At 46.4% G+C, this 71,026-nt stretch overlaps 4 protein-coding genes and 1 pseudogene across 4 annotated transcripts; 1 reads left to right on the top strand and 4 right to left on the bottom strand.

Moving 5' to 3' along the window:
- The first annotated feature begins 10,948 nt into the window (after nucleotides 1-10,948).
- Nucleotides 10,949-12,041, top strand: LOC123402272 (annotated as a pseudogene).
- Nucleotides 12,042-12,254: 213 nt separating this feature from the next.
- Nucleotides 12,255-14,099, bottom strand: LOC123419715 (cytochrome b561 domain-containing protein At2g30890-like). The gene is made up of 3 exons (XM_045107209.1): nucleotides 13,245-14,099; nucleotides 12,766-13,076; nucleotides 12,255-12,690 (listed from the first exon to the last, which is right to left on the bottom strand). The coding sequence occupies exons 1-3, from the start codon at nucleotides 13,380-13,382 to the stop codon at nucleotides 12,372-12,374; spliced, it is 768 nt and encodes a 255-aa protein (XP_044963144.1). The 5' UTR covers nucleotides 13,383-14,099; the 3' UTR covers nucleotides 12,255-12,371.
- Nucleotides 14,100-26,801: 12,702 nt separating this feature from the next.
- On the bottom strand, nucleotides 26,802-29,265 carry LOC123450440 (60S ribosomal protein L18a-like). The gene is made up of 4 exons (XM_045127693.1): nucleotides 29,157-29,265; nucleotides 28,930-29,045; nucleotides 28,770-28,833; nucleotides 26,802-27,320 (listed from the first exon to the last, which is right to left on the bottom strand). The coding sequence occupies exons 1-4, from the start codon at nucleotides 29,169-29,171 to the stop codon at nucleotides 26,979-26,981; spliced, it is 537 nt and encodes a 178-aa protein (XP_044983628.1). The 5' UTR covers nucleotides 29,172-29,265; the 3' UTR covers nucleotides 26,802-26,978.
- A 7,493-nt stretch (nucleotides 29,266-36,758) lies between these two features.
- On the bottom strand, nucleotides 36,759-40,726 carry LOC123450430 (60S ribosomal protein L18a-like protein). Its single transcript, XM_045127687.1, has 4 exons — nucleotides 40,277-40,726; nucleotides 37,681-37,774; nucleotides 37,472-37,589; nucleotides 36,759-37,097 (listed from the first exon to the last, which is right to left on the bottom strand). The coding sequence occupies exons 1-4, from the start codon at nucleotides 40,614-40,616 to the stop codon at nucleotides 37,038-37,040; spliced, it is 612 nt and encodes a 203-aa protein (XP_044983622.1). The 5' UTR covers nucleotides 40,617-40,726; the 3' UTR covers nucleotides 36,759-37,037.
- A 19,002-nt stretch (nucleotides 40,727-59,728) lies between these two features.
- On the bottom strand, nucleotides 59,729-61,462 carry LOC123419699 (receptor-like protein kinase 7). Its single transcript, XM_045107208.1, has one exon. The coding sequence runs from the start codon at nucleotides 61,372-61,374 to the stop codon at nucleotides 59,803-59,805; it is 1,572 nt and encodes a 523-aa protein (XP_044963143.1). The 5' UTR covers nucleotides 61,375-61,462; the 3' UTR covers nucleotides 59,729-59,802.
- Between the last annotated feature and the right edge of the window lie 9,564 nt (nucleotides 61,463-71,026).

Below are 71,026 nucleotides of genomic sequence, written 5' to 3'. Positions count from 1 at the left end.
ATTTACTTCTGGGCCTCTTATTATCCAGGAATCATAGGCTTTCCATCAAAACCATGCCGGCTAAGTGTTCCTTGAACACACTGGGTGGTAAGCCTTTCGTTAGCGGATCCGCAAGCACATACTTCGTACTTATATGCTCGAGACTTATAGTTTGATCCTGGATTTTATCTTTCACAACATAATACTTTATATCTATTGTCTTGGCAGCATTGCTGGACTTGTTGTTGTGAGCATAGAATACTGCGGGCTCGTTGTCGTAGTATATATTTAGTGGCTTGTGGATACAATCTACCACTTTCAAGTCGGATATAAATTTCTTTAGCCATATCACCTGCCCAGTGGCTTCAAAACATGCTATGAACTCTGCTTGCATCGTAGACGATGCAATTATGGTCTGTTTAGAGCTTTTCCATGAAATAGCTCCCCCTGCGAGAGTGAAGACGTACCCAGACGTGGATTTTCTATCATCTCTATCTCCCGCAAAATCGGCGTCTGAGTGCCCTTTTATCTCTAGGGAATCAGACCGCCTGTATATTAGCATGATTTCCTTTGTGCCTTGCACATAACGCAAAGCTTTCTTTGCCATCTTCCAGTGCTCTTGGCCTGGATTTGCTTGATATCTACCGAGTACCCCGGTGATAAAAGCTAAGTCAGGGCATGTGCACACTTGTGCATACTGTAAACTTCCAACAGTCGAAGTATACGGTATTGTTTTCATTTCATTGAGCTCATACTGATTCTTGGGACATTGATATTTCCCAAAACTATCGCCCTTGACTATGGGAGCAGGTGTGGCTTTGCTCTTATGCATATTATACTTTTGGAGAACTTTCTCTAAATATGCTTTCTCTGAGAGTTCTAAGACTCCATTTTTCCTGTCTCGGTGAATTTCAATGCCCAAAACATATGAAGCATCACCAAGGTCTTTCATGTCGAAGTGTGAGGATAAAAACTTCTTTGTCTCTTGTAGTAGACCAATACCATTGCTTGCAAGCAAGATATCATCCACATACAAGATTAGGAAAATATATTTCCCATGTTTAAACTTAGCATAAATGCAATTATCCTCAACGTTTTCTTGGAATCCAAATCTTTTAATGGTATCATTGAACTTGATGTACCGCTGTCTAGAGGCTTGCCTTAGCCCATAAATGGATTTCTTTAGACGGCAACCTAGATCTTCCTTGCCTTCCATGATAAAACCCTTGGGTTGTTTCATGTAGACATCTTCTTCTAAATCACCGTTTAGAAACGCCGTCTTTACATCCATTTGATGCAGCTCTAAATCAAAATGAGCAACTAGTGCCATTATGATTCTGAAGGAATCCTTACAAGAGACCGGAGAAAAGGTTTCATTGTAATCTATCACTTCTCTTTGTGTAAATCCTTTTGCCACAAGTCGGGCTTTATACTTATCTACATTCCCATTAGAGTCATACTTTGTTTTGTAGACCCATTTGCAGCCTACTGTCTTTGCTCCTTTAGGAATAATCTCTAAGTCCCAAACATGATTGGAACTCATCGATTTCATCTCATCTTCTATTGCAACTATCCATTTTGATGAGTGAGGGCTTTTAATGGCCTCCTCATATGTGGTGGGATCACCTTCCATATGAGCCATTTCCGTGTTGTATACTTTATAATTAGTAGAAATAGCAGGTCTTCTTGTTCTATTAGACCTTCTAAGTGCCTCATTGTCAGGCACACTTTCTACTATTTCTTGCTGTACTTCCAATTCATGATCAACAACGGGCTCAGTCGGCTCCTGAAGGACAGGTTCCGGGTCTTCTCCCGCAGTAGTCATGGTTGGAGTTACAGCGGGTAGTGAGAAAAATGGCTCTTGAATCATCGGAATGGGTGCATACACCCTTTTCTCCTCAAGATCAATTTTCCGAGCTACCAGGCTCCCCCTCATCATCTCGTCCTCTAAGAAGACAGCATGTCTCGTTTCCACAAACTTTGTGTATCTATCTGGACAGTAGAAACGGAAACCTTTTGACCTATCAGGGTAGCCAATGAAATTGCAACTCACTGTCTTCGGGTCTAACTTTCCAAGATTTGGATTAAACATTTTGGCATCAGCAGGGCATCCCCACACTCTTAAGTGTTGTAGGGATGGCACTCTTCCTGTCCAGAGCTCGTGTGGTGTTTTGGGCACCGACTTGCTTGGAACTCTGTTGAGAATGTGAATGTGGTTTTAAGCGCCTCCATCCACAATCCCAATGGTAGGTCTGAGTAGCTCATCATACTGCGTACCATATCCATGAGAGTACGGTTACGCCTTTCCGCTACTCCATTTTGCTGAGGCTCGCCCCGCATCGAATACTGGGCAACAATGCCAGTCTCTTGCAAGAATTTTGCAAAAGGTCCAGGGACTTGGCCATATGGAGTGTGTCAACCATAGTACTCCCTCCCATGATCAGACCTCACTATCTTAATCTTTTTATCAAGCTGATTTTCAACTTCAGCTTTGAATATTTTGAATTTATCCAATGCTTCATGTCGGTCTTTGATTGGATAAATGTAACCGAAGCGGGAGTAATCGTCTGTGAACGTTATGAATGAATCATAACCATCCACACTTTTCACCGGAAACGGTCCACAAATATCAGTGTGGATAATTTCCAGTGTTCCTGTGCTTCGGTTTGCTCCTTTCTTTATTTGTTTTACATATTTTTCTTTAATGCAATCCACGCATTGTTCTAAGTTAGAGAACTCCAACTTTGGAAGAATCTCATTTTTGATTAATCTTTCTATTCTCCCCCTGGAAATATGGCCCAATCGACAGTGCCATAGTTTCGAGGAGTCGTGAGTTCTCTTTGTTTTCTTTTGATCGTTGTTCGACGAAGTACTTTGTTCATTCACATTCAACACATAGGGCGCTTTTTCACATAGCGATAATAAATAAAGCTCTTCATGTAGAAATGCATTCCCAACATAATCATTATGAGACCAAATGCACATTTGACATGTCCAAAGAAACATTGATAATCGTCTTTGTCTAAACACAAAACACTTATTAAGTTCCTATTACATGAAGGTATGAAAAGCACATCCCTAAGCAGAAGTTTGAAACCATTGGCTAGCTCCAAGGAGACGTCACCTACAGCTTCAACTTCGGCTTGGACACCGTTCGCGACTTCAATTCTTCTTGAATTTCTTGGCATGGTTATCGTCGAACTAAATCCCTGTAAAGAATTGCAACATGAACAGTTGCTCCTGAGTCAATCCACCAAGTAGATTTCGTAAACTTTGTATACAAGGATTCATTAACAAAAGAAACTATATCTTTACCTCTCTTAGCCATGAAGGTCTTTAGAAAAACAGGGCAGTCCTTCTTGTAGTGCCCTTTCTCCTTACAGTGGACGCAAGTTTCCCTGTCTACTGGAATGGGCCTATGCTGATAATGGATAGGAGCTTTGCCATTGCCATTGCCATTGCCCTGTGGCTTGGAGGGAGAACCTTTGTTAGGCGGAAAGCCCTTCTTCTTTTCCTTCACATAGTTAAGGGAGCCACCATGTGAAGCCTTAATCCTCTCCTCCTCTTGTGAGCACATTGCGATGACCTTTTCAATATCCCAAGTCTCGGGCTGCATGTTGTAGTTGACTACAAAGGTCTCGAACTCCTTAGGCAACGAAGCCATAACTAGGTGGACAAGGAGAGCTGGTTTGATTACCAGATCCGCATCCATAGGTTTTAGCTTAGCTGCTGTGTGGCTCATCCTAAGGATGTGCTCCCTTATGCCATGGCCACCACCATGGTAGCTCTGTGTCACCAGTTGTTTGATCAACTAGGTGGCATACGTCTTAGAAGAGCCAGTAAACTGACTCTTTATCTTGTTAAGCATTTCTTGTGTCGTAGGGCATTCAGCAATTGATCCCACGATGGTGGTCTCATTGGTGTTCTTTATAAACGCCAAACATTTCTTGTTGGCATTTAACCATAGCCTGTTGCGGATGGAGTGGGACATCACCTCTTTTTCATAACTTGATTGCTTTTTGTCCCAGCCCTCATCATCCTCATCAGCCTCTCTGACTGGTTCTGCAGGTGCAGCTGGCTGTGGTTCCTCCACAACCCAGTCCACCTCTGCAATGCAGAGAGCCATGTCCACATTTTTCCTCCACTCAAAGTAGTTGTCCCCTCTGAGTGTTGGAATTTCCTTGAGGCAGCTCATCAGATGAAAACCACCTGAAATCACCAAATAAGCGAAGTCAGTACGACAATCATATGCATTAAATAACGTTGGTTAAAATAATCATACAATTGCCTATGGATATTAATCTACATTACCGTTGGGCAAATGATAGAAATAAATGCATCATTTTTTTTTGCAATATGCAACATGATCATGTTACTAAACAACGTTGGTCAGAATAATAACATGACCATATTCCATATTTCGTTTAGCAGCGGAAAACATGAAATAAATTTCATATGCCTCTTAACATTTTAGAAAATAATTCTGACATTTAAAATAAAATTCATGAACTTTATTAATGCTTTCATAAAATTCATAAACTTTTCCTTTTCTCAGAAAGCTATTTTATTCTTAAAAATCCTTTTACTTTTCTTTATAGAAAAATAATATAACAATTCTGTATAAAATTAAAGAAACTTTGAACATTTTTAATTTTTATTTTTCTAAACATATTTTCATAGAAAAAATGTCTAGAAAACACTTTTAAATCTGTCTAAATAGACAGAAACATAAAATCCTTTAAAACGAAAAGGGCCGCCCTGGGCCTGCCCGTCTCGGGCTCGCGCCCTGTAGCATGCAGCCACCTCTGTCCCCCGGCCAGGCGTTGGCGCCCCGCGACCTGGGTCGGCCTGTGGGGCCCGAGCCGCCCTCGCTCCTTCGGCCTAGCCTCGGCCGGTCTGCCTCCCGCCGGCCTTAGAGGCCCGAGCTGGCTAGGGTTTCACCCAACGAGCGATCCTGGCCATCCGTCCGATCCGACGGTGCGCCGCGGCCCTCGGGGAACAAAAAGGGGGCTGGAGCCACCCCAGCCAGAAACCCTAAATATTTCCCCCCTACGCGCCGCGCACCTCTCTTCTCCCGTCAGCCCTTCTTTTCTCGGCGCCGACCCCTTCTCTCCCGAGCAGCCCGTGGCCAGGGATGGCACCGGCCACCGGCGGTGAGGTTTAGCAACCTCCTGTCGAGCGCGCCCTCGGTCCTCCCTCCCGCGAGTTGCTCTGGAGGGGAGGAGCTCGCGCCGCTCGCTTCGTGGCCTTTGGCCTCTTCTTTCCTCGCGTGGCGGCTTGCAGCCCCGCCGGGGTTCTGTGAAAAAAGGCCGCCGGCCGTGGTGACCGATGGTCCCATGCCGCGCGCGCCGGTTCCTTTCGCCCCTTCATGTCGCCACTTCTTTTACTAGGGTAGAGCAGCGGCGCCCCTTCACTCCCTTTGCCGATGCGCGCCCTCTCCCGAGGGAGAGTGCGCCGCCGTCAAGGGTTGTGTTGGGCATCTTCATCCCTGCCGAGAGAGAGTGCTTGCATGTCCGAGGCCGGAAAATATCTTCGTTGCCATACCCCTCGCCGGTGACGCGTCCGCCTTGCGGTGGGCGCGGCGCCGTCGAGGGATTTGGTGATGAAGTCCTTAGCCCCCGTGGGTGCCTTTGATTTTCTTTGCATGTTCCCATCCTCCTGTTTCTTTTTGCCTTTTTGGATCCGATCCGATTTATTTCTTTGTTTTTATTTTGGATCTAGATCCATGCTTTGCCCCCGAAGGGGTGTGTTCTTCTTCCCCACACCTCGGCTTGCCGATGCGTGTGGGGATCGAGTGGAACGGGCGCGGCCTTGCGGCGGCGCTACTTTGCCGATGAGGCCGTAGGCCATCTTTGGTACCTTGCCCATCTAGGGGTCATATTGGGAAGGGAAAAAACTTGCTTTCGTTTTCATTCAACCGAATAAATCTATTGCCTAGTGGCTCATGATACCAATGTTGAAGCCGTAGATCGACTAGGCATAGATCCGGTGTTACCCTTGTACTCACCTAATCCCGAGCCTGATGAACTCCCAGCGCTGGCCATCGGTGCGGTCGAGTCGTCGGTGACGCGAGAGAAGGATGTAGACGAAGGTGGTGCTTCCCGTGAGCACTGCACTAAACCCTAGATCGGAAGGGGATTTCGCTGGGGAGTCTGGCGACGCGGTGAACCTCGTACCGTGCGCCTCGACCCCCACCACTTTATTTATAGCGCAGGTCACAGGGGCCCACCAACCATAACGGGTTGGGCGCCCCTGATCAGGGCGCATGGATCAAGGGCCCGGTGGGCCGTTGGGCCCACACGGAAGAGATCAACCTAACACTATGATCCTATCCTTGTGTAGACTCCAAAGAAGCTATTGGCCTCCTCAAGGAGGCATGGGAGTGAGCGTGTTACTACTTACTACCAGTATAGCCGAATTGTTTGCACAGATTCGAATTTAGTTTTTGTCTTCTTTTTTGTCTTGTTTCTTCAGCTGTCTTGCTTCAGTCTTGTACGGTTTTACCCTGCTGAAATGCAAATGCAGAGCTCCTGCTGTTCTGGTGAGAAAAACAGAGAGATATGACAAAGGGATCCCATGTCAGCATATTTACTTCTCATATGTGCTGAAGGTTCTACTTCCTTGTTAAACAACTTTGGAGGCGAGTATCTGGGTAAGCTCACCTTGGGTTAATCATCTATTATTTGCTAATGAAAACTTGAGTTTTATCAATTCCAATAAAGTGCATGAGATTCTTCATATATAGACGTGTTTGACCAATTCCAACTTGTGTAAATGACAATTTGAATTTTATGAATTTCAACTTTGGAGCTCAGTGTTTTAGTCCTGCCTCACAACCCTACATAGTTGTGCGAATACCGAGAATTAGACGTGATTTTTTGCATAACATGTTTTCAGAAAAATATTTTAGGGAAATCAATTTGTTAGTTTTTCTGGTAAGCTAAATATGTATAGTTTCTTGTTTGGGCCTGTCGCAGCCCCATTGCAATCCAGTTGATGGAGAACACTTCTTTTCTACAAAAAAATGTCTATTATTCATTTATTAAATTGGATTTTTGGGTTTTTTAGGAAGCTCGAACCGTGGGGTGCTGAACATGTGTAAATCTTCCTTTTGTCTATCTCATAACTGACAAATCCATGTAAACATTGTACCTTTGTTCGGGTACCTTGCAAAACATCATCGACATTCTCCCTCCCTGACCTAGAAGACATGCAGTGGCAGCCGGGTCCGAGGCCCCCCTCTCCCTTCTCTATTGCTCCGGCAATGGGAGGGGATGAGGATCGCATTGCTTAAGTCCGGTGGCGGTAGTGTTAGGATTAAATTTAGCATTGGTCTCTATTGGGCGGTGATGAGATGATGATGTCGTTGTCGGTGTGGAATCTGCCTCGCCATAGTTTCAGTGATGCTTCTTTGTACCGCTCGAAAGATGTTGTGTCCCTAGATTTGGTCTTTCGTCTAGTGTTTTTTTTCTACATGTTTTTCTCGCTCGCGTTGCCATGTGGAGTGGAAGACGTTGGTCTTTTTTACTCCAGTTTCAACGGATGAATTTTTACCAGTCTCGACCTTGTTGGAAAAGCATGTGATATTTATGTTACCCGATTTTGTGTGGCTGGAACTGGGGCGTTCTAATAGCCCACTTTTGCATCTCTTTCTCCGAGGCAACGATTTGCTAAACAGATCATAAATGTCGGGTCTTTTAGCCTACGTCGATGACTTTCCCTCCGTTGCTTCTACAAACTCTGGATTTAACAAGACCATGGTGCGGCGAAGAGCTTCCCTCACACCTCATAACATAACGTCAATGAATGTAGGAGAAAGAATACTTTGAGACCCCAAATATTTATTTATTTTTAAATTTTCAGTAAAGCTGTTTCTAGGAACTTGTGCTGCTTAATATATTTAATATATTAATTTTTGGCTTTTAGAAAAGGACACGTCTAACGGGCAAACAGTTGCCCGTTAGCGTACTGTGGCAGCAGGCCATTTTAGGCAGCTTCTTGTGAATGGATCCATGAGTCTGGGCTCACAAATGGATTTCCGGCTTCGAGTGCGGCGTTTCGGTGTCTAGGCTCATTTGCATCCGTTTAGTAAAAAAATCAAAAAATACTAAAAAACAAAAAATTCAATATTTTTTGTGTGATAGATAATTTGGTGTGTGAGATCCGCTTCAATTTTGTATCACTTGAACATCTTACCAGCTTTCGGTAAAAAGACAAATCAGATCAAAACGATGCATGTATAGTAAACTTTTTTTAGAGGCCCTGAATTTGTCTTTTTTATCGACAACTGCTCAGTTTTTTAAATTATCATAAAATTTGGAGAATCCATTTTTGAATTTGTTTAGTATTTATTTTTTGGTTTTTTACTCATCAAAGGTGCAAATGAGCCTGGACTCAAAAATGGATTCTCGGCTTCTTGTCCATCTTTCTATTTAGGGAAGTTTTTTACGTGGTGCTTTTTTACACAACCGATTAACTGCCTGTACAACTATCTCCACCAGTGCATGTGGTTTTGTCTCTTGTGCATTTAATTCACGGTTCAAAAATTCAAAAAAGCATAACTTTTAATCTGCACATCGGAATTAATATCCATTTTCATCGTTGGACTCATCGCGGCGTGTTTTTCGAATCTAAATCTCGCATGGGTATGTTTCGACAAAACTTTTTGTATATGCAATTTATTCCTTCTTAGGTTCAACTGGCTAGCAGTTGTTGTGCAATTGCTTTACTCGTGAACATGTATTTTCACTAACGAGAATAGGTGTGAACGCATTTAATGCGGATTTCATTTTTCTAAAAATATTAGTATAACTTTTGAATTTAGCATTGAAATTAATTTTGTTTTCACTGTTGGAATCCTCACAACTGCTCTCAAAAATTAGATCACGCATGTGTATATTTTGACAAACTTTTTATGTTTAATTTACTCTTCGTTTGATGCAATTGTTTAATAGTCGATGTGTAACTAACTAGTGGTCGATGTGCACTACTACTCGCGGACGTGTAGTTTTTACCGATGGCACCTTCACCCCAAACTACCCCCTAACAATGATATGTGCAACTTTGTCTGATGTCTAGGTCAACTGACTGGTATTCGATGTGCAACTTTCTCCCTCCCCATGGATTTACAGTTTTACTGTTTGTTGTCTCGGTCTATAAGCAACTTGTTACTATCCTTATGAATAATTTCACCATCCAACTATCCCTGTTGATGAGATGTACAATTTCGTTTGTTGCCTCGGGCAACTATCTAGCAGACTATGTGCAACTTTCTCTGTTGTCAACTAAAACTACACAAAAACAAATAGGGATGTGGAGGAGTTGCACATAAACTACTAAGCAGTTGGCTCAAACAATATATTAAGTTACACATGTCGCTGGTAGGGTAGGTGGGACACGGTGTGTGAAGAGTGAAAACAACACATCCACGAATAGGGAGGGGGTGCACATCAAGTATCAGGCAGTTGGTCGGGATAACAAATTAGTTGCTCTCCATAAAAAAATTGCTTGTCATGGTTAATAGATTACAACCTCATATAAAGTTGAATCGTGCAGCTTCAAAATTGATTATGAAAAAAGTTACATCATGTAATGCTAAAGTTTCTTTCGTACATCGTGGATGTCTAGTTTTCCCTGCTAGCACCCCGTCCAGATCATGCATACTAGTGAGTTGTGCAACTTTAGCGTCTCGTCTACAAGCAACTTTTTATTATCCTTATGAATATTTTCAGCATCCAACTATCTCTGTTGTTCCGGTCAACTGTCTAACAGACTATGTGCAACTTTCTTCGTTGTCCTCGTTAACTGAAACTACACAAAAACAAATAGGGATGTGGAGGAGTTGTACATGGACTATTAAGCAGTTGGCTCAAACAATATATTAAGTTGCGCATGTCGCTGGTAGGGTAGGTGAGGCAGGGTGTGTCAGGAGTGAAAACAACACATCCATGAATAGGGAGGGGATGCACATCAAGTACTAGGTAGCTGGTTGGGACAACATATTAGTTGCACATCATAAAAAGTTGATTGCCATGGTTGATAGGTTACAACCTCATAAAAAATTGAATCATGCACCTTCAAAATTAATTCTGAAAAAAGTTACATCATATAGCGCTGAAGTTGCACGATGTAACAATAGAATTGCACCATAAAACACGAAAATTGGTATAAAAAAATTGATCATAGCATACCCATCCGGATCTAGTTTTTTTTTCCTTTTTTGGGGGAGGGGGTCATCCGGGATCAAGTTTTAAAGATCTCGTCACGAGAATTCCAACTATGAAAAGGATCGAAATTTCGACACGCAGTATGAAAGTTATGGCTTTGTAAAAATTTAAAAACCTAGATAAATGCATATGGACCTGTTTCTTCCACGGATGTGAACATATGAACGTATTTAATGCCAAACAGTTACATTCACTAGCAGACAAAATGGTAAACACACGCATCGCGGCCGCTCGGAATCACCAAAATACTCAACGCCACCCTCCCATTGCTACGTCGCCGGGCTCGCCGCTCGCCCAGCGACCGGATGACATGCACGTTTGCATGTCACCGTGTACCTTGCGGTCTAAATTTAAATTAAAACATTGCGAAAAAATCTGAAAAAAATCATACATGTTCACAGCACATATTAAGATAACCACTAAAAAATTTAGATTAAAATTCAAAACATACACCGAAAAAAAAAAAGAGAAACTCAGATGTGAATAGTCTACACAGAACCATTCGTGACTATTCATGACAGATTTTTGTTTTTTGTTTTTTGATGTATGTTTCGAATTTTGATCTGAATTTTTTAAAGGTTATCTTAATATATGTTATGAACATGTATAAAAAAAAAATCGCAGTGTTTAAATTTAAATTTAAACCGCAAGTCACGGTGACTTGCAAAGATGCATGTCACCTTATCTGTGTCCCGACCAACCCCTGCTGATCCAGGCTGCTAGCCGACGAGACCGCAGGAATCATGTCGTTCGCCGACGTATCCGTCTTTGCCGGCGGCCGGCTGCTTAAGCCACCATCCGCGGCGTCGGCCATCTACTCCGGCACGGCCAGCAGGGGCAGCTGGTGGTATCACCAGCTTGTGGCGGAAGGTTACTCCCGCATAAAACACCTGCCCAATGGAAGGTTGATCAAGGGAAGGCCCTTCCGAGCTGGAGGATATCAATGGGTTCTGCAATTCTATCCCAATGGTGATACCCCGGAGGCTGCTGGTTTCATCTCTGTTTTTCTTTACCTTGACCAGGATGTTGCACAGCCAGTGAAGGCGCATTTCGACTTCAGTTTCATCGATGAGCTTGATGAGCAAGAGCCAGCATCCATTCGTGAAATCGAAACAGTTGACTTCGGATGTGGCGGCCATCGCTTGGGGTTATAATTGTTTCATGAAAAGAGAGGACCTTGACAAGTCAGAGCATCTCAAGGATGATTGTTTCACCATCCGGTGTGATTTCATCATTGCCCAAGCTGCTGCTGCTGCTCCCTTGATCGAGGTGCCACCATCTAACATAAGTGAGCATCTGAACCATCTGTGTGTGACCAAGGTGGGCGCCGACGTGACGTTCGAGGTCGGCCACCAGACATTCGCCGCACACCGGTGTGTGCTCGCGTCCCGTTCCGCCGTCTTCATGGCAGAGCTCTTCGGGCCCATGAAGGAGGGGATTGCTACAGCCGGTGCGATACAGATACAAGACATGGAACCGAATGTGTTCAAGGCCTTGCTCAGTTTCATCTACACTGACTCAATGCCCAAGATGGAGGCACGGAGAGCTGGCGCTAAGGTTACGTGGCTGGGACACTTGCTTGCCGCGGCGGATAGGTTTGATCTCCGGCGGCTCAAGTCGATGTGCGAAGAGAGGCTGTGCAGGCTTATACATTTGACCTCGGTCAGGCCATACTTAATCTGGCAGCGCAGCACCATTGCCATGGACTCAAGGAGGCCTGCCTGGAGTTCGTCAAAGTCCAGTTCGATCAAGACTTGAGAGGAGTCATAGCTGATATGTGCAACTGACCCCTCTGTTCTGTACGAGCTCATCGCCAAGCTTGCCTCGAAACCGTAGTTCGCTCGCTGGTTGTAATGGTGTGCACTTTCACTTGTTAGAGTAGAATTCCTGAAACTTGTGCGCCTAATTCGGTTTGGTCACTGTATTTTGGAAAGTGGAAACTATGGTTCGGTGTGGTTCATGGAATGTCTCATTATATTGGGTACTGCGTATAAATCTCCCGTTAATTGATCGTGCAGTCCCCGGCCAGGGAAAATGCAGCACTGATAGTTGTTTTCTATATCTACTAGTATTACGAAAAGCTGTTCAATCTGCAGCTTACCAAGCACATGAACTGTACAGAATCGGTGTTGCATTTTTCAGCTCAAGCGAGCTCCTATCGTCATGCTACGGCATCACGGCCACCTCCTTGTGGTCGTTGGCCGGGTACGACGGCTCCTCCGACGTCTCGGTCTCCGACCGCCGCTCGTCCCCGGCGGCCGCCTCTTCTTGCCGGACGATGTGGTTCCACCTGTCCTGGAGGAGGTAGACGAGCGCCACGGCGGAGACCTCGGCGGTGAGGAGCGCCGTCCAGAGCCCGACGCTCCTGCCGGTCCTCTCCCGGTACGTGTGCAGGCCGATGTAGACGTTGGCCACCCCGACCACGCACACCGCCACCCCCAGCAGCCAGTGAGCAAGGTACCACACGCTCCTCGCCTTCACCCCCCTGAAGATCAAGAGATCAGTCAGCAAGCGTCACCACAGAGGAAAATCAAGGTGTTCGTCCATGTATCTGCCGGACCTGTCGGGCCGGAGGAAGCCGATGAGCGGCTGGAGCCAGACGAGGCCGTAGAGGGCGAGCCCGATCCGCTGGTGGGTGTTGTTGAAGGCGTTCTCGAAGTTGGTGATCGACAGCGCCGCGGCGGCGGTGGCCAGGGCCACGCCGGTGACCTGCGCGGCGACGTGGCAGTAGAAGAGGACCCTGACGGCCTTGGCGCTCTTGACGTTGGTCGAGAACCTGATCAGCAGCACGCCGATCGGCATCAGGAAGCCGACCGACGACCAGAGGAGGAAGGCGTGGAGCTTGAGCTGCAGCGACAGCTTGGGCGTCAGCTGCAAAACAAAACAGTTCATCCAAGTGTAAGTTTTCAGTCAGTCGGTGATAGCAGTTCGGCAATGACACATTCAGATTCTTGCATGCCAAGTTGGATAGGAACATGGAAAGAATCTCTGAAGCTTATTTACAGGGGAGAAACAGAAAACTTCACAAGCATTTTTTACCTCCAATGGCTGGACCATCTTGTAGCTTTGGTTCAGACCCTCGAGGCTATCTGAAGCGCCATGCGTCGAGCTTGCAAGGGAGAGAATCACAAACCCTGACACTGCAGGGACCAGTCTTTTTCTTCCAAGCAGTAGCATTGATGCTTGTCTATCAAATCTTCCCTCAGCAGGAAGCCAGGAACAGAGCAAGCACCTCCAAGAAGATCGAAAAGAGCAAGCAACTGAACTGAACCAAGCTGGACCTCTTGAGCAGCAAAAGATGAAACCAAAACAAGACGGATCGATGCGCTTAGGTACGCCGGCAATGGCAGAAGGAGGAGAAGGTGAATGAACAGGGCAAGCTTCTAGTCTCTGCTCTCTCCCTCTACCACCTCATGCTACTAAGCCCATCCAAGCCATTCCTTTCTTGCAAAGCTCCCCCTCACCTTAAATAAAAGAAACCCGGCTGAACTAAACAATGTGCGGAGCTCAATCGACGCCAGTGAAACGACAACCCCCGGCGCCGATGCGGTGACCGAAGAAGCTTGCGGGGGAATGCAAGAATCCGGCGAACCAAGTTCAGGAATGCAAGATTTAGCCGGTCCAGGAGGATAACTTGGGAGGGGTGTCCTATGCTATGCTCTCTTCTCCTTTAGCAAGCCGGATGAAATGATTTGGGCATCAGAGGCCGCTTTGGCCGCCTAGCAGCAACCGTGTAGCATGGTGGACTTCTGGGGAATGGGATGGAATAAGATGGGATGTGAGCAGGGTAGGGCGTGCTTTTGAGCACATTTTTGGCCCGGCTGTGCTTTTACAGCTCTGAGGGTATGATGGAGTGGAACGGTGGCTTTTGTGGTGGTGGAGCTGCAGGAAGCACCCAAAGAGCGAGATAGTGTTGGATGCTGCATCGGCGTCTAGCGAGGAATTTTCTTCTTTGTAGAAAGCAGTTTTGGAAAAAAGATGTGTGTTGTTCAACTGTGCCATTGAGTTTGTTTGGCAAAGTTGATCGTGTCTTTCGATCGATCAAGATCAGCACAACTCACAGGAAAGGTATCGATCTGCTGCTTTAGTTTGTGCCCTGGCATTCTATTTTGCTTTAGTTTGTGTTCCTTTTATGTTTTCTGATGAATAGAAGACGTCATGGCTTTGCTTCTTGACACCATTCATACACACACGCATGTCTACACTACACTCTACGGCAATTTGACAACAAAAAAATTGTGTCTCGGGAAAAAAAAAAGGGTTACCGTGTCTTTTGATCAAACATAATCTTGCAGATATAACCTTTGTTTTTCCTTTGCGGGGAGCAGATATAACCATTTTCATCCATTTTCAGGTTGCTTAAACAGCGGGCAATTAAATGATGCAGATACCACCACCATCAGCGCCACAACCCGAACCGGACCGTTGGCTGGCAGGAGCAGGAGCTAGTGAGCTCTAGGTCCAGCCAGCCATCCTCTCCGTGTCCTCTCAGCTGGTCTCCCAACGACTCCATGTTCTTGTCCATGCTAGCTAACCTACCTAGCTCCCTCCCTGGCTGCATCCATGGCAACCCATCCCCATCCGTGCAAGATGCCTGGCTGTCTGATGAAGAGGAGCCATCGTACGTGGATCAACTTTAGCTTTGGGCAGGTTCGATCATGTGACCGATTATGCATGGAGATTAGGTTAATGAAGAAGAAGAATTAAAGCGAAAGCTCTGCTCAGGGTCAGGGGGGTTGGAAAGGATCTGCTGACAATGGAACAAGCTGCATGGCCAAAAGGTTCGTGGTTGTTGCTAATGGAAGGATCTGTTAGGGAGTCATTGTCCTTGACAGAGGAACATATCTATCTACGTGGTCCTGCTTGATCAGTGTGAGAATTTCGCCGCGCGCGTTAACCATGGTCCATGGCCGTGCATCCTATCGGATGTCGGATCCACTGATAGTCGAATGATGGTGCTCGGTTTACGTGCGCTTGAGATATATAACATAAGCATTTTATGTTAAAAACGTTCTTATATTATGGGACGGAGGGGGTAAGGCCGTGAGCAAATTGATGGATTGAGGTTGAATGATGACATGTCTTAATCCCTTTGTGTACAGATGATGAATTATGAGCAACCGACCGACCATCTTGGCCTTCTTTTCAGCCTTTTCTCCAAAGTAGAAGCACATCATTACATTACTCGTCTCAAAGCAAATGGTACCTTAGCTAAATAAGTTAGGCTGCTAAGAATCCAGCAGGTAACCTGCCATGGTTCGTTGAGGCTGATGAGAAGAAAAATTCAGAAAGGACAGGCACATGATGGAGAGGCCATGTACGAGTTTGATGTGTTTTTCTGCAAGTGCACTCATCATGCCATGGGCCAGCATGCATACAATTACACAAAGTCCATGGCACACAAACTGTTGTTGGAAAAAAAGCATGGTGGCTTGGGCCATGGGGAGCAGCAGCCTTGCATCCTACAATGCCACCATCGCCATGGCCGCGCGCGATTGTACCGTGTTGCGTTGTCAACAAACTTTGAACTAGAGAACAAGAGCATTGATTCTTCAACTACATTTGCATGAAAATACTGAAAAGTGGCAAAGCTGTTGCCCGGTCTTGTTTATAAAAAAAAACTACCATTTGAATTTTTCATGTTTAGGACGGAGAGAACAAGTAAATTTGCAGCCCATTTGGTTGCGATATCAGTTGGGACGAAAACCTACTTGCGATGCAGATCTTGGCAATGGAGCAGCTCAGATTGCTTAAACAGTGGGCTAATGATGAAAGGAGCACTGTCTCCGCCGCAAACCCTCGCCTGGCAGGAGCTAGGGAGTTCTAGGTCCAGCCTCATCTGAACTCTGTTTCGGCAAAAAAAAAAAAAAGAGTTAACTGTGCCAATTGTTAGACATGATCGAGGATACGACCATTTTGCCATGCATCGATCGGATCAAGAGCCCGCAACCCGAAGTTCGATCGTCACAAGCAAACTTTAGATAGAGAACAAGTACATTTGCTTTCGTTGCCGCCGCGACCATAACATGCATGGAATGTGAGTAAATAGCATAAAACCACTACAAATCGGGTTAGGATTTTTAGAAAAGGATTTTTTTCGCTGATAACTATCAACTCAGGGGTCGACGATTTAAGTTTTTTGAAACAGCCGACCTCCGAGTTGGTATTTATCCGCGAAAAAAAATCTGGTAGTTTTTTTAAACACTAACCCGAATTGTAGTAGTTTCTTTTTTAATAAATCGAATTGTAGTAGTTTTATGCTACTTGCTCCTAAGATCTAGACTTTGGCAGTGGAGCAGCTCTTCGGGTTGCTTAAACAGCCGGCGAATTAATGATCGATGCAGACACCACCACCATCTCCGCCGCAAACCGGACCGCTGCCTGGCATGAGCTAGTGAGTTATAGGTCCAGCGCCATCCTCTCCGTGTCCCGGTCTCCCAACGACTCCATGCTAGCCGCAGGGTGCAGCTATCGTCCATGGCGATCACCACCCATGCAAGATGTGGTGATGGTGCCATCGTGGATGAGTGAATCACCTTTAGCTTTAGCTTTAGGCAGGTCAATCGATCATGTGACTGATTTTGCATGGAGATTATTAGATTAAAAGAAGGATAAAGCAAAAGCCCTCTTCACCGGGGGTTGAAGAGGATTTGCTGACAATGGAGACTGCATGACCAAAAGGCTCGTAGCATATACTAGTTGGTAATGGAAGGATCTGTTGGCGAGTCGCCGCCAGACGCAGACAAGCGTATATACTGCGTGGTCCTTCTTAATCGGTGTGGTCAAGGCAGAGAATTTCGCCGCTGCGCTAACCAAGCGGAAAGCGGCGATCGAGCTCGATCGATCAGCATCCATGATCGATGCACGTTTGTTTGCCTGATGCGGATATCAGATTCACTGATAGCCGAATGATGGCGGTTTACGTACGCTTGTGTTGTGTGTGAGATATCAGGAGCACCAGGTGTTTTATTAATAAGTGTATGATCAAATTATAATACTAATTGATTAAGATAGAATGATGGCATCTTTAATAGGATCTAGTACCTTGATCTCTTGCACTGATGATGAATTATGAGCAACCCACCGACCATCTTGGCCTTCTTTTCAGCCTTTTCTCCAAAGTAGAAGCACATCACATTACATTAGTCATCTCTCAAAGCACCTTAGCTAAGTAGCTTAGGCCGCGAAGAATCCAGCAGGCAACCAACTATTGACATCGTTCGTTCAGGCTGATGAGAAGGAAAAATCAGAAAGGACAGACACATGATGCAGAGGCCACGTACGAGTTCCATGTTTTTCCTGCAACTGCACTCATTAGGCCATGGGCCAGCACACACGGCACAAAGTCTATGCCACACAAACTGTTGTTGGAAGAAAAACGTGGTGGCTTGGGCCCTGGGGAGCAGCCTTGCACCCTCCACGCCACTAAGCTTACAAGAACTTACTACAGTAGTAACAAATACTCCAACTTCATCAGCTTATCGTGATTTGAAGGCACTGTTCCACGGTCGTGAGGCCGGTTATTTCGAAGAATTGGCCTGGCCCCTGCCGAAATTCAACTTTTTTGCTTGGCTTGTTTTTCTGTATAGAGTTTGGGCGGTAGATCCACTCCAAAGAACAGATTGATCAAATTGTGGCCATTTTCAGCTATGCACGTAGGGGGAGTCGCGGGCCGCCACTCACATTCTCTTCAAGTGTCGCCTCTCCATCCATATATGGTCTATGATATGAGATTGGCTAGGTCTCACAAGTTTGTGCATTCACACTTTGCCAAACCATAACTCTGTCTCGTTGTCACTTACCTCCTCCACCATGTAAGGAAAAGCTATGACATCCTTGGTCGTGGTCGTGGTCATGGTAGTCTCTTGGGAGATTTAAAACGAATGAAATGTGTAGGCGTTCCGGAATAACTCTACAATGCTACCGCCTATCATTATTGTCAACATCAAAGAAGAAGCCGGAGCCCCCCCCCCCCCCCCCGCCGCCGCCGCCTCCTGCGTCGTTCCGAGCAAGAGGCCCAAAGGCAATGCACCAGAGCCCTAGTCCTCCCTCTGTCGCCTCCCCTTTACTGTTGGCAGCAGCTGAACCCTTCCCACCCAAAGTGTTGTTTGCTTATTGTTTTCTTTTTCCCTAGAGGGTGTGGTCTCCCTATGTTGGCGGCATGTTGCAATGGCAAGGGAGCTTCACTCGCTTTTCTCATACAACGCTGGTCGATGGAGTCATAGTTGACTAGTCGTCGACGCAGGTGGTTGACTGTTTGGCATAAGCCGACCGGCATGGGTCTTGATGCCTATTGCGGCGAGAGATTTTTAGGTGGTTGTCGATGGTGAAGTCAGAATCACCGACTGACAGAGGAGTGATTACGATGCACATGGTAACAACCTTGACAACCTTTTTCTCCTACACTGCATCTCTGTATTCGTGTGGCTAGCTAGGTCGGACATGCGCCTTGCCTTTGCGGGCATGTTGTTAAGTTTTCGCCTAGTTTTAATGTGACAACTCTTTTTTTTAATGAATCAAGATCCTCCATGAGCCCGGGGGCGACTTTATCAAAAGTGAAAAGAAGGTCGGAGAGTTGTGTGTCACCAGAGCCAAGCATGCACTTGAGTTACATCATGCCGCGAGAGTAACCTCTTGCTGTTTACACCGCTTTTGGGTGTTTTTACTTTCATGTCTAAACTTATTTATTAATCAATACTGAAAAGTGGCAAAGCTGTTGCCCTTGTTTATATTTAAGAAAACTACCATTTGAATTTTTCATGCTTAAGACCGAAAGAACAAGTAAAATTGCAACCCATTTGCTTGCGATGTCAGTTGGGACGAAAACCTACCTGAGATCCAGATCTTGGCAATGGAGCAGCTCAGATTGCGTAAACAGCGGGCTAATGATGAGAAGACCATAGTTTCCGCCGCAAACCCTCGCCTGACAGCAGATGGTGATTTCTAGGTCCAACCTCTCTGTGTCCCCCCCCCCCCCCTCCCTCCATCCGTGGCAATCTCCATGCATGCAAGATGCGTGTCTGATCTTAGATCTTGCTTTAAGTTTGTTTCAAAAAAATAATTCCGAATAGACGACGTCATGACGTTGGTTCATGACACCATTTATACACACGTGTACGTCTATGCTCTACATTAACTTGACCAAAGGAAAATATGTGTTCCAAACCATCTATATGTTGAAGCCGTAGATCGACTAGGCATAGATAGATCCGGTGTAACCTTTTACTCACCTAATTCCGAGCCCGAGGAACTCCCTCCTCCGACCATCGGTGCCGGTGTAGTCGTCGGTGGCGTGAGGGAAGAGGTGTGGTCGTGGGTGGTGCTTTCCGTGAGCACTGCGCTAACCCTAGATCGGAAGGGGATTTAGGTGGGGAGTCTGACGGCGCGGTGAACCTCGTACCGTGCGCCCCAGCCCCCACCACTTTATTTATAGCGCAGGTCACAGGGGCCCACCAACCATAACGGGTTGGGCGCCCCCGATCAGGGCGCATAGATCAAGGGCCCGGTGGGCCGTTGGGCCCACGCGGAAGAGATCAACCTAACACTATAATCTCCTTGGATGAACTGATCTGTTTCGGCAGGAAAAGAAAGTTAATTGTGTCAATTGTTAGACATGATCTTGCGGGTATGACCACTTTGCCATGCATCGAGGGATCAAGACCCCGCACCCCGAAGTTCGATCGTCGCAAACAAACTCTGTAACTGAGAACAAGTACATCTGCTTTCGATGTCGTTACGAACAAAACATGCCTGAGATTGATCAGATCTTGGCAGTGGAGCAGCTCTTCAGGTTGCTTAAACAACGGGCTAATGGTCGTTGCAGACACCACCACCATCGCCGCCGCAAACCGAACCGTTGCCTGGCACTGACAGTAGCTAGTGAGTTCTAGGTCCAGCCATCCTCTTCGTGTCCTCTCAGCTGGTCTCCCAACGACTCCATGCTAGCTAGCTAACCTACCTAGCTCCCTCTCTACATCCATCCATCCATCCATCCGTTCATGGCAATCTATCCCCATCCGTGCACGATGCCTGGCTGTCTGATGAAGAGGATCACCTTTTAGGCAGGTCGATCATGCATGTGACTGATTTTGCATGGAGATTGTTGGATTAAAAGAAGAATAAAGCAAAAGCTCTCTCTTGATTGGGAGTTGAAGAGGATTTGCTGACAATGGAAGCTGCATGGCCAAAAGGCTCGCAGTTGTTGGTAATGGAAGGATCTGTTAGTGAGTCCCTGTCAGACGCAGGCAAGCGTATATACTGCGGGGTCCTGCTTAATCAGTGTGGTCAAGGCAGAGAATTTCGCCGCTGCGCTAACCAAGCGGAAAGCGGCGATCAGCGCAGAGCTCGATCGATCAGCATCCATGATGATGGCGTCTCACCTCAGGCACGCTCTTGTAGCACCCTATCGTCTCTCGTGCAGAATTATAGTAGTATGCACGTTTGCCTGATATGTTGTCCGAATCCGATCCTGATGTGGTGATGTGGATAGCAGATCCACTGATAGCCGAATGATGGGGGGTTACGTACGCTTTGTGTGAGATATAACACGAGCACTAGATGTTTTATTAACAAAGAAGTGTATGATCAAATTAATACTAGTAATAGATGATGGCATCTATATATCTTGATCTCTCAAAGCAATACTACCTTAGCCAGGCTAGGTTACGAAGAATCCAGCAGGCAACGGTGCGATGTTATTGCCAGCCACGGTTCCTTCATGTAGAAAGGAGGAAATTTTCAGAAAGGACGGTCACATGACATGGAGTGGCTGTCCTGGTTGTATGAGTTCGATGTGTTTTTCTGCAAGTGCGCTCATCACGCCATGCATGGGCCAGCACACACTCACAATTGCAAAGTCCATGGCACACAAACTGTTGTTGCAAAAAAGCATGGTGGCTTGGGCCCTGGGGAGCAGCCTTGCATGCATCCTCCATGCCACTATCACCATGTCCGCGATTGTGCTAGCTAGTACCATGTTTTAATCAGAACAAATTAACTTGAAATTAGAGAACAGGAGCATTGATTCAACATTCAAGTACATTTTCTTTCGCTGTCGTCGCGACGGAAACCTGGGATCCAGATCTTGGCAATGGAGCAGTTCGTCGCACGCCGTTGCTTAAACGGCAGGCTAATGATCGACGCCGAGGCCGCCAACACCATTGCATTGGGCGCCACAAAGCCTCGTTTGCCAGGAGCTAGTGAGCTCTAGGTCCAACTTCAACCTCATGCATGGTCTCCCAACAACTCGATCAATGCCTGACTCTGAAGCTGCCATCTACCCTACCTCCCTCCCTCTCTACACCCATCCATGGCATACCCTTCTCCATGCATGCAACCTCATGGTCTCCCATCCAACAGCTCAGAGGAGGTTGATAAGGATTTGCTGACGAAGCTGCATGCCTGGACATGCATGGTTGTCGAACAAACAACAATGGGTTCGTCGCAGCACAGCAGACAGCAGACAGTAGTTGTTGCTAATGGAAGGATCTGCTAGCGAGTCCCTGTCGATCGATGACAGAGGAACATATATCCACATGCATGGTCCTCCTTGATTAATCAGTGTGGTGATGGTCAAGTCAGGGAATTTCGCTGCGCCAAACAAGCGGAAAGCGATCGAGCTCGATCAGCATCCATCCATACCATAATGACATATCCTCCTCCTGCTGTCCGTTTGCTACTGATTCTTGCTCGTGCAGGATTGTTAATTATACTAGCAGTATCATCAAATAAATAGATCCACTGATGGCCGGGTGATGGGGGATTGATTAGACGTGGGAGATATATAACAGAAGAGCACTAGATCATGTCTGAAAAGGGCATGCACAAATTAATTAGTCGTCAAACTGATGACGTGGCTATCAGATGGGTCCACTTATAGCCAATTGATGGACGCTTTGGCATTTTTTAGAGATAAAGGAAAAATATACTTCCTCCGTTTTTAAATATAGGACTTTTTAAAGATTTCATTAGAGGACTACGTACAAAACAAAATAAATAAATAAATATTTTAAAGTATGTTTATATACATTTGTATGTATTTTTCTAATGAAACGTCTAAAAAGATTTATATTTAGAAACGGAGGGAGTACATATTTAGATGTTAGTTTCTGTTCAGGCTATGGACGCTTGCATTGCATTGCATGCTCTGTGTTTTGGTTCTCTGAAACTGCTGGGGTGAGGCATCTTTTTTTTTTTTTGAAAAGGAGGAACGGCGTCTCCGGCCTCTACATCAATCGATGCATACAGCTATCCTGAATCTGCTCTTCGGGCGGGATAACTCCACAATTGGAATTTGGAAGGAAAAAATTATGCAGAAATTAATCAGCTATAAAGGTGTGCCAACAAATTATATATAATGAGCTACCTGCAAAAAAAATTATAATAAGCTAAAAAAGAATGAGTGGGTATCTCTTTTTTTTAGGGGAAATGAGTAGGTATCTGTGGTATGGTCCTTCTTTTCAGCCTTTTCTCCAAAGGAGGAGCAAATCATTCATTCCCCTCTCTTTATTTTTGGCAAATCATTACATTAGTCCTCTGATCCTCTCCTCTCTCAAAGCAATGCTACTTGCTACCTTGGCCCTGTTTGGATACTCTAACTCTCGGTTAGAGATTAGAGTTAGATTCTAACCCTGGACTAACTTTGAACTAATTACAACCAAAGAGGTGTTTGGATGATAACGTTAGATTGTCAATAAAAACACTTTTTTTAATCATTTGGCTCCTTTAACTAGGATTTGATGTGATGGAGGTAGAGGAAAAAGTAACTTTTTCTGGGCCCCACCTAACTCTAACCCAAATAAGCACCTCTTGGGTGGGTTAGTTTTTTTGAATGGGTTAGATGCATCTAACCAACTCTAACCCTCATGTTTGGATGTTTTAAGGTTAGTTTGGTCTAATTTAGCCAACTCTAACTTTAACTCATGGATCCAAACAAATCCCTTGGCTAAATAGCTAAGCTAGGTTCTGCCAAAGAACTAAGAAGAGAAGAGCACAGGTCACAGGACAGGCAGATGGCTGGGAGACAATGGAGGAGCTGCACTGTTTTGCTGCGAACGCACTCACTCATCGCGCCATATGGGCGGGCCAGCACCGTCCCACGCAGTTACAAAGTCTATGGCACGGCACACAAACTGTGGTTGAAAAAAAGCATGCTAGCTTGCTTGGGCCATGTGGAGTGAGCAGCCTTTGCCTGTATCCTCCTCCGTGCCCCCACTACCATCTGCTTCCGCCGCCCTGTCCTGCCCCTGCCTGCACTCATGTGCAGTAGCAAACCTTGCTTCAGAGCAGCGTAGGTTACCTGCATTAGATCGGGTAGGCTGTTTGGTTATCCCATGGCCCTGTTTGAATACTCTAACTTAGCTAGAGGTTAGAGTTAGTTTCTAGCTCATGACTAACCCTAAACTAACTCTAGCCAAAAAGGTGTTTGGATGATAGGGTTAGATTGACAATAGTTGTACTTGATGGAGAGAGAAAAGTGATTTTTTAGTGGGTTCCTTGAAAACTAGCTCCAATTAACACCTATTATCTAGTGGATAGATAGAGAAAAGTGACTTTTTTAGTAGGCCTCATGAAAACTAGCTCCAATTAGCACCTCTTGGGTGGGCTAGTTTTTTTGGGTGGATTAGATGCAACTAGCTCCAATCTAACCCTCATGTTTGGATACTTTAGAGCTATTTAAGCCCCAACTAGCTCAAACTAACTCTAGCCTATGGATCCAAACAGGGCCTATGAACTATTTCGTATGCATAGCACGAAACATTAACCGCCTCTAGGCTTGCATCCACGGGAACACCAAACACGTGGGCGTGGGCAGTTGCACGCGTGGACGCGAGAAGTCTCGAGAAGTGGCGTTGTTTCCTGAAGCGCCTTTATAAATTACCCTCACCTTCCTTCCTCACCGCTCTCTCCCCTCTTCTCCACTCACACCGGCGGCGACGACCATCGGATCGATAGCAGCAGGATCTACGACGGCAGCGACCACCGCAATGACTTCAGACCTCGAGCGCAGTGCATCGGCAATGGCTGTAAGTTTCTTTGACCTCTCTAGAACACATCAAGGGTGTTAGATTTAATTGAGCACGTGATAGGATATTGAGGGACGGGAGTGAACACATCGAGGAGGTGGGATTGAACACATCTTTAGTTCATGCCTAATCGGTCGATTACGATGGGGATTGGGGTAGAACCTACTTGTCTAGCCGCAATGACCCTGGAGTCGCGTCAAGCGGCACTGGGATGTAGACTTCTTTTATTCCTCGCGTCGTCGTTTTCTTCCTCTTCGTCTTCTTCCTCATCGTCACAGTCAAGAACGATGGTTCTTGCAGGGTTGCCTGGCGTCGACACCCTGTCCACCATTTGCACCTCGTCGTCTTCCTCCGCCAAATCTATGATAGTCTGTGTCGTCCAATACACCGATGCAGACGTCAATGGGACGGTTGTACTCCTTGTACTTGGCCCACTTGTCCCTTTGTCAAGGGTCGCCGGAATTGGCATGATTCATGGCCCAACGAAGGATGTCGACTTTCATAGCGCCCTTCGTTGGGTCAGGAATTAGCGTCTTCAACTCCTTCGTCGTCATCTTCTTCACCATAGCATCGGCCTCCTTGTGCACTTCTTCAATGCTGGTGAAGTTCGAGGAGTCATCAAGCGAGCACCCGGGAAAGAATGCCCTCCATCCCATGCCCCAGCGGAAAGGGTTCGGGTTGGAGTTCATGGTGAGGGCGAGGTGGTGAAACAGAGAGAGGTTGAAGAAGAGAGGGGGTGAAAATAAGAGAGGATTCGAGTGGAGCGATGGGTAAGAAGTGTGGGTAAATATAGGGGTGTTAGGCCGGTAGGAATGAATGCTGACCTTTGAACTGTGTGTTGTTGATAATGCAGATGGACAAGGGCAAGGAGGTGGTGACACCATTGGACAAGAGCAAGGAAGTCGTGCCGCCATTGGTGGAGGTGCACGCCGGTGCACCCTAATGCCAAGCGGAAGAACTACGGGCACTACCATGAGGAGGCAGGATGACCCCACTTCTGCAAGGTGATCTTTGCTCCGAAGCTGAAGGCTCTGCCTTTTCCTCTCGACTTCCCCTAGCACGACTCTGTCGTGCCTACGAAGTTCAGTTTGAAGACGAACACCGGCTGCCCATGGAGGGTCACGGTGAAGATGGTCAACGGCAAGGTCACCCTTGATCAAGGTTGGGCCACCTTCGCCGCCGTTCACTAGGTCAGGATCGGGTACATATTGACTTTCAAGTTGCTCACCCCGAATGGTATGAAGGTGATCGTCTTCAACGCCGACGGCGTGAAGGTGGTGACCAAGTGCAAGAAACACGACGAGGCCTTTGCCGTGACCGCTTAAATGACCTCTCGTTCTTAGTGAAGTTGGTGATTGTTAGTTTAAGACTGTGTGATGCGGTTTAACTTTGAAACTTATCGTACTATGTTTAATTTTTTTGTGCGGTTAAACTTTGATGTGTGCTTAATAAATTTGTTCTGATCTGGTTGCTTTATTTTTATGCCTCTGCTAACCTCACCATATCAAAGAGAAGGTTACCACACTATTGTCCTGGATGTAATCAAACAACCGTACTTGTGTTTTTCCCAGACCAGGCCACAATCAAACAATATGTCTTATATTTCGGCACATGCAGGCTAGAGGGGATGTAGGCAACCAATCAACATGCATATGTTTGTTTTTTGCTTAAATATGTCAATCACCATGCAACCAATCAATATGTCCAACTAAGTCAAGTATGCAAAATGCCTAAAAACTATGTAGGTAACCAAACGCATCATTGATGAGGGAAGGCGAAACTGCACCGACCTAAAGAAAGAAAGAAAACTCCAATGCTTCCTTGGGGTGATGAAAATCCTGTCTGGAAGAAAGTACGTTCGTCCAATATTGGATGACTCACTAAAGAAATACGAAATACTCACTTCGTTCCTAAATATTTGTTGTTGAAGAAAACTGGATTAGTTTTTCCAAACAATAAATATGTTCGCGGTGGCCACTAGCCAGGGATGAATGTTCGTCCAATTTTGGGTGACTCAGTAAAGAAATACGAAATACTTCCTCTGTTCCTAAATACTTCGTTGGGTTCCTAAATACTTGATGTTAGAGAGAACTAGTTCTTTCCAACAATAAATATGTTCGCGGTGGCCACTAGCCAGGCATGAATATGGTCGTGCAACAGAAAAACCATTCGTGCCACGGCAGAGAACTTGAGCTTGTCGAGATGGTGATGCTGCCACCCTTCTAAAACCGTTACCCGTTCGATCTCGCAACTGGGCAAGCATTCAATCGATCCTGAAACAGATTGAAAATTTAATTTCCTTCGATACTTGTATAGCTTATAAAGCAGACATTTGAATTGTGCCGCTCGTTTGACAACCAAAACAGGTTGTTCAGCAACACATCTTGTGCATTCAAAAAGAATTGCATGTTTTGCGACAAATTTATATTCCTGATGAACACGACAACTTCATCCTCGTACACGCACAGGGTCCTTAAGAAGATGGCAGGAACTGGTGAGCTCAAACGAATAATGGCATCTTGTTTCCAAGAGAAGATTTCAGGATTCGAACTTAGAAGTTAACGCTGCCAACTAGCGAAACAATAGATCTGCTGCTCATTACTAATACGAAACAAAGTCAAGAGTTGCATCAACGCAGCAGCATCCTCAGTGCCAACTGAAAACATTCTCAAAGTGCATAACCAAAACTTCCACATGCAAAACATTCAAACTCTTACACACGCTAAAACAGTAGGCAGTGGGGACCCGCTCACATGAAGAGGTTGGGCCTTGTGGCCTTGTAGGTGGTCTTGAGCTTGCGGGTGGGGGGGCGCACCTTCTGGTACACCAGCGGGAACTTGATCTTCGAGTTGTGGAACTGCTTCGTGTTGTCCCTCTTGCACAGCTTGAAGTCCACCGTCGCAGTCTTGATGATCTGGATGCACGGGGAACGCACGCGGTGCCGCGACGCCATCTCCGTGTACATCTGCTCCACACCGCCGTTCAGAGTCGTGTCGCGGTACTCCTTGTACATGTTGTGGTAACCGGTCCTGCTCTGGTAGCGCAGCCAGATGCCGTAGTTCTTGATGGTGGTCGGGTTCTTCTCAAAGATCTGTCAAAAGAGAGACATACACAAACATAAACTTGTTAGAATAACCAGACAGGACAGTCAAATACATCCATACATACAGGGATGGATTGCATGGCTTGCTTAGAATGCAGACAAGGTAAACTATATTAAAAAACCAAGGACCAAACAAAATCATTTACCTAGAGTAGAACAACAGAAATAAATGTAAACATTTCATATGCATACGGGGTAACTGGATAGCCACTTTTATACTAACATGACCCTAGACAGTTACACACCTATTAGCAGTTAAACATGAAGGATATATATTCAGGAATTACAACCTGACCATTTTGATTTGATGTTACTACCAGCTCTATTAAGAAGCTGGACACATCAATTTTCATTAAGCAAGAACATTAACCAAACTATTCCAGGCCTTCTTAGCCATCCAAACCTTCATATACCCACACTATGAACCAAGCCATCCCTGTGATCTTACAGACTGTACATACCGATCTTGAATAGTGATCCACAACAACTTGGTGCCAGAGCTTACAGTCTCTGTTGCACTTGACTCCACAAGAAAAGATAGCCCAATGGTGTCAAGCATAACAGATAGTGTCAGCTTTGCCACCAAGATGTCATGAATCTCAGTTCTTGATAGACATATAATGCTGCAAAGATGACTGGGACTGCTTGAATGATAGTTGCAGTAATATATCAAGGATTGGCATGACAGAAAAGAAACAGGGAAATAAATTGAAATTATACTTGCATAATGAAAATAGATGAGCAGATGGAGCATACTAAAATCCAGAGGGTGTGAACCAAGAGAGAACCAAGTACTAACGTTTTTCCTCTTTTTACATGTATATCATGCTAGCGATAACATGTAGAATTTTCAAAGAAGAACCATCAAAACAGCATACTCGCATGTTTCCCAGTGCCACTGTGTGCACTAGACAACCAAGTAATTATTGACTTAATTTAGAACACTTGCACAACACACCAGAAGCAGGGTGAACTGGGTATCCCTTTTGATACCAACCAAGAACACTTGTAACATAAGAAGCGCAGACTGAATGGAGCATCACAATGTTTTTTCAGAGAATGAAACATTCAATTTATATCAACAAAGGACGAGGCTCAGACCAACATACACGATCTAGTATAAACCTACGAAATGTTGTTTCAGCAGTATCACAGAACAAACGAATTAAAACAGGAACATGCAAGTAAACCTGCAACATGCAAGTGAGGACGACAGCAATGCACATGGAACGCAACATCAGGGCAACCCACGGAAACACTGTTTATGTATCGTTTGGTCGTCAAGCTAGAACACAAGAACTAAAATTGACGATCTTAGCCATAGATAAGATCAGCGTGGTACCAACTCTGAACTATTGCGCTACTGCAGCACTTCATCCCAAGTCAGCGCAGGTAAAGTTGCATTCACGGATCACGATAAGTAGCGGAGAGTGATACCTCGTTGATGGCGAGCATCTGGCCGTTGGCCTTCTTCACCTTCTTGAGCTTCCTCAGGAAGTACCTGCGCGCAAGCAAGCAACCACGTGAGCGCCCACGAAACCAACGCGCGAGGAAGATCCATGCCATGCCGCGGTGAGGTAGGGGGGTGGGGACTGACCAGAACTTGGACTTGGCGCGGACCTCGTTGGTGGCCCAGAGCTTCATGCGGTAGATCTTGGGCTGCTCATCGCCCGGGGTCGGCAGCGCGCGACCCACCACCTGGTACTGGTGGAACTGCGCCAAAACACGGAGGGGTCAGCCACGGCGGCGGGGGTCATCGACGGCGCGGCGGATCGAGAGGAGCGGAGGATGGACGGCGGGGCGGGGTGGGAGAGAGGAGCTTACCCTGTGGGCGACCATTCTGGCGAGCTCTCGAGACCGGAGGCGGAGGAGGACTGAAACCTAAGGAGGAGATGGCGGCCGTCGGGGGAGGGAGCGGAGGCGCAGGAGTATTTATCTGGGAAGGCGTGGAACCCTAGCGGGCCGTGGTTTACGGGCTCCGTGCCCTCTGATTCGGTGGGCTCCTTCGGGCCGGACGAGACTGGGCGTCTCTGTTAGTTGCTGGGCCGTTGTTGCCAAGCTCTTTTGCTGCTACCTTCAGTTTTTCCTTTTTACCTCTTGTCATCTTCTTCCCGACCACGTGATGTTCTCCACCTCCGCCCACAACTTCTACATGGCATCAAGTGTATAATCTCATAGAACGATAGATAAATAATGTTTATGTGGATTGCACTAAGGTTTAGTGGTGCTTGGTTCCTTGTGTAGTAGGTCATGTATATTGGTGTCGACCTCACTTGCATGTTGCAGGTTGAATTCACTTGTATGTTGTGGGTTTAATTTGTTTGTTCTGTGATATTGCTGAAACAACATTTTGTAGATCTATACTAGATGTGTATTTTGGTCTGAGCCTCATCCTTTGTGGATATGTATACATTGAACATATCCCACCCTGTTCAAAACAGATATTGAAGGATGGCGCCCACCTCATCCTCAACCCGCCTTCTTATTCGTGTTGGTTCATAATAGCATTGATTTGGAGCTACGTCATCGGTCCCATGTTGTCATGGGGTGAGGATAGTTTTTTTAGACAATCGTGTGTATCTTGAGGTTGAGGGTGTGATAATCGTCAAGTGCAAGCAATCATCGTAGCACTTTCCAAAAAAGAAAATGATATGTATAAAGTGTCAAACCCACAAGGAGCTAAAGGTAAGATCAATATTCTCTCAAGTCATATCTGCCACTGATACAACTCTACATAAACCAAATGTTTGCTTCTATCTAGTAACGATAAATAAAATTGTGTTGTGGGTATAAAGAGGATAATTTTGCATGACATTGGAGAACAAACATATGAAAATAGTTGTTGCCTAAATGAAGTTAGAATATGTTACAATATATTAGTGTGGAATAATGATGGTACGGTATGCGAAATCATCCTAGGCAATTGAGAACAAGATCAGCAATCATTTTTGCAATTTTATATGAGAGAGAGGCATGAGCTAACATACTTTTTGCACTTGAATCATATGAACTTATGGTTGGACCTCTAGCAAGCATCTGCAACTACTATAAATCATCAAGGTAAACCTAACCATAGCATGAACCCTAGCGGCCCGTGGCTTATGGGCTCTGTGCCCCTCTGATTCGGTGGGCTGCTTTGGGCCGGACGAGACTGGGCGTCTCTGTTAGTTGCTAGGCCGTTGTTGCCAAGCTCTTGTGCTGCTAGCTTCTGTTTTTTCCTTTTACCTTTGTTTCTTTTCTAGATATTGCTGAAACAACATTTTGTAGATCTATATTGCATCGTGTATTTTGGTGTGAGCCTCGTCCTTTGTGGATATGTATAAATTGAACAGATCCCACCCTGTTCAAAACAAATATTGGAGGTATCCCGCATAATCAAAATATGATACGTGCCCCTCTCTCCTTCACACCGACCTTGTCATTTCTTTCCCAAGCACATCATGATCTCCACCTCTGCCCACCACTCCTCCATGGCATGAGGTGTTTAATCCCATAGCCGAGAATGGCGCCCACCTCATGCTCAAACCGCCTTCTTATTCATGTTGGTTCATAGTAGCATTGATTTGGAGCTACGTCATCGGTCCCATGTTGTCATGGGGTTTAGTTTTTTTAGACAATCGTGTCTCTTGAGGTTGAGGGTGTGATAATCCCCAAGTGCAAGCAATGAAAGTGATAAGTACGGAGTGTCAAACCCACAAGGCGCTAAAGGTAAGATCAATATTCTCTCTCAAGTCATATCCGCCATTGATACGACTCTACATAAACCAAATGTTTGCTTCTATCTAGTAACAATAAATAAATTTGTGTTGTGGGTATAAAGAGGATAACTTTGCATGACATTGGACAACAAAAATATAAAAATAGTCATTGCCTAAATAAAGTTAGAATATATTACAATATTACAAATAGAGAGTGTGGAATAATGATGGTATGGTGTGCGGAATCACCCCATGTAATTGAGAACAAGATCGATAATCATTTTTGCAATTTTATATGAGGGAGAGGCATGAGCTAACATACTTTATGCACTTGGATCATATGAATTTATGAGTGGACATCTAGAAAGCATCCGCAGCTACTCGAAATCATCAAGATAAACCTAACCATAACATTAAACATCAAGCCTCCTTTACTCCCATACACAACAATCCCCTTACTCAGGTGTAAGCTTTTTTCACTCTAGCCATCCACTATAAATGAATCATGAACGTATTGCAAACACCCTACAGTGAAAATCCCTCACATGTGTGCGGCACGGGGGTGCACCATAGGACAACGCCAAAATAAAACATACACTCAAACCAATCAAGATCATCAATCACCCCAAAGGACAACATAAATCTACTCAAACATTATAGGATGGCAACACATTATTGAGTAATAATATGTGGCATGAAACACCATGCTTAAGTAGGGAATTACAGCGGGGTGCGGGAGAGTGGACCACTGAAAAGAGATGAGGAAGATGATGAAGATGGTGGTGTTGATGAAGACGATCACTATGGCAATGGTTTTCCCGGCGGCACTCCGACGCCACAGAGAGAGAGTCTCCCCACTTAGGATTCCTCCTCCATGAACTCTCCCTAAATGGGGAGGAGTTATACCCTCTGATCCTTGGCCTCCATGGCTACCGGAGGGGCGAGAGCCCCTTCGAGATTGGATCTCTCTCTCTCTCTATCTCTCTCTCTCTTGGTTTCTCTCCTATTTTTGCTACCGTTTTCTCTCCAGATTGTTTTTTCATCGATATAGAGAGTTGCGGCAGCAAAGCGGAGAGTCTCTCCTAATTTTTGAGGGTTTCTCTATTTATAGGATTTTTTGGCGTTGGAATCATGCAAAAAAAAATGACGGCACGATAATTCTGCTGAAAAAAGTGTCACTTCGGGTTAGTTCTAATTAATTCATAAGAAGTGCATCAAAGCGATATAAAAGTATTGTAAACATAGGTGAATATGGCATGGATATTTTATAAATTATAGATATGTTGAAGACGTATCGGCATCCCAAGCTTAATTCCTACTCGTCTTCGGGTAAGTAAATGATAAAAAAAATATGAAGTGTGAATGCTAGCATAGTATATAAGTTTGATCAATGTTACTTCGAAACACTTTTTCTAGCATCATAAAACAACAGCTCTTTTCTGATAGAACTTCCAATGAAGCCTCGTCTTATACTAAGCAAGAAAAGTGAAGCACCCGTGGTTGATGCAACAGAGTATAGAAGTGTGGTCCAAAAGTTGAGATACCTCACAAATACCAAACCGGACTTGGCCTATTCCGTTGGCATAGTGAGTCGCTTCATGGAAGCACCCACGATAAAACATTGGGCGGCTGTGGAAAATATACTCGACCAGGTACATCAAAGGGACAATAAACTTTGGTTGTGTCTATTTGAGAGTGAAGAAGAAGGAGATGCTGGAGCTATTGGGCTATAGTGATAGCGACATGCCAGGAGATGTGGATGACCATAAAAGTACCTCGGGCGTGGTATATTTCTTGGGAAGAAACATGGTGAGTTGGCTATCACCAAAGCAAAAAGTGACCGCATTATCCTTTCGTGAAGCAGAGTATATTGCAACTGCAACCGAGGTGTGTCGAAGCATTTGCCTAGGAAGACTACTCGATGACCTCACAGGTAAGGAACCGGAACGAGTGGTGCTCAACGTTGATGACAAGTCTACAATCTCTCTGTAGAAGAATCCAATGCGTCATGATAGACACAAAGACATCGATATAAGGTATCGGTACCTACAGGAGTGCGTGGAGGAAAGCAAGATTGACGTCAACTACATATGCACCAATGATCAGCTTGTAGATATCCTAACTAGATGTTTAGGACGACAGAAGTTCATGAATATGAGAGACGACGGATTGGTGTGCAAGCTGTGAAATGAGGACATCGTGTTTAAGGGGTAATTGTTGAAATTAACCACGCTGGTCCAGCCCGGCTCGGGCTTGGAACCATCACCGTGTAGGTATTGGATTAGTAGCCTAGGTTAGCTTCTATATATACTTACATATACCCTGTAATCTCTATATCAAGCAAGATCAAAGCAATACAAAGAAATATTCGAAAGCGACACGCTCCCATAGCCATCAAAACACCTCTTCATGTGTGTGTACCATCGAGATACAAAGTAGCTAGTGCAAGCTAGCTAGCTACCGTGGCTGGCTAGAATCGATCCAGCTGCATGCTTGGCTGCTTAGGGCATGTACAATGGTTGATAAGATGGTTTTATCTTAATTCTTGCATATAATTTAGAGATGACGAAAAGAATGTCTTACAATGGATCACCTCTTAGCCTTATCTTCAATAACTAGTTATTCCTAAAAATATGGTGAGACATATTGTGCTAAGAGGTCACCTCTTGTTCTCTCTTAAATAAAAAAAGACAAATCTTTTTTTATAGGTTCTCTCTCCTCCACCTCATCATTTATCCTACATGGCACTACTAAAATAGCATCATTGTACATGCCTTTAGGATCGAACGTATAACCAACCACTACGTGCGTCTTCTCACGAGGAAACTGAAGCCGTCGGATAGCATGACTACTGGCTGGTACGTACGTACGTGCTCAGACGAAAAATACACGTCTGAGCGACGTCCGACGCGGGCCTGTGGCCAACAGGCTCGGCTCGGCCATGGTGGCTAGCCATGGTGGATCTCAGGGTCCTGTTCGTGGCGGATTTCGGACGCGTGTGGTTGGAGCTCTCCTCTCCAGTGGATGTTCGTGGTTTGCTGCAGCTGGACCGGTGGGCGATGTGGTGTTGGTTGCCGTCTGGGCAATGGCTGGCGGTCGGCGCGGCGCTGGCGTGTGCTGCTGGTACTCTGTGGCGAGGGAAGATAGTGGTGGTCTGCAGAGTCTGCCTCCTCGTATGACGCGGTTGCGGCCCGTCTACTGATTGGCTGCTCTGATCCCGGCCGATTTAGATCTGGAGTGTGGCGCGGCTGCTGCTGGCTCTGGTGTGCGTCGTTCGAAGTTCCAATGGTGGTGAGCGTCCAACCCATGGTCACCAGATCCACGTCCATGTTGGTTTGGTCCTGCCCAACCAGTATCTCGGCGCCACGGTGGCTCATGCTCGATGACATGGTGCAGCTCGTCTTGGGGCACGACTGTGTATGGATGAACGCATGCGGCTGGTGTTGGTGGTTTAGTCATGCGACTGATGGTGAGGCTGGCTGATTTGGTATGGGGCGTGGAAAATGATGTGAGGCGAAAGTCTGTCTCTGACTATGGTCGAAGCCGGCAGCGACGATGTCTGCGGGCGTCGTTGCCTTCTTGAATACGCTGATGTGGTGATGTGCTCTTTCCCCTTATCATCTCTTGTTCCGAGGGAAACCTCAGATCAGTGCTCTCTCAGATCAGATGATGGCGGTGCATTGTGTCGTTCCCCTCTTGTGGGCATCATTTTTTGAGCAGGAATTAGCCGGAGGGACCAGCGGTGGTAGTGGTGGTGGTGGTGTGACTAGCTTGGAGTCGACGGTAGTTGTTCAGTGGTGTTCATTGGGGCTTGGCGGCGGTGCCTTTGGCGCCGTAGGGCGACCATGTGTTTCCCCCTCGTCAGCTCGACCATCCCTTGGTGTGGTTCCGATTCTTCCTTCCGAAGTCGGGTTAGCGGGGTGTGCTCCTCTCCGGACCACTTTGCTCCCATACGACTCCTCTCTCCTTGCGGGTGTTGTTGGGTGGAAACCGGACGACCAACATTCAAGGCTCTCCTTGCTTGGTCAGATGAAGATGGAAGTTGAGGCCCCCTTTGTGTTGGTTGTGCTCACTGTGTTATCCTTCATGTCTTTCTCTACGGCTGCCTTCTAGGTGACCTCCGTGCTTGCTCAAGACGCTACCATGATTGTCGTTGTGTTGCGGCAAGCTTCAGACTCTTGGTGTTGTCTTGGTTCAACTTTGCTGAATGACGAAGCAATGATGCCTTCCCAACCTGTTAATGGTCCAACCGCCCGTGGATGATCTTCCAGTCAAGGTTCGTGTTTAGTTTGGCACTCGTTGAATTCGGTTGATCCCTCTGTTGTGCCGTGGGGCTCGGTACGCACGCCGATGCGGTGTGTTAGGTGATTTGCAGAGTCTTGGTATTGTGATACTTCGAAACACCCCACATCTACTTATGGCTCTCGTGGTGTTGGTCCTTCTGGCTGCCAGCTAGGTCATGCCTTCTTCTGGGTGACAATTTTTTTCTCATCTTCTGTAAACTTGTTACCTGTACGGTTTTTGGCCCGGTTTCCCTCATAAACGGGGTCAGCTTGTATAGGTTTCCGATCCGGTTTTTCGTATAAACTGGATCAGCCAAAGATCATGGGGTGACGACTCTTGGCTTGGCCGCTTTTTGAGCAATATATTCAGGTGGGGATCATCTCCCCCCATGATCGTTCAAAAAAAAAAATCAAACTGAATCATGACCACTGCTACAAGTCCAAGAAAAGCTAAGTTCAATATAAACTGTTTGACCACTTTTCAGGTCGCATATTTCAAATTCCAAGCAATATTCAAAAATGGCTATAAGGATTTCAAAATGGGGATTCTGACCCGTAAAGAATATCTGTAATATAAGAGCTAACATAGTTCATTCACGTACTCTTCTCAAGCCATAATACCAATTTCTTGTTATTACTCGAACAACAACCAACCAAAGGCAGACTATTCTGGGCAGCTATAGGAATGAACCGCTAATGTAAATGGGCATTACTATAAACATTTAGACAGGAACATAGCCAGTGCTTCTTTCTAGGCTATAGAAGGGTCAATTTGCTTCTATAGCACGAAGAATGCAGTAGCACGCTTCGAGTTCGAGGTCATTTGCTGATCCACAACCCAGAGATACTGCTGCGGCAACTTAAACATACAGCCAGATTTTTCAGCTTTTTAGCTTGTTCAATCTTTGCTACTCGAATGATAATTATCTGGAGGTTCTTCATGCCAAACATGGCCAGGACCTAAAGTGCAACATATTTCATGGGCAGCAGAGTTTGCTTCCTTTAAAGTGCTGATTCGGACTGTACATTATGGCATGTACTTTTTATGATCTATGAGAAATGAAACTTGCTTGAGATACAATATGAATCTACTCCGTAGAACTGGATCCCATATGAAAGCGCTGAACTTGACAGTTGACACAGAGGTAACCTCATATCATATAAAATATGTGTCGGAAACACTTGAGCTTTATTAAAGTAGAAAACCGAAATATCAATACAAGGGACGTCATCACATCATCAATATCGGCACAAGAGGACATCGACCTTCGATGCCCGAACTGAAATAACCACCACTCGTATTCAGCAACATAACCATTGCCAAGACCTGGTTGCAGTCCATCACGAGTCTGTTACCTTTGTTACTCGAAGGGGGATAACAATTGTTGTGTGATACAACAAATTTCAACATTAAGTTAGTGCAGATATTGGAAAGGAATCCATTGTAAAATGATATAACTCGTAGTACTGAATTTGAAAGAGGCGAGAAAGATATTGTGTTGTACATTCGAGCTTTATTACACAGCAGAAGTATCAAGTATCGATACAAGAGGATGCCGAATCATCGATGCAGCACCACTCTTTTTACTGTACACATACCTATACAAGACACACTCATACATGAAATACAACCAGCAGACTCTGTAACTTACTATGTAACTGGGCCCCAAATAACAATTGCTCATATTCAGGAACAGAACGGCCTGCCACGACCTGGTGGCAGATCACCATGTGTCTGTTCCTTTCGTTACTCCAAGGGGTATAACAATGGCCGCAACTACAGCCTGTTTGTACAATGCAGCAAATTCCAACACAAAGTTAGCCCAAGTATTACAGAAAATAATTTTTCGTGACAGCTTATAGCTCGTAATTTGTGATTCTAATGATTTCCATGTTACTTGCAATTGCTAAATTTGTGCAGTTAAAATCTACTTCTATTTTGGAAGAGCTTTTGCCAATTCGGGCATACCAATATTTGCTGGTGCCATCATAAGAAAAATTAACTGTAAGCAGTACCTGATTATATACTTTTGAGCTAATTTATTTCAGTGAATGTAACAAAGCTGGTATAATGGGCCATAAAACTAACAGTCTCAAATTTCTATGTGAAATCTTAACAGTAGCATAGTATTGCGGTTGTATCAGAAAGGTAACTTACAGCAACAGTGCAGGCAACATATCCTGGTTTCTCTCTGTGGTCATGCACCCGGACACAGATTAGGATGAAAGCACCAATATACCACGGAATGGCAGCCAAGAAGAACCCGGCAATGAACCTTTGTTCCAGCAAGAGAACGGAACTTTGTGAGGGACTGATTTAACTTCAGAAAGTAAGGCAAAATAGCAAGCATATTGGGAGGCACTCACAGAAGCCAACCCATGCCGAGCCCACAGCATGGAAGGGGCCGCATTCTCATGGGTCTGCCTTCAACGGGCCTTCCTTGAACAACAGGACCATAACCTGAGGCAACAGAAACAGGACTATCATATAACATGGATGCATATTTTTCAGTCTTGTGACAATCTTAGGATTTAGGGAAAGAGGCCTAGCCAAACCTCTGGAGTGTATTCACTCACTGTACTGAGATTGAATCAGTATATCACCTGTTTTCTGAATGCATCGTTGCTAGAGCTATATGAAGTGACGTTAAATAAATTTTCAAAGGTTGATATTGTTGATTTTAAATCACTTGCTGCCCAGTGGCTATGGAACAAAAGTTCATGCTCTTAAACATTGTTTCTTCTGCAGTTCTGTGGGGACTTTGGATGCAGCCCTGTCCAGGGATCTGCTACTCAGGAAATTGAGGTCGTCACGGAGCTGGAATAAGACTGATCTGCGCAGAGAGGATGATGGACTCTTCCTGTGTAGCTGCAGTGGGTGATGCAGATCATGTGGGAGCTACTTTGCTGGAGTACCTGATGAAGAAACTTGGATGCAGTGATGGAATCCATGTGGCCAGGGTGTAACTAGCATGACAAAAAAAGCTTAGTTCCCTCTTTGAAGAAGTGCTTAGATGGTACTGTATTTCGGTTCTTGCTGTAAGGTCCTTTGGTAACTGCTCTAGGTTTGCCCTTTACCGTGTTGGTGAGGGGTAGGAGTTGTCTTTGCATTTGCGAGCTTACTAGTCTGTGAACCTAAAAACCTGAGGGTGTATGTTGGTTTCGTTTTTCTATGAAAGATGGAACCAGGAGCGAGGCTCCTGTTGATCGGGGGAAAATTCAGCCTTGGGTGTCCATTTGTTTTTTCTTGTCTGGGTTAGGCACCTATCTGTTCTCCCCAGCAGTTGATGCGAAATGGGATCTGAAGTTATGTGTCTTGCTTGCTTCTAGAAGTATAAGGTGACGGAAAGTTACGTATATCTGGCTAGTGAATTCAGCATACCAAGAATTTGTTGAAATTATACTCCCTCTGTTCCATGTTCCATATTAAGTGCCGGTCACAAATATCGTCGATGTAAAGGCCCCCCTCGCAATCGTTGGCACAAATACTAATCAAGACTTGTTAGCCTAAAAGGAGCATGCACTACATAACTATCTGGTGTTCCAGTTTAAACGTCAGTAGCCCGTTTAGCCAAGAATCCACGTGGTGAGTCGATGAGTTTTTTCTAGTTGAACGAAAGCCTAGGATCCATTTACAACTAGTAGAATTTTTCCCTGAACTACCAGGAGAGAAAAAAAAAGAAAAGTGATGGAATTTGGATCATGCGCATAAATTTTGGATCGAAGACTTGTGAATTCTGATCATGCAATTCATGCCCTTGAAATTGTGCATCAGCAGGCATCACTGACCCGGAGTAACTAGCATGAAAAAAAAGCTTAGGCCCTGTTTGATAACAAAGTAGTAAAAAAACTAAAGTATTAAAAACTGCAGCAATTTTACGTGTAGATAGAAAATACCATGGTTTTAATATAACAACATTTTTTGCAGTATTCACAATGTAGAGAAACTGTTTGATTACGCCACATATTACTGCAGTTTAGATTGAGCAAGTACACGGGAAGAAGATAACGACGTCCCACCCCTTCTTTTCGCCTTCTCTGTTTTTTTAAAAGAGGTCTGGGGTTCTTTTTTTTATGCAGAGAAAAAACCACAGTTTTTTCAATACTGCAGTTTTAAAATCACAATTCTTAGAGGCAACCAAACACCTCATTGTAAACAAAACTATGATAATCTCCAAAACTGCAGTATTCTAAAAATACTGCGAAAATTCTTTGTTATCAAACAGGGCCTTAGTTCCCTCTTTGAAGAAGTGCTTAGATGGTACTGTATTTCGGTTCTTGCTGTAAGGTCCTTTGGTAACTGCTCTAGGTTTTCCCTTTACCGTGTTGGTGAGGGGTAGGAGTTGTCTTTGCATTTGCGAGCTTAGCTCGTCTGTGAACCTAAAAACCTGAGGCTGTATGTTGGTTTCGTTTTTCTATGAAAGATGGAAGAACCAGGAGAGAGGCTCCTGTTGATCGGGGGAAAATTCAGCCTTGGGTGTCCATTTATTTTTTCTTGTCTGGGTCTAGGCACCTATCTGTTTTCACCAGCAATTGATCCGAAATGGGATCTGAAGCTATGCATCTTGCTTGCTTCTAGAAGTATAAGGTGACTGATAGTTCCGTATCTTTGGGTAGTGAATTCAGCACACCAAGAATTTGTTGAAATTATACTCCCTCTGTTCCATGTTCCATATTAAGTGCGGGTCACGAATATCGTCGATGTAGAGGCCCCCTCGCAATCGTTGGCACAAATACTAATCAAGACTTGTTAGCCTAAAAGGAGCATGCACTACATAACTATCTGGTGTTCCAGTTTAAACGTCAGTAGCCCGTTTAGCCAAGAATCCACGTGGTGAGTCGATGGATTTTTTCTAGTTGAGCGAAAGCCTGGGATCCATTTACAACTAGTAAAATTGTGCATCATCGGGCATCACAGACCCGGAGTAAAGTAAGCAAGAGCATACGAGGGAGGCGAGGATACCTGTGCCTGGGCCGGTCTGGTACCCCTGGGAGTAATACGGGTCGGCGGGCGCGTAGGGCTGCTGCTGCTGGTGGTAGCCGCCGGCGGAGAAGCCGGGGGGCGGGGCGGGCTGAGGGAAGCCGACGGGCGGGCCGGGCCGGGGGAAGCCGACGGGCGGGTGGGGGCGGACGTCGGGGTGGGGGGCCGGGGGGTGGAAGGTGCCGTACTGGTACTGGGCGGGGTCCTGGCCCCGCAGGTGCGGCGGCTCCGACGGCGGGAGCGGGCCCGAGGAGGAGGAGTGGGCCAGCCTCTTCTCGCCGCCGTCGCCGGCGCCGGCCTCCGGGTCCTGGCCGGCTCCCATGGTGGACGGACGGAGATCGGTGGTTGGGTTGGTTGACTCTTGACTTGGGCGGTGTTCCGTGCCGACGAGGTGTTGAGGTGTGTGGAGGCTGGCGGTGACAGAGAAGGAAGGGGCCAACGGCACGGCAGTGTGATGTAGCCAGGGGGGAGCTTTGGGTCGGTGGTGGACTGACAGGTGGTTGTGTGTGGGCCGGTAGAGTTTCTGGCCTGTTGCTGAGGGCCTGGATGGATCGTTGACTGGGTATATTCATGAGCCCATCTCTGCTAATTCCCACCAGCTGGAAAACTGTCGAAAAAACTGCCGGCCCTCGAAAAACTGTCGGCCCTTACAAAGACCGGGAAAACCGTTGTTCTGATTAAAATAAAGAAAAAAACTATTTGTTTTTAGGATTAAAAAATAGAGAAACTGTTTTTAACACGGTACAGACGCAAACACTCATATAAACGCGCATACATAAATCTCTATAAACGCACACATGCACGCCCCACCTATGTGAGTAGCAACAAAAAAGAAAAAGAAAAGAAAAAAAATGCAGCCGCAAAGCAGTGCATGAACTCGAAAGGAACAAAAAGAAAAATTATTGTATGTCTCCTATAAGAAGTTTGGTCCGCCTGGACATCCTTATTAAGAACCTGAGTTATAAACTCCTTCGTCGAGACGTTAAGAGGAAAATGACCATCAGACAAGACAATACCAAGTCCAAAAAGGTCAATTGCATCAACGTACAAAAGCTGATAAGAAAGTTATAAGGATCATATGATATACACAAACAACAACAAAAATGTGAAGTAAAATGATAAAAAAAAAAAGGAAAGCGGCAACACTAACGTTGTCAAAAAGAAGACAACCCCTGGTAGGCTTGCCAGTTGAAAGCGCCATTTGAAATTCATCAACGATGAACTTGGACCAATTGTGATTTTTAAGTGTACCATTGTTTTGTTGAAAAGACAAAGGGTGGTAAAGGAGCATAAGTTATCATGGTACACACACTAAAAGTTATCATGAGGACGCAATGGAAGTTACCAGTCATAAGAAGTAAGAATGACCATTAATAAAAACAAAATAAAATGAGCAAGAAAAACTTACCAACATAACATACCATCTGGGGCTGGCCTTGCTGGAGGTGGTCAGAGCGATGACAATATTACCAGCAAGCATAAGCCACACCCGCTTGAACTTGGTGTCGAAGTTGTCATAACCCGTGATAAGCTCGACAAGATCTATCATTTTAGGCGTACATCCAAGATCACCAAACAGCTCAAGCCCTAACTCAATATCGACTTTTGTAGGAAGGTTGTAAGGAACATCTTGCCCTCCACGTGGCATGCTCATCACACAGTGGACAGATTCTTCATTCACATGAAGCCTACCACGCACTGGAACGACAACCTCATGGGACTTGGGGCGTATAACCCGGCAAGCTGTAAACTAAGACCGTTGAATAGACGGACTCACTTGATGTTCCGAAGGCTTCTCAGGTCCATATCATTAATGACACGCTTCCTATCTTGAGACATATGCTTGCAGGCAAGCAAACGTGAGCTAGGGGAAGCCCTGTTCTGCAGAGGAGCGCGCTTTGACTTCTTCGAACGAACTTCCTCAATGCCAACACCATTGCCTTTGCGCTTCCTTCGCATTGTGCCCCTATCACATACAAATAAAGAAGGCCAATGAAAAAACATAAATTACATTTTAAAAACTCCTACCCCTAGTAATATCAAGCAATATGATCCTCGTACTTGCAAGCACCAAGCACCCCTACTAATTAGAAAACACTATACCCTGCTAATCCAAGCACTAAGCCCATGATAAGAAATAAAAGAATCAAGCCCCTAATAAAATCAAGCACTATGCACATGATAAAAAAAATCAAGCACCATGATGCTGGTAGGTACAAACAACATGCCACTGATAATTTCTAGCAATATAACCCGGGTAAACCAAGCATCAAGCACCTGGTGAATCAATCCAGATAAGATGCTGATAGTCTCGTAGAAGTACTTAACCTTGAAGGTCAAATATGATTTACCATTTCTAGATTAGACCCCGGGTCAATTCGAAATACGACTCCCACCGTTCTAACTCTTCTTGGGGGATTCCATCCACAAACACAAAGTTTGTGGTTGACTAATATGGCTCACCATCATTTAGCTATTGCATTTATTTTTCTCATTGCCGGTCATATGTATTGAACAAACTTCAGAATTGGGCATCTTTCAGAAGTTTTCCCTTGAAGGGAAAGCATTAAAGGAATCCCCCATTAAGCTGGAAACAAGGGAGTGTGGTTTTGCCAATCTGTGGGCGGATCTTTTTCTGGTTTGAGGAAAAGCCCTCATGAGTTTGGCTTCTTTCTATTCTTCACCACCAGGAGGGAGAGGTTAACATGACTCGTTATACTATGCAAGAACCCGTGGGCGGTTTGCTAGTAGGTAGCCAAGATCAGACACCATGCTACTGGTAACCATAAAAAAATGCCCGTGATAATTTATATGTAAATAAAAGAGGAGATTTCCTATGCATGATAATAGCTAAACACCATTTGGCATAAGTGACTTTTTTTACATATGAAGTGTCATGTTTCAATGATATTGGCACAAGTGTATTTTTCTTTGTATAGAAATGACTTTTTTTTATATATAACATAGGGCGACAACAATAAAATCTGAGAGGGAGCACAAGGGAGAAACTCCTCGAAGCACCGATACTTCAAAAATTTGTGTATCGCCGTTCTGTACTTCGCCGATACACCGATACGTCAGATACGCCTTCGATACAGGTATCTCCGAAGTATCGTCTTTTTCAATTTAAAAATAAAAGAAAAAAATGGCGATACGGGTATCCTTGAAGTATCGCCACTGAGTATTGTTCATAACTTGATGTATCGTTCATCTGTTTATATAGATAGTGTATGATGGGGTTATAGTCCCAGGATAGGGTCATAGGTCTGCCCTAGGTCCTACCCAAGGACTACCCTTCATAGAAGACAAGGCCCTTAGACAGTTCCGACTGAACTAAGGATGCCCCCATCATCCAGTCGGCGACAATCCACCCGGAGCATATCTAACGTACCGACTGGAATCCACTCTGTACATCGTAACCCCCCAGGAGGGCAACGGTCATACGTTTTCATACACCATTATTAGCATTTAAATCTTACGTTACCTGTAACGTAAGCATTTACTCGCCACTATTCCACCCCTGTCCACCGGCCATTATGAAGGGCAGCGCACTCTATATAAGTCGCCCTTCACCACTGGTACGGGGGTTGGCACTTGCTGTAATCCTAGAATCCACTCGACACAAAGCTCCCAAGAACACTGAGACGTAGGGCTTTTACCTCCACCGTAGAGGGGCCTGAACTCATACATCCTCGTCGTAGCTAAGGCTCTGCCCATATACTTTCGTACCCCATACTTCTACTGTCAGACTTATACCCACGACAGCTGGCGCCCACCGTGGGGCAGGCGTCTAAACGACTTCCGGCGAGTTTGTGATTTCATATTTTCGTCATGTCGTCTGGCGGAGATCTGTGCATGGGTCATGAGATCCTCTTCGGTGCCCTCTCCTTCATCGCCGACGATTCGGCATGGCTTCGGGATGCGCCCCTCGACGTCGAGGCGCTTCACAGTCGCGGGGCTACGCACTTCCGTGCCAGTCCTTGCGGTGTTCTTCTTCTCCAGCCATCGACCCCGGTGTCGATCTTCGCCCCCGTCACGCGCCGCAGCAAGCGATCCCGTCGTCCGCGGCTCCAGCGTTGGGTGCGACACGCCCAGGCGCGACAAAACGCGTCCTCTCAAGTGGCGGTGCTTGAATCGGTTGTGGTCCCGCCGTCATCCCAGTGCTTGGAGTCAGTTCCGACTGAACTACCTTCCGAGTATCCGGGTCGCGGGCCTGCAGCCGAAGTTCTCATGGCCGATTCCCACAAAAGTCCCCTCGGGACTGGGCGGAACGAGCGTGAGTTCGAAGAATCATCCGGCGCTCGTCGTTAGCACCATCGCTCTTCCAGTAGACGCACTCGCCAGAGCAACGTCGAGGTGTTCCGCACACCTATCCTCAACTTGGCTGCGGCCGCCAGGATAGCCGATTCTCTCCAGCCGACTGATTCAGAGGCTGGTAGAGGAATCGAGCAGATCCGCGCCTTGTTGCATACGGCGCAGCAGCAAAATTCGGCGGTCTCCGAGTCGCACAACAGGATCCACAACAGTTCTGTTCAAGCGAACACACATCGCTCGGTTTTCAGTCCCGACTCTCACCAGCGACGCAGAGGGGGCAGCCGTTCCAGGGACCCGAGTCGGAATCCGCTTCCCATTCAGTCTCATCCCGAAGATCGTCGCCGTTCGCATACTCCTCCGCGGAGTGGGCCTTATGGGCCCCGGCATTACGACGATCGTCGTTCGGGCAGTGGTGCGCATGATCCAAGGCCTGATGCAAGAGGGTACTCGCCCAGAAGAAGGTCGACAGAAGTCGAGCCCACCGTGATGGTCACGATAGAGACCGTCCGAGTGGAAGCAGGACCGTTGTTTCTGGCCCCGAGTGCTTCAGTCGGGCCATCCGCTCAGCTGACATCCCTCCCAACTTCCGATTGGCGATGGGAATCAGCAAATTCACAGGAGAGTCCAAACCAGAAACTTGGTTGGACGACTACAGAGTGGCGGTCCAGATCGGTGGCGGAGATGACCATGTCGCCATGAAACATCTCCCACTGATGCTCGACGGTTCGGCGCGAGCTTGGCTAAACCAGTTAGCTCCGTCAAGCATCTACAGTTGGGCAGATTTGGCCCGAGTCTTCATCAGGACCTTCGAGGGTACGTGCAAACGCCCTGCTGGTCTCGTAGAGCTTCAGCATTGTGTCCAGAAGCAAAACGAGCCCTTGCGTGATTTCATCTGGCGCTGGACAACCCTCTACCACACGGTGGAGAACGTCATAGAGCACCAAGCAGTCTGCGCCTTCAAGGCAGGCGTTCGGTACAGAGATCTGGACCTGAAGTTTGGTCGGACAGGCGACATCTCCATGAGCAAGATGACGGAGATAGCCGCGTGCTATGCAAATGGCAAAGAGGAGGACCGCATACGTAGCGGCAAGCATAAGTCAGTCGCCGATGGAGATGGGAACAGCAGTCGGAAGCAGAAGCAGAAAGCTCAATCCACTCCGCATGCAGAGGCAGCAGCCGTTACAAATGCCAAGTTCAAAGGCAAGGGGAAAGCACAGTACACCCCCAAGAAGAGGTAGTCAGGAAATTCCATCCTAGATCAACCGTGTCCAATCCACACGAAGACGGATGAAGAAGGCAATGTCATATTGCCGAAGCATACCACTCGGCAGTGTCGCCTCCTGATCCAAGGATTAGGCGAAGGACAGCCGGGTGAGAAGGACACCGAGCAGGATGATGAGGACAAGGAGGATCCGTTTCCCCAAGTCCATGCAACGTTGATGATTTTTGCTGATGTGGAAAGCAAAAGTCGACTGAAGCTGGTCAACAGGGAGGTAAACATGGCAACCCCATCCACTCCCACGTTCCTCAAGTGGTCACAGACTGCGATCACCTTTGATCAGTCAGACCACCCAGCACACGTACCCACCCCAGGGAGGCAGGCTCTGGTCGTCGACCCGGTGGTGGAAGGGGTTAGGCTGCGCAAAGTCCTCATGGACGGCGGCAGCGGTTTGAATATCATGTACGCCGACACTCTCAAGGGAATGGACATTCCGATGTCCAAACTTAGCGAGAGCAGTATGCAGTTCCACGGAGTCGTCCCAGGAAGAAAGGCCAAATCACTCGGCCAGATTGCGTTGGATGTCGTCTTCGGCTCTGACAAGAACTTCCGCAAGGAGAAGCTGACATTCGAGGTGGTAGACTTCCAGAGTGCATACCATGCGATTCTGGGCCGTCCGGCATATGCGCGTTTCATGGCCCGTCCATGTTACGTCTATTTGAAGCTGAAGATGCCCGGTCCCAAAGGTGTGATTACTGTCACATGCAATCGGCACCGGGCCGAGGAGTGTCTGCAACAGGGGTCGAGAATTGCCGATCATCAGATGGCTATACTCGAGCTGGATGAGTACAAGAAGACCGCCGACCCCGCTGACCTGATGCGTTCAAAGAAGCCAGCTTCCGAGCCCGCATTCCAGTCAGCGGGAGACACGAAGAAAGTCAGCATCCACCCGACGGACGATGTCGCCGCCCCGACAAACATCTCCACCACCCTTGATCCAAAATAGGAAGCCGAGCTCATCCAATTCCTCCGTGAGAACTGGGACATTTTTGCATGGAAGCCTGCTAACATGCCAGGTGTACCCAGGGAGTTGGCTGAGCACCGACTGCATGTGGATCCTGCCGCTCGGCCCGTCCGAGAACGCCTGCGTCGGTCCGCCGCGCACAAGAGGAAAGCAATCGGAGAGGAGGTGGCTAAACTTTTGGCAGCCAACTTCATTCGTGAGGTACACCACTCCGAGTGGCTCGCTAATGTTGTCATGGTGCCCAAGAAGGACAAGTCTCTCCGTATGTGCATCGATTTCAAGCATCTCAATAAGGTCTGTCCGAAAGACCACTTCCCGCTCCCCCGCATTGATCAAATCGTTGATTCGACTGCGGGTTGCGAGCGTTTATCCTTCCTTGATGCCTATTCGGGCTATCATCAGATCCGTCTGTATGGTCCAGATGAATTAAAAACAGCCTTCATCACCCCATTCGGGTGTTTCTGTTACATCACTATGCCATTCGGTTTGAAGAATACAGGAGCAACTTTTATACGCATGATCCAAAAATGCCTCCTAGACCAGATCGGTCGAAATGTGGAGGCATATATGGATGATATCGTCGTCAAGTCACGCAAAGGTTCCGACCTGCTGACTGACTTGGCAGAAACATTCGCCAACCTACGTAGGTCCGATATCAAGCTCAACCCAGCCAAGTGTTCATTCGGCGTTCCCAGCGGGAAGTTACTCGGCTTCTTCGTTTCCGAACGAGGGATCAATGTCAACCCCAAAAAGATCGGGACCATTGTCCGAATGGAGCGACCGGTAAGAGTACATGATGTTCAAAGGCTCACAGGTTGCCTAGCGGCTTTGAGAAGGTTTATCGCTCGACTCGGCGAGAAGGCGTTACCTCTGTACCGACTCATGAAGAAGTCAGATACCTTCGAGTGGACAGACGAAGCCCAAATCGCATTCGACGACCTCAAAGCCCTGCTTTCCACCCAGCCGGTTCTTACTACCCCGCTCAGTAAAGAACCCCTTCTTCTGTACATCGCGGCTACTAATCAGGTCGTCATCACCGTTCTGATAGTCGAACGCGAAGAAGAAGGCAAAGCGTACAAGGTTCAACGGCCAGTATATTATGTTTTCGAAGTCCTGACTCCTTCCAAGCAGAGGTATCCCCATTATCAGAAGCTTATTTATGGGATCTACATGACTGCAAAGAAGGTGGCTCATTATTTCCAAGACCACTCGGTATCTGTCATATCTGATGCTCCGTTGTCGGAAATTCTCCACAATCAGGACGCATCAGGCCGAGTGGCAAAGTGGGCAATGGAGATGCTATACTGCGACATCAAGTTCGAAGCCAAGAAAGCTATAAAGTCTCAAGCTCTTGCTGACTTCATAGCAGAATGGGTATAACAACAGCAACCGACCCACATCTACTCGGCTCATTGGACCATGTTCTTCGATGGGTCCAAGATGTTGAATGGCTCCGACACCGGTGTAGTGCTCATATCCCCAAAAGGTGATAAACTCAAGTATGTGTTGCAGATCCATTTTGATTCTTCCAACAACGAAGCAGAGTACGAAGCTCTCCTTTACGGGTTGCGCATGGCCATCACACTCGGCGTCTGTCGCCTGATGGTCTATGGCGACTCAGATCTAGTGGTTAATCAAGTAATGAAGGAGTGGGATGTAAGGAACCCCACCATGACTGCATACTGCAACGCAATAAGGAAGCTCGAGAAGAAGTTCGAAGGCCTGGAACTTCATCATGTTCCCCGACTGAAAAACCAAGCAGTAGATGAATTGGCCAAACTTGGATCCACTCGGAGACCGGTCCCGAGTGATGTCTGCCTCGAGCACCTACACCTCCCCTCGGTAAAAGAAGATCCTTTTACACAAGAACCAGTACAACCGAAGAGCTCAACAGATCAGACTGAAGTCGAGGTCCCCGCTGTGGTTGATTTGATCATGGAGATTCTATCTGTCATTCCCGAATGGACTGTGCCGTTCATTGCGTACATCATGAGACAAGAGTTACCAGAAGACGAAGTCCAAGCTAGGCAGATTGTTCGCAGGTCGAAGTCCTTTACCGTCATTGATGACCAGCTATACAGGGAAAGTGTATCAGGCGTCCTTCAGCGGTGTATCTCTCCTGAGGAGGGGCAGTTAATCTTGGAAGAAATTCACTCGGGAACCTGCGGTCATCATGCCTCCTCAAGAGCAATCGTCGCCAAAGAATTCAGAGCTGGTTTCTTCTGGTTGCAGGCGAATGAAATGGCAAAAGATATGGTCGACCGTTGCGAAGGTTGTCAGTTCTATTCAAACAAGTCCCACAAGCCAACGTCTACGCTGAAGACAATCCCTCTTGCTTGGCCATTCGCCGTGTGGGGATTAGATACAGTCGGACCATTCAGGATAGGCCAAGGAGGATTCACTCATCTGCTGGTAGCAGTCGACAAGTTTACCAAGTGGATTGAAGCCAAGCCTATCAAGAAGCTTGATGCCCTTACGGCCATCAAATTTATCAGAGACATCATCGCCAGATACGGGGTTCCGCACAACATAATCACCGACAATGGCACAAACTTTGACTCGGACAGGTTCAAAGGTTTTTGCACAGGCCAAGGTATCCGAGTGAATTTTGCATCCGTCGCGCACCCCCAAACAAATGGGCAAGCAGAGCGAGCGAATGGACTTATTCTTCAAGGGTTAAAGCCTCGACTCCTGCGAGAAGTTGGACATGCCGCCGGCGCATGGGTCACCGAGCTGCCTTAGGTGCTGTGGGGCCTCCGCACCACTCCGAATAGATCGACAGGGCGATCCCCATTTTTCCTTGTTTATGGAGCAGAGGCGGTCCTTCCGAGTGACTTGCTTCACAACTCTCCACGAGTCGAACTCTTCTCCGAAGCCGAGGCAGAGCAAGCCAGGCAAGACAGAGTGGACCTTTTAGAAGAGGAGCGCGAGATGGCACTGATCCGTTCAACAATTTATCAACAAGATCTGCGGCGATTTCATGCGCGGCACGTCAGGAGCCGCACATTCCAAGCAGGCGACCTGGTGCTCCGAGTGGATCAACAGAGACCACACAAGTTGGCTCCCGCCTGGGAAGGACCGTTCATCATTTCTAAGGTGCTGAACAACGGAGCATATCGACTCTACAACCTTGACAGGGAAACGGACGAGACGCGATCATGGAATGGAGATCTACTGAATCGTTTCTACACATAACCGCCGGCGAAGGCAATGTAAAGAACAAGTATCATCGAAGTAATACAAAGCAGATTGATTTCTTGCCGGTTCAAAATTCTTCCGCGTTTGCAGACTCCAGTCTAAAAAATCAACTCCGAGTGTGCACTAAAAGTCACACTCGGGGACTTAGCTGCGACCCAGAGTCGCCTAAGTAAACAAACTCGCTCCGAGTGTGCAGTAAAAGTCACACTCGGAGACTTAGCTGCGACCCAGAGTCGCCTAAGTACAAACTCGCTCCGAGTGTGCACTAAAAGTCACACTCGGGGACTTAGCTGCGACCCAGAGTCGCCTAAGTAAACAACTCACTTTGAATGCGCACTAAAAGTCACACTCGGAGACTTAGCTGCGACCCAGAGTCGCCTAAGTACAAACTCGCTCCGAGTGTGCACGAAAAGTCACACTCGGAGACTTAGCTGCGACCCAGAGTCGCCTAAGTACAAACTCGCTCCGAGTGTGCACTAAAAGTCACACTCGGAGACTTAGCTGCCATCCAGAATCGCCTAAGTAAACAACTCACTCCGAGTTTGCACGGAAAGTCACACTGGGGACTTAGCTGCAACTCAGAGTCGCCTAAGTAAAAAAGCTTCCTCCGAGTGTATACTCGAGATACACTCGGAGGCTTAGCAGACCCTCATTGAGGCTCATGTGGATGTGAAGACAACTGACAACTACATGAGTAACAATTCGCTCCGAGTGTGCACGAGAAGTCACACTCGGGAACTTAGCTGCGACCCAGAGTCGCCTAAGTAAACAACTCGCTCCGAGTGTGCACTAACAGTCACACTCGGGGACTTAGCCGCGACCCAGAGTCGCCTAAGTAAAAACTCGCTCCGAGTGTGCACCAAAAGTCAGACTCGGAGCCTTAGCTGCGACTCAGAGTCGCCTAAGTAAACAAATTGCTCCGAGTGTGCATTTCAAGTCGCACTCGGAGACTTAGATGCGAACCAGAGTCGCCTAAGTAAAAAAGCTTCCTCCGAGTGGGCACTCGAAATACACTCGAAGGCTTAGCAGTCCCTCATTGAGGCTCATGTGGATGTGAAGAAAACTGACAACTACATGCTCTGCATGTTTTCCATTGGCTTCACCAAGAGATGCCCAAACAAAAACCACGAGCAAAAATCGTGTCAAAAAAAACTCAGCGAAAGAAGAGCAAAAGATCCGATTCGAATTCAGGTTGGATCTACGATCAGTCGGCTCGGTGTGAATCAAGTTTATCCACACCGAACCACGAATGTACCGGCCAACAGCAGTGGCCAAAGTTTAATACAGATTCCACTCGACATACCGAGGTAAATGTGCGTTCAGCATAAAGTTTATCAAGCGTCGCCGGGACTGGCAGGCTCCACAAAGGTGTCGAGGTCGATTCCGTCTGCAATCCGAGTGGCTGTGTCGAGGAAGGTCTCCATGAAGTCTTCAAATCGAAGCTTCTTGGTGGTGGCGACCTACAACGTCTTCAACTTGTCTTCGCGAGCTTCCTTGCAGTGCACTCCGACCAGAGATAGCGCCACGACCGCACCACACCGAGCGGCAGACTTCTTCCATGCCCGCACTCTGCTTGGAACGTCCTCCAGTCGAGTCATCAACCCCTCTATCTCGTTCCGGGAGTCATCTTCAGACCACAGCTCCGTGTCGATTTGGCCGACAACTCTTCTCAGGTGACCAATGAAAGGGCCCACCCTATTAAGGCGAGAATGCGCTCGGAGCATGTCCCGGTTAGCTTCATCGCCGAGTGGAACATTCGGAACAAGCGACCGTTCAATTTCAGTTGTTTCAGCCTCAACGTCCCGACAGAAATCTGCAAAGAAAAGACAAGCAGAAAATAAGCGCGGAGTGAACTCCAAAGTCAAAAGGCACTTGACAAGAACTTACCACCAAGCAGAGCGACCATCTTCTTCGCCGAGTCGCTGACGTAGTTCTCCCGCGCTCTGCACCGAGTGTTCATCACCTTCAGCTGGCCCATCCATTCGGATCTCTCCCTCTTCATTTTTTCTACCTCGGCTAGCAGTGCCTTGTTAGCCTCCCGAGACTCCTCCAAAGATTTCTCTCTGTCAGCAAGAGCCTTCTTCACGCCAGCCAGGTCATTCACAGCCACCTCCAAGTCCGCAGCAAGTTGAGTCTTCTCAGCCTTCAGAGCATTGTACGCCGATCCCATCTCACAAGTCTTCTGTCAAAGAGACACAAAGGGAGGATTAGCCACATTCAACAAGGAAAAAGTCTCGACAGATATGACAAAACAATCAAAGCTCAAAATTCTTCAGACCCCTGCCGATGCAAGCAATCGACATCGGTCTCGGGGACTACACCCAGTGGGTTCACTGAGAGTGACCCCACTGGCATGAAGCTCAAACAGGTCGGCCCTATTGAGCTCTATAGCAAACCAACAACACTATGAGATTACTGTTACTCGACCCGAGTAACACTACTCTCGGGGACTACACCCAGTGGGTGCACTCGGCGTGCCCCCACTGGTACCATTCGGGCAAATCAGCTCTGATCTGTACAGATTATGGAAAATACATATAAAGACAACTTCCAGCGCAAGCACTCGGCAGAAGTCTCGGGGACTACACCCACTTGGTTCACTCGGAGTGAACCCACTGCAAAATCATCCTACTGTATCCGAGTATATCGCTGAAACCCCGAGTGGGTACCAAGAGGAATGTAAACACTTACTAGCGCACTTACTCGGATATCACCCCGAAGCTCCAAGCTCTTCTTGTACAGGGACGCGATGGAGTCGTACGCTCCCTTGGCGTCGCCCACCATCAGCTCCACCTGCACCATGGCATCCTTGGCAGCTCCCACCTGGTCTTCCGGGAGGCGTCGGGCGTCATATTGAACAGCCGACGGACCCGGCGTGGCAGAAGACTCCCTGGGCATCCCGAGCTCTGCTCTAGTCGGTTCCGCCGTGAGGGCCACCATCTCAGTCGGCGGCACGTTCATGGCGGGATTGGCAGCAGATGGGATAACCCCAGGGACAGACGCCAAAGCTGGTTCCGACCTCCTTTGGTCGTCGTCGTCCAGATGGATCACCTCCGAAGGAGGCCCGACTGAACAAAATAAAATTAGACAAAAAGGTCAAGATCAAAGACAGCACTTGCGAAACAGTAATACAGCTCTCGGAGTCGTGACAACATACCTTGCTGGGACGTGGCGGCGTTATCAGTGTCCATGGGATCATCGTCCTGGCGCGGCAGAGAGGTGGCGGAGGTAGCAGCTCTGTTGAGTGAAATCCACTCGACGGATAAACATGAGTTCCCAAAAAGAGGAGTTCAATCGGATACTGAAGGAAGATGAAAGAGTAAAGATACTTACGCTGAGGCGACCGGAACAGCGATCCTCATCCGGGGCAAGGCTTTCCGAGGTTTAGGCCCACTAGGTTTAGCCACCTTGGATGGCTGGTTCACAGGCTCGGCAGAAGCACCCCTGGTTCTCTTCACACTCCGAGCACTCGAAGCCACGGGAGGAGCTGGCGGAGCACTCGGAGCCGCGGGAGGAGACGACAGAGCAGCGGGGTCATGACGACGCTTGGTTCGGTGCTCTGGTGGTGAGGGCGACGAGCTCTGCTCTCCACTCTCTTCCAACTCCTCTTCCGTCTCCTCCTCCGTCTCCCCACTGTCAGAGACATACTCGGCGCTATCCGCGTTGCCCTCCATGCTGCCCTCCTCTTCCTCGACTGGATTCCCGTTCGAGACTGCAGAATGCCAGTTCGTCCACTCCTGCACAAAACACAGTCGGCAACGTCAGTCAGCGATACAAGAAAAGCAATAAAGCTCAGAAGGTTAAAAGCACTCGACAACATGTACTCACCTCATTCGGAGGAGGATTTTCGGCACGGAAGGGCTTCACCCACCGGGCTCCCATGGGGTTATCACACGTGCCTGTGATGCTGCGGACCCACGCACTCACAGTCTCCCCGCTCACGTCCTCTGGATGAGACCGAGTGGTATCCGAGGGCCCCGTGTAATGCCACATAGCGTAGTCTCGGGCCTGCAGTGGCTGGATGCGCCGACCCAGAAAAGTCTCCAGCAGGTCCATGCCGGTGACTCCCCTCCGGACGACGGCTATCAGCGCGTCAACCAAAGGTTGGATCTGGGTTCTTTCTCCCTTAGAGAGCGCAAGCTTCCTGGGAGGGCCCGTACGGTCTAAACTGAAAGGTGGCAACTCACTCGAAGCATTCGGACAAGCAATGTCCTGGCAATAGAACCAGGACGATTGCCAGTTCCTAACTGGCTCGGATAGCTGGAGGGAGGGATAGCTACTCTTTGTTTTCTTCTGGAAGCCTAAACCCCCGCAGAGCTGGAGGATGTGTGTCTTATCGTCCGACTGGCTAAGCTTTTTAACAGTTTCGGATCTAGCGGAGAAGACATATTTAAAGAGCCCCCAGTGGGGAGGACATCCTATGAAGCACTCAAAAGGGTGACGAACGCGGCAAGATGAGCTATTGCATTCGGAGGAAAGTGATGGAGCTGCGCCCCGAAGTAATTCATGATACCTCGGAAGAAAGGATGGGGAGGCAAGGAGAAACCTCGGGCCACGTGGCTGGGCAGCAGAATGCGCTCCCCCTCCTTCGGTGCCGGCTCCGTCTCGCCCTCCGACAGCCTCCATGACTTGTTGGCGACCATGCCGTGCTCCACCAGCTCCAGCACGTCATTCTCCGTCATCGAGGAGGGGAGGAAGTCCCCCTGGATCCAGCCCGCAGGCAACGCCCGCTGCCGCCGCTGAGTGGAGGCCGCCCCCTTCTTCTTCTTCTTCTGCGCCTCGAGCTTGCTGGTCTGCCCCTTCGTCATGGCGAGGACTACGGATCCGCAGAGGAGGAGAGGCAGGAGGTGGCTTGGGGTGTGCAGAGAGCTGCGGGAGAAGCGGGATTAATGGGAGGAGGATGAGCAACGCAACAGGAAATCCCGCCGGGGAGGCTTTAATAGGCTTCCGACTGGGTCACTTACAGGTGGGCCAAGGATCTTATCCCCCCAACCGGCCGCTGCAAGGTTAGTGGAGAAGATAACGGCACGGTAATCGAGGAGGCAAAACCTACTCGATGGCGATGTCGTCATCCCCGCTGAGCGCGCGACAACCGAAATTTGAGGATCCCGAAAAATCCGGCGCTGTCAGTTTGACCAGTCACGTCGAAAGATTCCGCGGAAGCACTCGGTCCCTGACGGTTCGTTTCACTGGCATATTCACTCGGATCACTAGCTGAAAAGATAAAATGGATCGAGGCAAACAACGCTAAAGTCACCTCAATACCAGTCGGTTCCATACTCCGGACATCACTTCATCGTTCCAACCCCGATCAATTCGGGGACTAATGATGGGGTTATATTCCCAAGGTAGGGTCATAGGTCTACCCTATAGGTCCTACCCAAGGACTATCCTTCATAGAAGACAAGGCCCTTAGACAGTTCCGACTGAACTAAGGACGCCCCCATCATCCAGTCGGCGACAATTCACTCGGAGCATATCTAACGTACCGATTGGAATCCACTCTGTACATCGTAACCTCCCAGGAGGGCAACGGTCATACGTTTTCATACACCATTATTAGCATTTAAAGCTTACGTTACCTGTAACGTAAGCATTTACTCGCCACTATTCCACCCCTGTCCACCGGGCCATTATGAAGGGCAGCGCACTCTATATAAGCCACCCTTCACCACTGGTACGGGGGTTGGCACTTGCTGTAATCCTATAATCCACTCGACACAAAGCTCCCAAGAGCACTGAGACGTAGGGCTTTTACCTCCACTGTAGAGGGGCCTGAACTCATACATCCTCGCCGTAGCTAAGACTCTGCCCATATACTTTCGTACCCCATACTTCTACTGTCAGACTTATACCCACGACATTGTACGTGTACTGTGTACTAATATAGCAGTTGGATAAAAGTGTTTCCTAAAGATGTTGCTTGTTGGATAAAATTACTTGTTGATACTATTGGCTTGTTGCTTGTTGATTTTTGTGACTTGTTGTTGTTGCTGTCTCCTATTGCTAGGGAAGAAGATACAAGTAACATCTTTTAACTTTCTCCATCATCATTTGAGCATTATTGATGTGTATTGCTTGCTGATTTTAATTATCGTCATGTTCTTAGGTGAGAGTTTCTATATATTTATTGTTATGAGAATAAAGAGCTTAATGAAGATTGTGCTCTCTATATCGTTATTAAGAAAAAAACTTTTAAAACGTTGGAAGAAGAGTAGTACCCCTCCATTATTTGGTCAACTCGTGCAATCTAAGGTTGCTCTTTATATATGTTTGTCATTTGACAATCTCAAGTTTTTAACTCTAAAAGATTTGTTGATTTTATGTTGTCATGTCAATATGTATTATAGTCTAAATTAGATTGTGGCAGTCTATAACCGATTAGCTGTGTTACCCCACTGATGATAGTGCGACTTTTAGAATGAGAAACACGAAGGTATGGAGTCAATTAGGCAACCAGTGATGCGGTATTTTGATCTCATCACTAGTGGCGGGACTAAAGGCCTAACCTTTAGTCCCGGCACTGTTCCAAGCCGGGACCAAAGGTGCTCCACGTGGGCGCCTCGGAGTGCCCTCAGGGGCAGGCCCTTTAGTCCCGGGTCTTAACACGGACCGGGACTAAAGGATCCGTCTGTTTATTTTGTTTGTTTGACCCAAAAAGGTACCTTATTTTATTTTTGAATATTCTTTGATTTGTTTTTATGTTTTATTTCAATTTTTAAATCTTTGATTTATTTGACAATTTAATCTCTAATCACCCATCCTCACTGCTCTAGCGTAGATTACTCATTTCAAATCGTCTAACTTCTCGGCCGGTCACCCATCCTTTCACTGCTTCAGCCCGAGCATGCTTAACTTCCTGGTTCTATCACCCCTAGTTGCCAAGTCTGCACTTGTTGTTCTCCTGACAATAGTAAGCTATCAATCCTAAACAACCTAGGGTTTGATGTCATGTCACATGATTTAATTTTTTGAATTTAAACAATTATTAATATAAACAAAATAAGTAATAATAATAGTGAATTTCAATGAAAACAACCTAAAGATTTTAAATAAAATTATTTTTTCTTATTTTTGTGGAAAAAACTTCTTTTTGCCATAACTTTTTTTACATTTGGAATTTTGAGCATCTGAGAAAACTTCACCGGGCAAGCCCCGGTGAAATTGATTCCCAATTTTCTCTAGTTTTTTTTGATATATTAAACTTTTTTTTACGTCGTATGCAAAAGTTATGGCCGTTTTACATTTTCCCCTTTTTTGAAAAAACGATCAAAATTCATATCTCAAAATTTGTATACCAACTAGGCACTAAAACCTAACTACATCTCAAAGGATTTTATTTTTTGAAGATTTTAGCATTTTTGTTTATTTTCTACAAAACTAAAAAAGACGGTCGAGTGAGGGTAGAGTTTGAAAATTTCAGAATCCCCCTTTAGCCAAGAGTCCAATCATACCCGTCGACTACATTTGCTAGCACCGTCCCCGCCAGAATCACAACTAAGGTTAACCAAGCCAGAATTAACCCTTTCTAACTTTATTTGCTATGTTGAGCTAAATGACCCTGAAATTGAAAAGAATTATAATGAACTCTGAAAATGTTGAAACTTGGCATGGTATCATCATTTCATCCACATAGCTTGTGCTAAAAAGTTGAGAGGGTTACGTCAAAAACTGGATGCACTTCGTATACAAAATGAACAATCTCTTTCGAAGTATCAGGGTTTCGAACGAAAACTCATCTATTGCAAAGGGATTTCATTTTTTTGAACTTATTTAAACTCCATAGTTTTTCTGTGTTTAAAATACACCATTTAAATCCACATCATAAATTTTCAATATTTTCTGACTTCATTTGTTATTTTTCATGCATTTACTTACTTTTTTGAGCTAATTGACCCTGAAATTGAAAAGCACTACAAATGAACTCTGAAAAGATTGAAAGTTGGCATGGTATCATAGTTTCACCCACATGTCATGTGCTAAAAAGTTGAAAGAGTTACAATAAAAACTGGATGCACTTCGTGTACAAACTGGATCATCCTTCGAAGTATCAAGGTTTCAGACGAAAACCCATCTGCTACAAAGGCATGATTTTAATTCCAGACTTTTTATGCATTCAATATGCACCATACTATAACATGTTAAAATCTACAGAAAATACTAACTAAAAATAATAAAAAACAACAATTAAATGACTAAAACAACTATATAAGCAAAATAATATTGTTTTAATTAAAATCTAAATTTAAATTATTCTAAAAATAACCAAATAAATCTTACTGTGATAACAATCTAACAGATAACTAGGAGAAAAAAGAATTAAATTAAAAACTATTTGTAAACTCAAGTTATTCACAATTTGGGTTTGAAGCAAATTTGAACAAATTCAAATTTAAACCATTCAAATTTAAAAACTAATTGCACAAACAGAAACTAGACAAAATTTTGAATCTAATGCAAAAAGAATCACTAAAAAAATATTAAATATCCTAAAAGATATAAGCAATTTAAAACAGAAATAAATTTTAAAAACAGAAAAAAATAAAAATACAAAACCCCTTTAGTCCCGGTTCGTGTCTCGAACCGGGACTAAAGGTCTACCCTTTAATCCCGGTTCAAGACACGAACCAGGACTAAAGGTCTATCCTTTAATCCCGGTTCAAGACACGAACCAGGACTAAAGCCTTCAAACCCTTTAGTCCCGGTTCGAGACCGGGACTAAAGGTCCCTTTTGAACCGGGACTAATGACCGACCGGCGCCCTTGACGTTCGAACCGGGACTAAAGGTCCCTTTTGAACCGGGACTAATGACCGACCGGCGCCCTTGACGTTCGAACCGGGACTAAAGGTCCCTTTTGAACCGGGACTAATGACCGACCGGCGCCCTTGACGTTCGAACCGGGACTAAAGGTCCCTTTTGAACCGGGACTAATGACCGACCGGCGCCCTTGACGTTCGAACCGGGACTAATGCTAACATTAGTCCCGGTTCGTAATGGAACCGGGACTAATGTGTAAATTGAGCTGGGACGGAAGCCCCTTTTTCTACTAGTGCATCTCATACATTTTATTATGTTAACTTTTCTTGTTATTATTTTATCTTTATTTACATATGTTCGACGTATCGTCGTATTGCTGTTTTTAAAAATTGTCGTATCCCGTATCGCCGTACCCGCAGTGTCGCCGTATCGGTGCTTCGTACAAACAGAAACTACGCACAAACAGAGGGAATGGGGAATGGGGACCTTGCCGATAAAACGTCCGCCGTCCGCCGGGAACCAGACCTCGCTGCCGCCCGGAACAGCCGCGGATGTAGGAGATGATGTGAGGATGTGCAGGGGGAGGCATTGCAAAAGGCGACTGTCTACCCGCTTAAGCGAGAAATTGACGACTGAATGCAGGCGAACGAGGCGAGGAGGTCGTGCGTATTGGTCAAACGGGGCGGCTGTACCTGGAACCTACCTGTCAATGAGAGAACCGCGACCAACGGCTACACACACGCGGGAGCTACGCTAGGTTCGCTCGCGTTAAAAACCACATCGTGTCTTTAGACTGTCAGATTCAAAATGAACATCATCTGGCATTCGGATCTGTTGCAGAAAGCCGAACGTTCAGATTTTAGCTTTCTCGTATCATAAAAACGTAGCATGAATCTTACTTTTTTTAAACACAACGTAGCATGAATCTCAAACAAAACCTGGTTTATGTACCTGTGTATTGTGATATTGTCATATCTCGCATAGAACTGTAATAATTATAACATGCCGGAGAGTTTGTTCGATGAAAGGTTTATATTTCGGAGATTTCTGGCGTTGCCTATCGATGACGGTATAGCGCCGGAGAGCTCGTTCGACGAAAAGTCTATATACTCGAGATTCCTTGCGTTGCCTATGGACGCCGGTATATTACCTGAGAGTTTGTTCGACCAAAGGTCTAAAATCTTGAGATTTCTGGCGTTGCCTATCGACGATGGTATGGAGCCCATGAACCGGTTCCTGCCGAGCGAGAGACTGACCAGCGACCTGGCGCTGCCGATGCCGTCACCGATGCCGCCGGTGAGATGGTTGTCTGCAAGGTCAATGATTACAGCGTTGGGAAGCGCCCATAAGCCCCGGGGTACCTCGCCGGAGAGCGAGTTTCTCCTCACATGGAACCTGTCCAGGGTCGTGCACCTCTCATAGGTCGCCGGGATTTCGCCGGAGAATTTATTCTCAAAGAGCAGTATCCACAGCAGCCTCCCGCTCTTGCACATGTCCGGCGGGATCGGACCCGTCAGCGAGTTCATGCTCACATCGATGAAGGTCAGCTCCGACAAAGTGCCGAGGCTCTGCGGCAGCTGGCCTGTGAGGCTGTTGTTGTAGAGTGACAGGTAGACCAGCTCCTTGAAGTCTCCGAATTCGAGGGGCACCTCGCCGGAGAAACCATTCCAGTAGATATGAAGCGACACGAGCCGCGTGAGGAATCGGAGCTCGGAGAGGCCGCCGGACATCATGTTCTCGGACGCGTCGAAGTACTGTAGCTTCGTCAGCTTCCCGAACCCCCGCGGGAGAGCTCCGGTAAGGGAGCTGTTGTACAGATGGAGTGTTCGGAGGTTAACGAGATTGACGATCTCCGAGGGTATCTTGCCCGTGAGGTTGTTGTCGGCGAGCTCGAGGTCCACGAGCTTGACTAGGCTCCCGATACCCCGCGGGATGGCGCCGGCGATGTTGGCGGCAGAGAGGTAGAGCACGGTTAGGTTGGTGAGCTCGGTGACCTCGTTGGGGAAAGAACTGGTCGGCTCCAGGAACGGGTTGTCTCCCACGGCGAGCACGGCGAGGCCTGGCATGGCGGGCAGCGCGGCCCAGGGGAACGCACCGGAGAAGATGTTATTTGAGACGTCGAGCCTGCGGAGACCGGTCAGCGGCGAGAGGTCCGGCACGGCGCCGGAGAAGGCGTTGGACGCGAGCGTGAGCTCCTCAAGCCCCGTGCACGCGACGACCCGGTCGATGCCCCCGGCGAGCGCGTTCGACGGCAGGGACAGCGTGGTGAGGTTCGTCAGCGAGCCGCAGATGATGCCGAACGGGACGGACGCGGCAGCGACTCCGCGCTCCCGTACGGACAGGCCGATAACGACGGAGCGGCGGGAGTCGCAGGTGACGCCGGTGAAGTTGCAGGGCGAGGCAGCGGTGGCGTCCCAGGTGGCGAAGAAGGCGGCCGCCGCGGGCGGGATGGTGAGGGATCGCTTGAAGGCCAGGAGGGCGCCAGTTTGGGAGGATGACGCGGCGGAGGCGGTTTGGAGGCCGGCGACGAGGACGGCAAGGAGGAGTGTCAGTGGCGGCGGCGGCATGGCAGGGAGCCGGGGATGGGGTGCTTGGTGTTAGAGCTGTGGGCTGATTGATTGGTTGGTTATGTAGGGATCGGACTACCACTTTGCAATTTTTCCACCCTGTTCTTTAGTCGTGTTTTGTCCAGCCTGCTCCATCAATCAAGCTGTATCCATCCAGTCGGCAACTCATTTGGAGGCCCCATGCTGAATCCCGTCGAGCTTGTCGCGGTCGGAGACTTGTTCCGACGACTTTGCTCTGGAGTCCGGTGAGTGGCGGAGATGGCTCTAGGGACCGGCCAGCTGGCAGGCCAACCCATCGGACACGCACTGTAGAAAGGTAAAGACTTCTTTTCAACCCATTGATTTCTCATCGGGCATTAATCTGCGCCGGCACGTCCACCGAAGGTAGGCGATCGCGTCGTGAATCGTTAGATCAAATCCCACTAACTATCAGATCGAGTCATGCAGCAAAAATTATCGATGGTAACAAAAACAAACAGCGATGTAGTAAATTTCGATTACGGATGCAACAAAAAAATGGTTGCAGCAAAATCATCGTCGTCGTCCCGCGAGGTCGCAACATCGCCTTGATGGATGTAGCAAAAAAGTTCGCCGGTAATAGCAAAATGCAACTACGGTTGCAGCAAAGGTCACAACATCGCCTTGATGGATGTAGCAAAAAAGTTCGTCGGTAATAGCAAAATGCAACTACGGTTGCAGCAAAGGTCGCAACATCGCCTTGATGGATGTAGCAAAAAAGTTTGCCGGTAATAGCAAAATGCAACTACGGTTGCAGCAAAAATTCGGCGCGGTCATCGCTAGGTCGTGCACCTTGATGGATGTAGCAAAAAAGTTAGCCGGTGGTAGCAAAATACAATTACGGTTGCATCTTTCTTTGCTGGACAGAGCCGTTTGAAGCTTTCTCTGTCTATGGCTGAAGCTTTTTTCAACAACGTTTAAAGCTTTTACCCGTCCATGGCAGCAGGCGACGAGGACGACAGGCGGCGGCTGGAACCGGCGGAGTGGGCGACCGACGGGGACGGGCACTGGCGATGCGGACGGTCGACGGGGGCAGGCAGCAGCAATGCGGGCGGCGGCGCATAGGGGTGGCAGCAGCTCAGGGGCAACAATAGTAGGGGCGCAGGGCCGCCGGATCCAGATGGATAGCCCGGATCGCACACGATCGGCCCGAGCGTTCCGCCGGTGCACCGGTTGTAAACGTTTCCCTTTCTCATCTCGTTAAATCGCCTCTGCCTTGCGCCGTATGTCCCTGCAAGATCGTCACATCACTTACCTCTCACTTCCTTATCTTCTTTGGTGAAGCAATCCCGTCGGCTCCACACGCTCGATCCCCTTCTCTAGCTCTCGCTTCCTTTCTCTTTCTTTCCAAATCAACTTCGCCATTGTCTACCTGGTGCTCTCATGCGTGGCCAGCCACCACTGATTGCCAACGCTTCATGTTACATCGACTCTGCGAGCTGTAGGATGGGGCGTGACGTCGTTGAGGTCATCGATGCTGTGATGGCAACGGGGCTGCAGCAGTTGGCATCTCGCAGCTGAGGTGCTGTCGGCCGGTACTACAGATCAACAAAGGATGACGAGGAGGGGGCAGCCGGAAAGCTGCGTTGCAACATCCACCTTACTGCATGCTGAACAGGGCGCAACATCGTTAGTTCACTGATGCTGCGATGTTGGCGGGGCTGCAACTACTCGCATCCCGCAGCTAAGGCGCTGTCGGTCGGTACTGCAGAGCATCGACGGACGCCGCGGAGGGGTGCGTGGTAAGCTGCATTGCAGCATCTACCTTGTTGCATGCCGGATGGGGCGTGACACCGTCAGGTCATCGGTATTGCGATGCCCGCGGGATTGCAGCAGCCGATGAAGTGGAAAGGGCTCGCCGCCGTTGCGATGAAGCATCGCGGAGGGGCTGCGAAGCTGCAGTGAAGCATGCGGGGTCGTTGAAGCTCCGCACACGTTGCAACAAAGCACCGTCGGAGCTATAGTGAAGCATCGCCGGAGTTACAATGAGCCCGGCCCGACCCGGCCGTCGGGCCTAACAAATCGGGCCTGAACCTGGCCCGAACATGCAAAGCCCGGTAAAGCCCGACAGGCCCGGCCCGATCTAGGCTTAAAAAATACATTTTGCAAGCCTGAGCTCGGCCCGGTCTGCTCTTCGGGCTCACTTTTCAGGTCGAGTCCGGCCCGATGGCACGATCAGGCCCGGCCCGACCCGGGATTTTCGGGCCCGGTCGGATCGGGCCGGCCGGGCCGGGCTGCGCATGCCCAGATTTACCCGGAAGCACAAGATATTGTTCGTGAATTCGATAGTGGTTTAGTGAGATTGTGAATTCCCTCCTTTTGATCCTTCAAATATTTCAAATTGATTATTTGATCTTATCTTCATTCCAATTAAATTTCTTACCGCTTCTCCTAATTGTCTATCCAATTAAGAAGAAAATTCATGTATGAGAAAATAAAGGTCTTTCTTGTATTGGTTTTATATCTTGGCAGATTATTACTGGTTTTGCTGCCACAACATGCAAAATTTGGTGTGTGTGCGAAGCCATGGGTTTGTGATAGGATGCTGAAGAACATAACCTCTAAGATGTATGACTACTCAATAGGTGAGCTGTTGGTACTTCAACATGCAATACTAGCATATGAAATACTTAATAATCGCAGATCATGGTGAAAGGCATTATGAATATCAATTTACAAGTGTGATTTTGAATATATTTTCATCTATTCCACAGGTTTACTCACTTTATAGTTTGGCACAATTGATTTGTCAATGTCCAAAATGCATATACTTTCAGAATTATACAAGTTATAGTTACGGTATCTTTCAGAATGAGATGGACCTACTTAATGATCTAAGCTTCTAAGAAATGTATTTATATACCTATTTGACAATTTCCCCTTCAATCTGAATGAATCACAGGAAATGGAGAGTTCCACTGAGAGTGTGGGGGAAATATGCATGCTACCATCAGGAAAAGAGGGAACAATCTATAGTATAGGATCTTGAAGAGTGTAAATAGTAGCTCTATTTTGTTCTCCAAACAGATCTCTTAGGATAAATTCATGTTGTTTACTGAATCATGTTGCATTAAGAAGTATGACACTGGAATTAACAAATGTATTACTAAATCTAATGCTCTTCATTTCCAACTTATCAGAGAGAATGAAAGGATATAATACTATCTCTATGGAGCAACATGACTACATGGCATCCCATTTTTGAAAATACAACTTGAGCAACACCACAAAACATTGTGTATTTGTTTAATTTCATGTATAGTTGCTATTGTTTTTAGTATTAAAATGTATAGTCAACGTTTGAGATGTGCATCCATTTAATTCATATATATGTACTTGGAATTGTCTTTTTTAATTGACATGTATCCCATTTGGTTAACATTTAAGATGTGTGTTGTACGTACACGCTTACTAGTATACAAAGTAATCTAGAAGTGCCTTGTTAATCGACTGCGACCCTTTTTGGACGGAATTATATCAGAGACACAGTGCTTCATACCGGGGCGTATGATTATGGACAATGCAACGATTGCCTTTGAGTGCTTCCACAAGATCCAACACAGCAGAAAACAAACACGACACGCAGTGTGCATACAAGCTGGACTTGGCAAAGGCGTATGACAGGGTCGATTGGGGATTTCTGGAAGATATTCTAGATAAGATGGGGTTCAGCCAAAAGTGGACAGCATGGGTGATGGAGTGTGTTCGCTCTGTGAGATATTCAGTTAAATGCAATGGTGAGTTGTTGGCTCCATTCAAACCATCCAGAGGCTTGCGACAAGGAGACCCCTTGAGCCCGTACCTTTTCCTCCTAGTTGCAGATGGCCTAGTCAGTCTCATGAACAAGGAAACAAGAGAAGGTAATGTGACCCCTATTAAGATAGCAAGGACTTGCCCAGGAATAACAAATCTCCTTTTCGCAGATGACAGCCTTATATTTTTTTAAGGCCTCGGGGGAGCAGGCACAAGTGATGAAGAGGGTGTTGTCTTCTTTTCAGAGGGGCACAAGGCAATTGTTGAGCGAGAATAAATGTTCGTTACTCTTCAGTAACAGTGCCCAGAGGAGACTTGGGAAGAAATTAAGATAACACTGGGAGTGGAGTCCTCTTATTTTGAAAGCAAATATTTGGGACTCCCAACTCCTGGCGGGAGGATGAAGGACGAGAACTTCCAACCGACCGTGGATAGATTTGGTAAACGCTATAATGATTGGTCTGGAAGGTTCATGGCCTATGCAGCGCACACCTGGCCAAACGGACCGTGCCTGACGGGCCGGCACGGCTGCCCGCAGGCCAGGCACGAGACGGGCCCGGCCCGGCACGGCCTAATCGTGCCCGGGCCAGGCACGAGCACGCCATGGACCATGCTCGGGCCGCCACCCCGAACCCACGTGCCGGCCCGACACGGCACGATTAGGAGGGCACGAGCGAGCGACCACCTAGGCACGAGAGCGAGCGATTTGGGAATTGGGACCGCGATTCAGGCGGGGCGGGCGGTAGACGGGGGACCCCGGGCACGCGGGAGATTTGGGACCGCGGGAGGGGGGGGGGACGAGGGAGATTTGCGGGAGATGCAGGAGGGATGGGGCTCGAGGGAGCGGGGCCGCAGGCGCACAACGCTCGAGGCGGCCAGCTGGCGAGGCGCTCGAGGTTTTTTCGATGACGGGAGTTAGCGTGCCGCAGGCCGGCCCGAGTAGGCAACGTGCCGTGCTTGGGCCTGGACCCCGGGCACGCGGGCCGGCACGGCACGACCCGTATATTAATCGGGCCCAGGCGGGCCGGCCCGTTTGGCCAGTTATGATGCAGCGAAGGAAGTACATGTCAAGTCTATGGTCCATGCCCTCCCATATTTCACTATGGGTGTCTTTATACTCTCCAAAGAATTTTGTGAGAAGTACGAGAAGATGATTCGTGATTTATGGGGGGGGGGGGGGTCAAGAGAGCCATCGAAAAGTGCATTGGATGTCACTAGCAAAAGGACTCGTGCGTTGCCACAGAAGAGAAAAAACACCCGCCATACACACAATCAACGACAACAACAAGCTACTTGAAATCTTTGAGAGTGCCAAATCAGTTGTGTTATGCACAAATATAAAGGAATTTTTGAAATATATACAAGAAACAACGGCGAAAAGTATTACTTAAAGTTTAAGGTGCAACATAAACATAACTTTTAACACGCAAGATAATATCATATTTGGAATGTATACAATATTCTGAGTGATTTTTGTATATAAATTTTTAATTTTGAAGTTAGGATTTGAAAAGAAAAGTTGGACCGAGCTCAACTGAAATAATCGAGAAAAACAAAGAAAAGTAGGGAGAAGGAGGGATCAAACTCAGGTCGGCTGGGAGGGAGCAAACGACTCTAGCTAGTTGGCTGCTAGTGCTCACATGATTTTCTATTGGATAAACATATACATGAACCATATGTGGCGCCGACGCCTTTACAGACCGAACCGTTTTTTATCACTTATGGATGGCATTGGTGGGTAATTTTTGCCAACTTCAGGGGCAAACTTAATGACGTACGGCAGAAGCGATCCTTGCTTTATTAGTAGGTAAGATAAGATGTGAGCGCATGACTCAACCCAAGAGGGCGGGTGGTATTGGATTTAGGGACATGCATCTGTTTAACATCGCGTTACTCGCAAAAAAAGGTTGGAGGCTCATCCAAAACCCTAATAGCTTGTGTGCTAGAGTACTAAAGTCAAAATACACCCCGCACAGAAACATTCTAGATACGGTGTTTGCCTCTGACGCGTCTCCGGTATGGAGAGGTATTGATGCTGGTTTGGACCTCCTAAAGAAAGGCATTATTTGGTGGGTGGGAGATGGTACAAGCATCCACTTGTAGAAATAAGGGCTTTCGTCCCACCTCGAAAAACACATTAGTCCCGGTTCCTTTACGAACCGGGACTAATGTTAGTATTAGTCCCGGTTCGAGCGACAAAGGCGCCGGTCGGGCATTAGTCCCGGTTCAAATGGGACCTTTAGTCCCGGTTCGTTTCTCGAACCGGGACTAAAGGGTTTGGAGGATTTAGTCCCGGTTCGTGTCTTGGACCTTTAGTCCCGGTTCGTGTCTCGAACCGGGACTAAAGGTGTTTAGATTTTTTTTCTGTTTTTAAATTTTTGTTTGTAGTTTATGTTTTAAATTGCTTATATCTTTTAGGATATTTGATGTTTTTGATTGATTCTTTTTTGCATTAGATTCAAAATTTTGTCTAATTTCTGTTTGTGTCATTAGTTTTCAAATTTGAACGTTTAAATTTGAATTTGTTTAAATTTTCTTCAAACCCAGTTTTTGAATAACTTGAGTTTGCAAATAGTTTTTAATTTAATTCTTTTTGCTCCCACTCATGTGTTAGATTGTTGTCACAGTAAGATTTATTTGGTTATTTTTAGAATAATTTAAATTAGGATTTTAATTAAAGAAATATTGTTTTTCTTATATAGTTGTTTTAGTCATTTAATTGTTGTTTTTTATTATTTTTAGTTAGTTCTTTATGTAGATTTTAACATGTTGTAGTATGGTGCATATTTAATGCGTAAAAAAATTCTACAGTTCAATTAATTTAAAAAAATGCCTTTGTAGCAGATGGATTTTCGTCTGAAACCTTGATACTTTAAGTTTTGTAGAAAGTAAACAAAAATGATAAAATCTTTAAAAAATAAACAAAAATGATAAAATCTTCAAAATATAAAATCCTTTGAGATGTTGTTAGATTTTAGTGTCTAGTCGGTATAGAAATTTTGAGATATGAATTTTGACCGTTTTTGCAAAAAAAGGAAAAAAAAATAAACGGCCATAACTTTTGAATACGACGTCCAAAAAAAATAATATATCAAAAAAAACTAGAAAAAATTGGTACTCGATTTCACCCGGGCTTGCCCGATGAAGTTTTCTCACATGCTCAAAATTCCAAATGGAAAAAAAGTTATTTCAAAAAGAAGTTTTTTCCAAAAGAAAAGAAAAATAATTTTATTTAAAAATATTAGGTTGTTTTCATTGAAATTCACTATTATTGTTACTTATTAAGTTTACTTTAAGAATTGTTTGTAATTCAAAAAATTAAATCATGTGACATGACATCAAGACGCAAGTTGTTTAGGATTGATAGCTTACTATTGTCAGGAAAACAACAAGTGCACACTTGGCAACTAGGGCGATAGAACCAAAAAGTTAAGCGTGCTCGGGCTGAAGTACTCCCTCCTCCGAGGCGGCCACGTGGAGCACCTTTGATCCCGGCTTGGAACCGGGCCGGGACTAAAGGCCCTGTCCCCACTAGTGATCCAGATCCAAAGAAATCAGTGGATACCACGGAAGGAAGGCCCGATGACTGCAACTTTCATTAGGAGGTCTAGATTGCGTTGGGTGAACCAACTTATGATACCAGAGAGTGGAGAGTGGAAGATGGAGCTCATTAGGCAAAATTTCCAGCCCTTTGATGCGGATGAAATCTGCAAAATATCCATACCAAACTCCCGAGCGGAGGACATAATTGCTTGGCACTATGAAAGAAATGGGGTCTTCACTGTAAGGAGTGCTTATAAGCTGGTTGCATCAATTCATGGACAGAACCCGCAGGGCCCGTCTAGCTCATTGAGGGAACCAAAAAATAGAAACATTCGAGATCTCATTTGGAAATCAAAGGTACCACCAAAGGTGAAAAATCTTTGGATGGCGAGTTGCTACTAATACTTTAGCCACGAAGAAGAACAAATGGAAGAAGTCTCTAGAGGTGGATGCCACATCCAATATTTGTGGGTGTAGCGAAGAAGAAGAATTCCATGCGGTAGTATCCTGTACGAAAAGCAAAGCACTAAGACATGAAATGAGAAAAGAATGGGAGTTACCTCCAGAAAGCTCTTTCAGTTACACTGGACCTGATTGGTTGCAGTTGTTACTTGACACAATTTCGATGGACTTGCGGGCGAAGTTGTTGTTGCTACTTTGGAGAGGATGGCATCTGCGAGATGATTGTGTGCATGGGAAAGGCAAGGAATCAGACACTCAATGGACATCATTTCTCCTGAAGTACGAGGAAGAGGTGAAGCTATCCTTTTTAGCCCATACATCACAGAATGGGAAGGACGTTTGGCCAACCTCGAGCGCGACCGGACTGCTAGCCAATCATGTTGTGATCTGCCCCGGTTCAAGGTTCAGTGAAAATAAACTCTGATGCATCCTTTCTTCGGATAGTGGACAGTGCTGGTCAGGTGCGGTTGCTAGGGACTACAGAGGCCTAGTACTGATGTCTATTGGAAAGCAAATCGGCACAACGAGGACTGCGGAGGAAGCAGAGACAAGGGCCGCGTTGATCGGCCTGCAAACTTTGTCAGAGCTATACAAACTACAAAGGTCCAATCGTGCTAGAGATGGACTGTATGATGCTGGTTAATGATCTAAAAAGAGATGGCGAGAACCTATCACCATGCTATGGCGTTCTACCAGACATCAAGAAGGCCCTCGGGGTGTTTTTCCTCCTTGATGTTACTCATGGTGGAAGAAAGTGCAATTCTTTGGCACACGAGTTAGCTGCGGAGGCAAGATAACATGGCGATCTTCGGTTGATTGCGAGAGTCCCGGATATGAGCCTGATGCAGGCTGAATGTACTCCTCCTACTTGAGTAGTCTGTATACTCGAGTTTCTCAAAAAAAAAAAAATGTTTCTAATGTATATAAAAAATATGCAATATGTATGAAAAAAGTACATACCAAAATATGAATACTAGAAAAAGTTATTCATTTATTTAGAAAATGATACATAGTATTAAATATGGTTCCTAATATATACAAAAACTATACAAGGTGCACGAAAATTTTACAATATGTATGAAAAAATATACATCAAAACATAAAATGAAAATTTCTAATCATATATTTAAAACGTTCGCTAGTTCTAAAATGATTTTTTTTAAATATGTTTATAAATATGCTTTAAACGTATATGGAAAATGTACAACGTGTATGAATATAATAGCCATCAAAACATGAAACGAAAAGTGATAATAAAAATGCTTCTAACATACATGGAAAATACAAAATGTGTATGAAAATATGAGACATAAAAACATAAATATGAAAAAAAATGTTGTTTACGAAAAATCTACAATCTGCACGAAAAAAAGGACATCAATAACATATATTAGAGAATAAAATTAATTTTCTATTTTTAGAAAAATAACCTGTGATAAATGTTTTAGATATGTACCAAACATTTACAATGTGTGTGAAAAAATGTTAAATATATAAATTATAAGTTTTCAAAACGCTAAATATTTTCATGATGTAAACTTTTTTTGAAGTTTTCCTGGAAAAAAGGTCGACATGTGTTGAACAAAAAATAAACCAATGAAAATCAAAACAAAACAAAAAGTAAAAAACATAAGAAAAAACTTAAAAACCAATGCAAGAGAATGGAAGCAGTGAAGCCGTCTGCGCCCCAGCACGCATTTTTGGCCGGCCCATGTGCGGGCTGGAAGCTCCTTGTTTTTTCTTTTCTGCTTTCATCTTTTAGTTTTTTTACTTCGAGATTTTTTCATAAATATATAATTCGAGAAAAAATCAGGATTTTAAATAATTACACTTAATTTGGAAAAAATTTCACGAATTTGAAAACCTTTTATATTTT

This window comes from Hordeum vulgare, chromosome 1H, assembly GCF_904849725.1.
Source record: "Hordeum vulgare subsp. vulgare chromosome 1H, MorexV3_pseudomolecules_assembly, whole genome shotgun sequence".
NCBI lineage: Eukaryota > Viridiplantae > Streptophyta > Magnoliopsida > Poales > Poaceae > Hordeum > Hordeum vulgare.
This window is presented reverse-complemented; position numbering and strand designations above follow the sequence as displayed.

What these genes read in the sequence shown, in the direction of transcription:
- LOC123419715 (XM_045107209.1), bottom strand. Translation starts at nt 13,382, where the DNA reads ATGCTACTGCTTGGAAGAAAAAGACTGGTCCCTGCAGTGTCAGGGTTT. An exon ending in AGATGGTCCAGCCATTGGAG is followed by an intron (nt 13,077 to 13,244) that starts GTAAAAAATGCT and finishes TTTGTTTTGCAG; the next exon opens with CTGACGCCCAAGCTGTCGCT. An exon ending in GGCTTCCTCCGGCCCGACAG is followed by an intron (nt 12,691 to 12,765) that starts GTCCGGCAGATA and finishes CTTGATCTTCAG; the next exon opens with GGGGGTGAAGGCGAGGAGCG.
- LOC123450440 (XM_045127693.1), bottom strand. An exon ending in CGCGCCAAGTCCAAGTTCTG is followed by an intron (nt 28,834 to 28,929) that starts GTCAGTCCCCAC and finishes GCTTGCGCGCAG; the next exon opens with GTACTTCCTGAGGAAGCTCA. An exon ending in AGATGCTCGCCATCAACGAG is followed by an intron (nt 27,321 to 28,769) that starts GTATCACTCTCC and finishes CTCTTTTGACAG; the next exon opens with ATCTTTGAGAAGAACCCGAC.
- LOC123450430 (XM_045127687.1), bottom strand. Translation starts at nt 40,616, where the DNA reads ATGGGAGCCGGCCAGGACCCGGAGGCCGGCGCCGGCGACGGCGGCGAG. An exon ending in CTCGGCATGGGTTGGCTTCT is followed by an intron (nt 37,590 to 37,680) that starts GTGAGTGCCTCC and finishes GCTGGAACAAAG; the next exon opens with GTTCATTGCCGGGTTCTTCT. An exon ending in ATGTTGCCTGCACTGTTGCT is followed by an intron (nt 37,098 to 37,471) that starts GTAAGTTACCTT and finishes TTGTACAAACAG; the next exon opens with GCTGTAGTTGCGGCCATTGT.
- LOC123419699 (XM_045107208.1), bottom strand. Translation starts at nt 61,374, where the DNA reads ATGCCGCCGCCGCCACTGACACTCCTCCTTGCCGTCCTCGTCGCCGGC.